General features: G+C 32.9%; 4 protein-coding genes across 5 annotated transcripts; 2 read left to right on the top strand and 2 right to left on the bottom strand.

Moving 5' to 3' along the window:
- Positions 1-3306: 3306 nt before the first annotated feature.
- LOC118189416 (adult-specific rigid cuticular protein 15.5-like) lies at positions 3307-10122 on the top strand. Its single transcript, XM_035360013.2, has 3 exons — positions 3307-3398; positions 5956-6057; positions 9600-10122. The coding sequence occupies exons 1-3, from the start codon at positions 3387-3389 to the stop codon at positions 10023-10025; spliced, it is 540 nt and encodes a 179-aa protein (XP_035215904.1). The 5' UTR covers positions 3307-3386; the 3' UTR covers positions 10026-10122.
- Positions 10123-14795: 4673 nt separating this feature from the next.
- On the bottom strand, positions 14796-18474 carry LOC118189410 (uncharacterized). Its single transcript, XM_035360005.2, has 2 exons — positions 18335-18474; positions 14796-15202 (listed from the first exon to the last, which is right to left on the bottom strand). Exons 1-2 carry the CDS (start codon positions 18344-18346, stop codon positions 14879-14881), a joined length of 336 nt encoding a protein of 111 aa, XP_035215896.1. The 5' UTR covers positions 18347-18474; the 3' UTR covers positions 14796-14878.
- Positions 18475-24176: 5702 nt separating this feature from the next.
- On the top strand, positions 24177-34531 carry LOC118189364 (adult-specific rigid cuticular protein 15.5-like). 2 transcript variants are annotated; one of them, XM_035359957.2, is made up of 4 exons: positions 24177-24299; positions 28201-28302; positions 29633-30060; positions 34399-34531. In XM_035359957.2, exons 1-3 carry the CDS (start codon positions 24288-24290, stop codon positions 30056-30058), a joined length of 540 nt encoding a protein of 179 aa, XP_035215848.1. In that variant the 5' UTR covers positions 24177-24287; the 3' UTR covers positions 30059-30060; positions 34399-34531. The 2 variants fall into 2 exon arrangements, with proteins under 2 accessions (XP_035215848.1, XP_035215841.1); XM_035359950.2 differs by lacking the exon at positions 34399-34531 and having other exon boundaries at positions 29633-30126.
- LOC118189397 (pancreatic lipase-related protein 2-like) lies at positions 34296-68671 on the bottom strand. The gene is made up of 10 exons (XM_085814413.1): positions 68387-68671; positions 66573-66705; positions 63386-63681; positions 57464-57610; positions 48991-49096; positions 46123-46243; positions 44721-44725; positions 44551-44664; positions 41104-41373; positions 34296-34448 (listed from the first exon to the last, which is right to left on the bottom strand). Exons 1-10 carry the CDS (start codon positions 68669-68671, stop codon positions 34384-34386), a joined length of 1542 nt encoding a protein of 513 aa, XP_085670539.1. The 3' UTR covers positions 34296-34383.
- Positions 68672-72089: the final 3418 nt, after the last annotated feature.

Below are 72089 nucleotides of genomic sequence, written 5' to 3'. Positions count from 1 at the left end.
ACTACATGTTATAGCAGTCCCATATACAAAATTTCAACTTTCTACGACTATTCGTTTTTGAGCTACGCGAGATACATACCTACAGACGCCATGAAAAAAAATATTTCCTGAATCTATTTTACGATCGTTTTGAAACAGAGAGTCTTTATTCTGTACGTACGTACAAATGTCGCGCGAAAACATCTTTCAAATAGGTTCGAGAGCGGACAAAATGGATTCTTTTGTTGAAATTATGATACCCGAAATTTTTCGCGATTGCAATACTTCTTTTACTTTGTACAAAGAAATAAAAGTCAACAAAAAATAACAAAAATGACTTCAAGCCCTGTACAAAATCTAATGAAATAAGGTATAAAGGTGTTTTTCTAAAATGCTTTCTTAATTAGGCAGGAAAATGTAAAGTATATTTTTAACTAGCTTTTACAATTTTCTTAATGAAGTTCTAATATCTGTTAAAACATTTTGCTGGTTTTTTTATCTTGACCCACCATTCATTTTAACTTAACTTACTCTTTTATTTTTACGTAATATTTATGTCATAATATTTTAAGGGATTTAAATAATTGATATACTTTACTAACAGTTTGATTGTAATAATGACAATAAAACAATTTCATTATCTGAATGATGTTTTGTCTTTTACTCTTAAAATTCTTTTGTACAAGTCTTCAGACATGAAATATTTCCACTCTAAATTTTAAAAAAAATTTGAGAAATATTTCCCAATAGTTTTACTAAAGTAGGACGTACCTATGAAATACTTCTCAAAACAATTATTTTGAAGACGAATTTATAGGTGGTCAATTCATTCAACTAGCAAATGGATGATCCGCAGTGATTATAATGGCGCATTTCATTTTTCACATTTCCTTTTACGCTAAAACGTAGTGGCCGGCGAGTTTTGGTCAAATATGTCTTGTGTCTCTCTCCAGATGTATCTCTCAAATACGTATTTTCATAATTTAGACGTTGACACTTCCAGTTAGTAATTGCGAAATGGCGCATTTCGATTTTTAGCCTTCTTCCTCCGTAAAGACTGTATTCTGTATAGTAATGCCGACCTAAAATATAGAAGATGATAGCTAGTTGTGACCGTTTTACAGTATACTGCGTTTCGTGCTTTTCTGCTGTTTCCCTTTAAAGACTGGGGATGTAAGGAACTATCGTATTTCCCCGCACATATTTTCGTTGTGTAAGTGGTTAACATTTCCAATCAGCAAGTGGAAAGTTGGTTGAAATTCTGGGGCAGGAGACAGTTGATTTTCATGTTTTCTGGATTCGGGGAAGATTCCTTTCATATGTTAACCCAGTGTATGAGATAAATATTCACATATAATAGCTCAAAATTTTATATCGCACATTTAATTTCGCAAAGAAATGTATTCTGGGAGAAGTTTAATTAAAATTATTTTAATATATTCTTTCGTATCCATAATAAGAGGAAAAATAACTATAATATTCAACCATGTATATAACATTTCAATTGATTATGGTATGAGATATTGTTTTTTAAACAGTAATAATAATAATGAAGTAAAGTACATTCAAAACTACCTCCAAATTCTGCTCGGCAATTCCGAAGAGATGGAGAATGAGACACATGCCGAAGCATATAAAGGGGAATAAAATTAAATGTAATAAATGAAATAGTAATGAGAATGTAATAAATGTTATTTTAGGTCTTTCATTATTTCATTATTAATGTTTAATTATTCTTTCTTAATTTTGTATTCCTGCTCTCTTTTTTAAAGCTTTGCCTAAGGCATTAAATTATAGAGGCACAGTTTTGGCTTTCTGTAAATCAGTAAACAGAAGGCTTGTCAAATAAATATAAGAAAAGAGATTTAAAGCAAAATGTAATTTGAAAAATATAAATACAAATGGGTGTATGTATTGAACTTTCCGTTTTTAAAACTAAAAACTGAAAATTACGGCTATAGTTGCAGATTCTGTCGTTGCATTTTATATAGAAACAATCTGAAAGGTAAATCATTAAAATGAGCTTGTTCCTTATTTCAATTAAATTCAGATCAGGAAAATTCTGAGTGCGATACTTTACTTCATTAATAAACATCGCATAAAAACGCTAAGTATGTCTCTTCTTCTGCCACACTATTCCGAATAAGACAGGGAAACTAATAAACTCCAAGATCCGACTAAAATCTCTGAAAAGAAAGACAGGTTTGTAGATACATTAGGATTTTTTTTCGAAGCCAGAGAAATGAAAAATTAGCAAACGCCTTCGCTGGGAATCGAACCACGAAACTCTGGAATACCAGCCCTGCGTGCAGAACCACTACACCACGAAGGCACGCTGGGAAAAACGGGAGAAATACCTTACATGTTCTTTGAATATGGAAAAGCTCACAAAGTTATTTGTATAAGAGAAGGGATGCCTTCATGGAGGACTCGCTAACGAAAACTGGTTTGCATTCATGTTACATAATAGGAAATCGCGAAACTCAGCCATGCAGATAGCCCATTCTGAGTACCTGGGTTCGAACCCAGGTATTCAGAAGTCTCTACTCCGTTGACCAGTGGAGGTGCAACAAGAAAAAAGCAGCTTTTACTTAATCTTCAAAATTACTGTTTGTTTGTATTTTAGAATACTAACGTTAAAATAATTTTAAGTGTCTGAAATCAATACCTTTAATGGCAAAGCTTCCGTAACTCAAGTTATATAGAAGAATAAATATTTATTTATTTGTAATGATTAATATGCTTCGTTGGCCAGTTGCTTCACATATTATTATTCTATTAACTTCAAGAAATCCCATTATTAAGTAAATGAAATTTAAGTTCGGTATTTTGCCTAAGGCAACTTTAGTAACACAGCTTACAGTGACAGTTTTATTGAAGGGAAAACCAATTGATTAGTAAATGAATAAAAAAGTTTCTAAAGCATTTTACGTTTAACCTACAAATGTGTTAATAATTATTAAAAAAATCAGCGGTATTAAATATAAGTAATCCAAATACTAATCTAATATTCATTAACGTTGATACAATTCAGAAAAAAATATACAGAGACCGAGATTTAATACAATAAATACATGTTTAAAATTCAAGGACGTGAATACGACCGTGAATCAGGAAGAAATGATTCTCTTCGTGTTGTTTAGCTTTCTAGCATCCAAGCTTATTTTTGTTGAGCATCAAATGAAAAAGAGAACGGAAGTCAAAGGTTAAAAAAATGCGAAAACAAACGGAATAATTGGCATGCATCACGCGTTTTATAAGTAATTTTATTCAGGTGCCCAACCCTCTTGAGAGTGTTCCATTGATCTCATTGACCTTGTGGAAAGCCTTGACTCTTAGTATATAAACCATTACCTGGTGTTCTGTCATCAATTGGGTTACGAAGTCACTAAATCGTAACAGCGAAAATGATTGCCAAGGTAAGAACTTTTCCTTCTCCAGGTTATTAAAAGACCGCTATTATATCATTTCACATGTGACCTTAGATTTGGATAACACTGTCTCGAAACAGCAAAGATTTAAAAAAGTGTGTAATGCAGATTTTCTATTAAAAAGTTTCAACTGATTAACTGAAAAATTTTATAGGATATTATTTAAGATATTTTGTATTTTAAAAATGAAGTAACTAACAATAATATCAATAACATCAGGAATGCCGGTATGCAAGATGTTTCGCAGTGAATGCAAAAAACGTCAAGCTTTTCATATATTATTTTATCTCCGATACTGACGGATATCTATCGGTACTGACGAATGCATGATAATATATATATATATATATATATATTTTATATCTGACGTACATAAGCATACAGTAAAATTATATTAGATTCAGAGAGCTCTTGCAGGGGATCCAACTTTTGCTCCTATACGGGATTAAGACAGAACGTATACTTTGGCGACTTAAACTCTTTACATTTTTACAAGAGTATATTTTTACTCTCTTTCTTTAGGTTTTTATTTCATTTTACTGATATCAATAACCATGCTCTGAAATAATTGAACACGAGTTATTTGAAGGTAGTAGTACACTTTATGAACGTTGCTTGTACGAAACAAAATTTTGTAAAGAGTCTTAATACCTTAATCGCAGACATATGAAAAATAAAAAAATGCTAATATGAATGCAGTTTTCCGCTTTCTGTGCTTATATTTTAAGATTTAAAACTAACATAAATTAATAGTGATATGAATTTTCCTGAGGAACAAACAAACATCAAATCAGTTTCTCTAATCTTCAATAACTTTGTTGATATTTTAAAAAACTAAAAAAATAAATATTATTCCGTTCAGTTTCTATCTACTGCTTCATTACCTTTATATTGAAAAATGTTAATTTCCAAATTATTTACTAAAGCATTTTTACCATCATCCTGCTAAAATCACTCAGGTTGGTTTACCATTCCCATAGCTTCAGTTTCCAAATGCCGATGCTTATATCTTCCCAAGGTTTATATAGTGCTTATTAGAATCCCTGAAGCAGTTCCATATATTGCAATACACGTAACTGCTTGAATTAAACCAACTTAAATTAAATATAATATGTATCTCACATAACTCAAAAACGAGTAGCCTTAGAACGTTGAAATTTTGTATATGGACTGCCTCCCTTTTTGTTGCAATAGGTCCCACCAAATGTATATATATAAATAAACCCATTCCGTTACACCGTTCTGTGACACCATTCTTTTTATTCTTATATGCTGGTAAATTGCGAATTTTTTGCTTTAAAAAAGTGACTGAAATATGTTGTTCTTATTATTTGAATTATGTTGTTCCAATTAAGGTTTTTAATGTCTTTAGTTAATCTGCATGCAGTAGTTGTAGAATTTCAACAGTTTAAGTTGTGATTAGCCTAACTAGGCCGCCATTTGTTTATATTTGAAACGCTTAGTTTAATAAAAAATAGGTCAGTCAACAACTTCAGTGTCTTTTTGCCGAGTGAGATCAAAAGTAAACTTTCAATTTTGTGCACCAAAAAATCTGTCTTCCTACCTGCAAGTCGAATTACTTGTCTTAGCGTAGAAATTCTAATTTAAATTGCAAAAGTTTTTTAAACTGGTTTTAGTGTTTTTACAGTTTTTCTAATGAAGACGCTCTGAGTTTTTATACATTTTTGCTTTGCTGCGAAGTGAGAAAATTAATTGAGTAAAAAATATACGTCTATTGAAATTCTAGGAAATAAATTTAAAAGAAATGCAGTAAAAATTGTGTATTGTTTAATATTCCGTACAAAGATGTCATGTGGTATCCTATCCACACCGGTTTTTTACTTTTTATCTAGCTGTTTTGCACTATTTTAGAAAAAATATGAAAATAAAAAACTGAATTATTTACATATCTCTAATATATTCATTATTAAACAATAGTGCAATTAACGAGTTCTTTTATTTTAAAACGGGCTTTTAGTTTATCCTTTAAAAGTGGGAGCTTATATTAAGCAGCTAAGATTTTCTTCTCGTTGCCAATCAGACTGAAATTCTTGAGAAATGCTTCTAATAAAACACTGGAAAATTCACACAAACGTTCATGAGCAGCAAACATTTATCATTCATTAAAATTGCAAGCTTTTACAATGGCTCGCAATTAGGCAAACATTCTTTTTAAAAGTAACATCTATAAAACAATAAAATATGGAAAAGTCTATTTTCCTGGAATCACTAAATTATTATTTATGGACGTATATTTTACATACAATTACAAGACTTTTAAGAGTAGAAAGTATAAGAGTACAACTTGCGCATATCATAAAAAACATTAATTAGAATTAAGGTACTACATTCCCAGTCAAGTACTTTACTTTCTCATTACTTTTAAGGAAATAATGATTGCAAAATAACCTTGCACAAAGTTGCTCCATATGTTATTAAGGATTTTATACCTAACATAAAATTAATCAAAAACACTTATAAAAATTACATGGTAAAAAAGACGGGGATTTCTTACAAAATAAAATATTTTGCCTTTTTTTTATAGGTTGCTGTTTTCTGCGTTGTATTCGCAGCTGCCAATGCGGCCGCTCTTCTTTCTGCTCCAATCCTTAGTACGGGAATCAGTACTTCCTCTAGACAGCAAGATGTGAGTATGAATTAAAATTAATATAAATAAATAAATCTGAAGGCTTTCAGATTTTATGTTAAGCCCAAAGGGACTTTTTTTAACGTTTTGTGTGTTTATTTATTAAATATCACGTTCTTGGCACTTAAACCATAAAATTAAATTCAACAGCAATATCGCAAAATAATTTAAAAACAGCATATCTTTAGAATTTCCGCTACACAGTCTCGCTTTCTGGAGATAAAAATGTTGTTTATTCGTACAGTTTTGCCATTGCTCGCTTTGAAATCGTTGAGTTTGTTGATCAAAAATTCGTTAAAGTTTTACAAAATATCAAATAGATAATAAAACAAATTCCAAATTTGGGCTTCCAGATGCTTGTATTCGAATGGAGGACTACGTTATTCAAACTTTTGTGTCTCTAGGTACCGCTGTTTTTCCACAGTGCGAGAAACATACATACATTCATGCAGATTCTTCGTTATTTAATTTATTTAAACAGAATGCAGAGCTCTAATATTTGGTGGCAATAGTTTGAAAAGTGAAACCCGGTTTATAGTGAACCAATGCATAATGCCGAAACGAAATTAGTAGCCCTTATGGGAAAATTGCTCCTTTACGCTAATGAATAAAAAAAATTCTGTGTACGTTTTTAAGTTATGCATCTATACGTGACTGAATATATAAGTGCAAAATGTGTATCTTATTTTTTAAAAAAAGTTAATATTTACGTTCAGTCTAATACATATTTATCAAGCCCATTCTCTGCCTTTTATACATTGATTAGAAATACAGGAATTATAATATTTGATTAAAATTATTAGATAATCATTAATAATTAGCTCGGTGTCGGTGTCGGTGTATTTAATTATGGCAAAGCACACTAGGGCTATCTGCCTAAGAGGAGGGATGCCTTTCGTGGAGGACTTTCTAAGGGAAACTGGCTCGTATACACGTTACACATGGGGAAAACCACGAAAACACCCATGCAGCCAGCCCGTTCGCGGGATTCGAACCTCGGACCGAACTACCAGTGTTCAGCGACTTTACCGCTCGGCCACTGGTGGGCTAATAATTAGCTCAAAATAATAATTATTATCTCAAATTAAATAAATATATCTATTAAGTGATTAGTCATTAGCTCAAATTAAGGAAAATTATCAAGTGTGTGCATAAATAGACTTTTATTTTGCAGCAATGGGGCATTTATCAAGTGTTTTATTGAAACATCGATATATTGAATCTTAATGCCTCAATTTTTCCATTCGTCGTCTGAACTGACAATTATATTTAAAGCAAATATTTTACTTAAATTATTCCAATAATTTTTCTAAGAAAAAAAATCTGAATTTTTAACTTTCTGTCGCACGTTTATATCCATGTAAAACACATATGCCTCACGATTGCTTATAAAATTTATAATTTTTATATCATTGTTCAATAAATATCGCACTAAGATTTAAATTTTAAACTGAAACTTTAGTGATCATAAAGTGGCATTATATATTAAATACTTGACTTGCCACACCAGCAGAAGTATAATCTGTTAGTGTACAAAAAATGTGTTAAACGTATATGGCTTTATTTTAATATTTAAAATAGTATATGAATACTCCGCTTAATTATAACAGAGAGAAAAAAAATAAGTATGATTATACTAACCATGCACGCTTACATGCATAAATCTATAATAAACATAAAATTCAAAATTTATTTGCAAAATAATTTTATGATTATTAAAAGTCATACTCTTTTTATTTCACAAATCACCTTCGTGAAATAAAAGTAATGTGAAACTTTAGTTTGGAAGATAAATTAGAGATCTTAGTTATGTCATTGAAACATTTCTGAGAAACAGCAAAGTGTCCGGCCACATACATTGTAAATTAATTGAATTTGTTATATATTTATTAATATCTCTTTATTTATTAAACTTACTTGATTCCTTCTTCCAGAATTCGAAATTTAGGCTTAATCTAAATATAATTCGCACATTTTTATGATTTATTTTTTAAAAAATTTTAATATTTTTATAAATTTTCCAAAAAAAATGAATTATATAATCTATAAAATTTTTACCATCATCTTAAAGTAGATGTATTTCTAAGCATACCTGCAAAAAAATTAGTTTTTTATTCAAAAATCTCCTAAGATATCCGTGAATTTACCTTTTGGCGAGTTATGAAATAAGCGATAATAACGAAAATGTGATTTACGCACGTTGTTAAAAATTATTTGAAAAACGAACGATAACTTTTTCCCCCTCGTTTACAGTGAAAAAAAAAAAAAAAAGAAAAGGAAAATAATTTACTATAAATTAAGAAATTTTGCCCTTCTTGGCGAAAACTGAAAAAAATACGCCAAGATAAATTTTTGATATTTCTCCGTAAATATCTCACCAAAACTTGCAAAATTTAATATTTAGGCATAATTTGAGTCGTAGAATTGAAATATGGAAAAACACTTGCATGTCATTTCAGAAAAAGCCGCATTTTATGTCAAAATACCTATACTAGAACAGTTGTATATGTAAATCTAATATATATCCTAAGTTGCGTTTTCGAGACATGAAAAACGCAATTTAAATTTCGTCAATCGACCCAGTAGAACAGAAGATAGATTAGCTGTCCTTTTTAGTCCAAAGGGATTTGAATCCCGAAGGACTATTAGTTTCGTTTTGGCATTTTGCGTCGGACTCATAAATGTCGGTTCACTTTTCAAACTGTTCCCACAAAATGTTAGAGTCCTGCATTATATTTGAAGAAATTAAATAAGGAAAAATCTGCATAAATGTATGTATATTTCTCGTATTGTGATAAAACAACGGTACATAGAGTCATCGAATTTTGAATAACGTAATCCTCCAACGAATATGAGCATGTGGAAGACCAAATTTGAAATTTGAAATTTGTTTTATGATCGATTTCCTATTTTTTAAAACTTTGACGAATTTTTGATTAACAAACTCAAGGATTTCAAAGCGAGCAATGGCAACGTTGTGCAGAAAAAACATTTTTATCTCCAGCGCGTGAGTCTCTGTATCGGAAATTCTAAAGATAGGCTCGTTTTAAAACTATTTTGCGATATTGCTGTTGCACTGGATCTTATGGTTTAAGTGCGAGGAACATGATATTTAATAAAGAAAGGTAACACACAAAATGTTAAAAAACGCCCCTTTGGACGTAATTTAAAATCTGAAACATTTCAGATTTCTTTTTTCTTTTTTTTTTTTTCTCCTGAGCAGTGTACCTTTCTAACGTTAAGAATATACATAATGAAAAGAGGCGCAAGAAATCTAAAGATGTAGACATTTTTTATGTCAAAAACTCTTTGTCCTAAAATAAGAGATTATAACCAAGTTACCAATATTTAACACATTCGGTGCTACGTTTATTTAAATTGATTTTTTTTATCATTAGAATTATTTTATAATAGAAAATTAAACGATGTAGAAAGAACCTACATATTTTAGAAAAACTTGTTTACACAATGGTCACTATCAAGTAAGCATTGGTATAAAATAAATATCTAAACATATTTAAAACTCCAAATTTTTCATTTAGACCCTTGGGAATTACGCCTTCGGCTATGACATTGCCAACGGTGCAGGAGCCACCAACTCCAGATCTGAAGTAGGAGACGCCCTTGGAAATAAGAAAGGAGCCTACACCATAACTGACATCGACGGCCGAGCTCGCAGAGTGGATTACGTCGCAGACGCCTTAGGTTTCAGAGCTTCTGTCAAGACCAACGAACCCGGCACCGCTCTTAGTGCCCCTGCTGCCGCCATGATAGCAAGTCCCTATGCTCCACCCGTTGCTCCCGTCGGTCCTGCAGTAGCTGCTGCTCCGGTTTTAGCTGCACCAGTCCTAGCAGCTGCAGCTCCTGTTGCTGCTTACAGCAGTGTCATCGGACATAATGCTGCCATTGGCATTCCTGCTGGACTTGGACTATGGGGGACCGGAATCAGCAAATCTGTTCTTCTATAAATTTAGAATCTCTTAGCTACCGATATTATGTATAAGGAATTCAAATAGAAAATTAAATAATTGCAAAAATCTTTTAAATAAATATGATAGTTTTTATTTCTTGCTTATCTTTCTTGTGTTTTGTTCTTAAAACTCTTGCTTCCGGTGTTTTTTTCGTGCAATGTCCAAACATAATGAGCAAAAGGTTATAAATGTATTAGCATAAGCACAAATGTACAAAAGAAGGAACTTTTAGAAAATATTCGAGTCTGTATCTTTCTTGCGTCTCGTGTATATTTGAATCGTGAAGTTCCTTTAATTTTAATAGAAGAAAACATTAACTATGTTCCTGCAAAATCAAATACATTTATTTTATGAAGATTTTCTAGTAGATTAATTTTGCATTTATTTGTCATAATTTGCATCTCAAATAAATCATGCATTTGCAAATCATGATGGAATTTTAAACATCTCTTCAAAGTTTTCAACTGTCGATACACTGGTTACAAATAGTTCTTAACAGTATGATAAGATTTCTGAGCATAAAGTTTGCTTATTTGCCTTAATACAGTTACAATGATTACGTTTTGTGGTAATAGTCACTCTCTCTGCGAAAAGTCTTGGTCTGCAAATTCAAACATTGCTTTGTAATTTTGCATCAAGAACTTTTATATGATATTAGTTATAAAATATTCAATTTACCTAAAAGTTATGCTATTTCATTATTTGAATTTCAAACAAAATTCACAGACTAAGTTTTTGCAAGTATAAAAATATTATGTGTGCTTAAGAAGCTAAAAATTAGCAATGGGAATGGACGAAATATGAGTAAATTTTCATTCCTTCACCTGAAGAAGAAGGTTCTGTTTAACCTTTGAAACTATAGTCCTACAAACTTACTTACCTAAAGCGGATTTTTTTTTCTCATTCATTTCATTCTCACTCATTTTCTGTAGCATTTGTTCTTCTGGGTGTTCGTTATGTTATACCACACTTGATTAACAGTGAATAGTATAAAAAGGAGTTTCAGGATTCTTTTAACGTATTTATGAATGCCTCTTAAATGAATTTTATCAACAATTTCTAAATTTCTATATTTAAACAAACATTCGTTATTTCTTAACTAATATTAAATGTGTGTGGTGTATGTAAATGAATGTCGTGTAATCGCGTTTGGTAATATGTACTGGAACTAAATCTACTTCCTTTCTTAGTATTCGTTATTTAAAACAGTATCCACTATAAATGAAGAATGCTAAAGGATGCTCTTGAACGAACTGCTCTCATTTAAAACTGTCTGATAATCCACTTCATTTTACATTATAGGGTGAGAAAAATACAAAATTACGTATGCATTTTTATAATTCATTTTTAATAAAATTTATTTCAAATGCCAAACGCATATTTAAACATCCATAAAAGTTTAATTCAGGATGAAATATTTTGGAATAGAGTTGTTTTTCGCATGCGCATACAATATATGGTCATATTTAATTATTATTTATTGATTTATGTATGAACTGAAAGAATTGATTGAACTTCTATCATCCTGTCATCCTAATTTTGAAAATCTGACGTCTGAGATAAAGGTAATACAACGGAGATTATACTGAAAATCCGCTGACTAGAAATTGAAATAAAGAGCTATAGCTTACATCAATATGATGAGCTCAAAAAAGTGACCAAGAAAAAAAATAATTTATTTACAAAATATAGAATTTTTTGCATTTATTTAAAATAATGCATTTGTTTCAATGTTTAAGGTCACTAAATAATTTTGGAAAAAGTTAAATACTCAGTCCTCTATTTTAGATACCATTAGGAGTTTTTCCCTTCCCTGTATGACAAAGAGCACTCAGAAACATAATTTGCTAAATTTTCTCCTTGTTTCATATCTTCGCAATTCAGTACAAAGATCTATTCAGTACAAAGTAATAGTATTACTATTTTATGTATCTATTACTATGCCTTTGTACTTCGCAATTCAGTACAAAGGCATAGTAATAGATACATAAAATGATTAAAAATTAGCATATTTTCAAGTTTATTAACCTTGTAAAAATTTTCTTGCAACATTTGAAACATGGATGAATTATAACAAATTTACAAGAGGCAACTGAGCACCTGGTAAAATGCTGCCTCTGAGGTTTTTTTAATGTTTAGTCATGTTTTTTTAATTATTAGTGCCTCAGAGTATTGCCTCAATTAGTGCCTCTGATTAACTACTCAGTCGTGAATTTGCTTCTGATTTGAAACCAGCTTGTAAACCTTAACAGCATCTTACAGCATCTAATAAAATCAATTTGTTTCAAATTTTATTCCAGAATTTAATCATAATTTCCTACAATTGTATTGTTCCCCTTAGTTTGAATAACCAATTATTCTAATTTTGTTATTTTTACTGAACTCCTCAATTCTTTTCGCATTTCCTTACCAGGTATCAAATTAAGAAGAGTATTTAAACGGACTAAAAGAGAAAGTCAAACAGAGCGTGATTTCGCTAGCGTAGAGCACGTGGATGTTCTGTCCTTCCTGCTGTTAGTCTTAGTTACTGATACACCTTCTGGTCGTTTATTTAAAGTCTATAACCAGTGTATATTGCTGAGTCAGCCTGTTAATCTTAAGTAGTCCAGCATTCCGCTTTGCCATTTAAAGTTATTGTTAAGTTATTCTTAAGTTCCCACCGCAAGTAGTCGTTGTTACCGTGAGCACGAAGTATGTGCATTTTTGTTAAAGAGTTAAATCAAATAAAAGAACAATTTAAACCCTTTTCCTCTGGGCTGTTTCTTCACACCTGTGCAAGAAGTAGCCTGGCTTATTATAAGGTCGTATCTTTGAAATGATAGCCAAAAGAAAACGATATCCTACAGGATGATCTAACATTCATTAGCACTTTGCCATAAATTACTTTACTGTTTGACGTGATTTTTGTAACACAAACTCTTGACAAAACTCTTCCCATCAAGAACTCTGAATGCCATGGCTTGATATATAACTTCAAACTCTTTACGTATTCTGAATAATTATTTTCCTTCATTTTAAATGGTCGTATTATTTCCCCTTCAAAAAGCTTTAATACAAATGTGTAAATTGGTAGCTACCACGCAGCCCCTTCTCCCCTTGTATTTAGAGGGAGTTTACCTTCTGCTTTCATGTGATCAAAGCTCATATGCAAATCAAGTATGATTAAGACCTTTCCAGGAATCGGTCTTACAAAAAAATTTAATTAAAAAAATTTTTTAACGTTTAGAAATGTTTTGAGAATATAGCACTTTTTTACGTAGCAAAAAGCCATGTATCAGTAACTGCCACAAAATTAAGGATCCGTAAGTATAAGGTTTTGGAATGTTTTGAAACATCAAGATATTTACTGTAAAATAGAAAAACGAGGCAAAATAAAGTGAAATTTTAAATTAAAGTAAAATTTAGTCTTAAACTGCTATTATTTTATAGAAAAATATGTATTTCGATATATATATATACTATATATATATGTGTGTGTGTGTGTGTATGATGTACCAGCTTTTGTCCGGAATAAACAGATTGGTGAAGAATCATAGATGTCTTTGAAGCTCAAATTATCAGACGATAAGTTTAAAAAACAGGATCCATTTATTATTATTCAGGAGGACCCCGATATTGCTTTGCGAGTCCTTTTATAACCTCTGGAAAGGCGGAGCCTCGTCAGCCATTCCAGTTCGCTTTAAATATTTTCAGAACATTCTATAACTGTACGTGTAGAAATGGTGGGAAAAACAACTTGACTACGGGGCTGTGGATTTAATTCCACGTACTTTCAAATAAGAGACCGTCGCCATTAAAAATGAAAAGAACATACAGTTAGAATTTTAAGTGTATTTTTGACTATGGAATTTTATTATTACATATATATATATATCGTTGCGGTCGATTGCAACCAAAAAGGAAGATGCACAACTACATATTATAACAGTCTCATATACGAAATTTCAACTTTCTGAAGTCACTCATTTTTTAGTTATGCGAGATACATGCATACGTACAGACGCCACGAAAAAAAATCTCTTCTGAATCCATTTTAAATCAATTTTGTAATCCGTGTGGGGAACAAGAGTCCTTTATTCTGTCCTTACGTACAGATATCACACAAAAACATCGTTAAATTGTCAAAACGGATATTTTCTTTTAAATATGAAACCTGGGATTTTTCGAGATTACGATACTTCCTGCAAGGAAGTAAAAAGAGTCATTGTAAAACTTGAGTTTTATTCTGTTCACGTAAACAAAAGATTCGATTTCTGAGAAATGCTATTAAATTGTTTGTCTTTCACTAACTCTAGCTACTTTTGCATTCCAAATTCCAATAATATAATTTTTTTCAGATTTATTATAAAATTTACAAAATATTACAAAATATTTTGATATATAACTTCAAACTCTTTACGTATTCTGAATAATTATTTTCCTTCATTTTAAATGGTCGTATTATTTCCCCTTCAAAAAGCTTTAATACAAATGTGTAAATTGGTAGCTACCACGCAGCCCCTTCTCCCCTTGTATTTAGAGGGAGTTTACCTTCTGCTTTCATGTGATCAAAGCTCATATGCAAATCAAGTATGATTAAGACCTTTCCAGGAATCGGTCTTACAAAAAAATTTAATTTAAAAAAATTTTTAACGTTTAGAAATGTTTTGAGAATATAGCACTTTTTTTTACGTAGCAAAAAGCCATGTATCAGTAACTGCCACAAAATTAAGGATCCGTAAGTATAAGGTTTTGATAGGCAGAAGATTAAAAAATCAACTTAAAATCTTAACTTGAAGGAAATTATTTATTAAGATATATTAAGCGTTATTCATTTATTAATACAGAAAATTCAAGTGCACAATATATATTTATTTGAGAATGGTTTTGACCATTCCGGGCGCTGCAAGTAAGCTAGCACCACGGGGGCCGATAGGAGAGATGATCCCATTGCTCAGTGCAAGAGGAGAAGCTCCGATTAAGCGGTTTCCGATGATTCCGTTGCTAAGTAAAAGGGGAGAACCGGCCCATAATCCATTTCCGATGATTCTGTTGTCGGTGGTGACAGCACCGGGGATGGCAACGGCAGAACTCATGGAAACAGCTGAGGGTGCTAGAATTCCAGCATTCAATAGTCCAGGAGCAAGCAAAGTGGAAGACTGAGCAGCTGCAACAACAGCAAGGAGAAGAGCGATCTAAAAGAAAAATGAAATAGCTCTCTAAAAAAACTTGCACATATTATACATAATCCGGAACTACACCGCATATGAAATCCATGATCTAAGCACATGTAAATTAAATACTTTTCAAAAAGGTTTGTAAAATAAATTAATAAATTTCGAAATGACTTTTATAGTTTCTAAATAAGGCACTATCTTTTGTCATTATTTTAAATACTTTTACTGATACTGCTGTACATAAGTATCAACGCGTTGACTGCCGCTCGTAGTTTACACGGTTTGCCCATGGCGCTGACATGATTTTTTTATTGTGAGATTTATATCATGTTGAAATATAACCTACGGAAGATAAGGTTAGTTATATAATCGTGTTTAATGCATTCTTCGTGATGGGAGGGGGTCACCGGTGACCCCCGAAGCGCTGCAGACCATTTTTGTGGTTTATTATTTAAATTTTTGCAATTTATTTTTCTTCCATTATGAAAACAATGGTATTATTTAAAAATTCATCAGTATCAATATTTACTCTAATAATGTATTTTTACTATTGGTCGCGTCACCAGTCACTGGTGACCCCCCCTCGCTCCCACGGAGCTGTAGCCAAGTCATGTGCCGGCCACCGGTGACCCCCCGCACGGCAGTCAACGTGTTAAATATTGTTTAAATAAGATGTTATTTAAGAAGTCTGGAATTTAAAAACGAATCTTCAAAATTCACTGCCAGACTCAAAATTCCTATTCCAGTTCTTAATAGTCTAAGTTATATATTTTTTTTCTTCAATCTTTTCTTGGGCATTTTTGCGGAATGAATATACACGGTGCTCCTGAGCTTTTTGAAATAATAATGGAACTGGAAATTACAAATTGTTGAAAATGGATGGAATTATCGTTTGGATATAAATAAAGTGTGCCAGCACTTTTCGTTTCGTCGGCATGCCAGACCATGATTCTATTTCTTTCATGATAGCGTACGATGATACTCAAACCTAATCGAATGCTTGGGATTTTTCCCAGCGCCACAAATATCTGTAGATATATTTAGTCCACTGAGTGTGTTGAAAAGCTTTTCAGTGTCTAATTAACACTACATTTACATAAAAGGCTAGCTAAAATGGGACAATAAGCAATTTGCTGATAGAAATATAGGAAATTATAAGACGGTAACTGTTAGATGAAGAGGAAAATGTGTATAATAGTAAAGATCTATATTAAAAAGGCAGCAAAGATCTTACATGAGAATGTCAAGAATATAGAGATTTAACAAAACTGACATGTTTAAATAAGGGAGAAAGCGTACATAAATATGCATTATGTATTAAAGATATCGGAATGTACACAAAACCAAACAGTACATACTAACAATACTTATTGCATATATATATATTATAAGGTATTTCTCCCACTTCCCTAGCCTGCCTTCGTAGTGTAACGGTAGCACGCTCGTAGTGTAACGGTAGCACGCTCGTAGTGTAACGGTAGCACGCTTGTAGTGTAACGGTAGCACGCTCGTAGTGTAACGGTCCGTGGTACGATTCCCGGCGAAGACGGTTGCTATTTTTCATCTTGTCTGCTTTCAAAAATCTTGTCTGCGTCACTGTAGAGACATTAGGTATACTCTTTTCAATACCTAATGTCTCTACAGTGGCGCCCGAACTAAAAGGGTGTTGGATGAGGTTTCTCCGCACCCAGGATTTGGCGACTATGTCCCCTAAAACCCTAGTCGCCCTTTAAAAAGGGGAGTATATAAGATATTTCTTCCACGTTCCTAGCGTCCTTCGGGGTGTAGTGGTTCTGCACGCTGGGCCGGTATTCCAGAGGTCCGTGGTTCGATTCCCGGCGAAGGCGGTTGCTAATTTTTCATCTCTCTGGCTTCCAAAAAATCCTGATGTCTCTATACAGTGAGCAGATGAACTGTATGAGTCTATGAAGAGTAGACTTTAATTTTTTACCTTCCTCTCGAGTAGAGGAAATGAAAATGTTTCAAACATTATTTAGAAAGCAATTATCACCCACTTTTATTTCGAGAGGCAAAACAGTGATATTAGGAATTAGGAATGTTTAAAAATAAAAGTGTAAGTTGGCTCTAATTTAAGGCGATACTGCTGTGAGCTCATTTGATATGCTAATCATTGCAGTGTAAGCTTATTAAGGAAGAATTAGTTCTTTATAATAATAGCAAAACATTCAAAAGAACCATTCCAAAATTGCTTGTACAGAATTAACATTTTATCTTCCATAAAACGTACATAAATGTTGACTAAAACTTTTCAACGTAATATAACTTTCTATAATCGGCAACAACACACAAAAGTCACAAATGACATTAAAGAAGATGCAAAAGAAAATAAATGTTATGTATCGAAATAAATTTAATGTTCATAACTTTCTCTCAGTTAATCAAATAAAATTAGTATTAATAGACAATTTAAAGAATAAACTCTTTATCCTACGAAATTTGATATTATTTTCTGAAACAATTATGTTTTTGTAAAAGTAATTAATAACTTGATTTGATTAATTATATTTCTGTAACATTTAGCACAATATTTCTTGCAGGTCTTCTGCGTTTATACTAACGTAAAGTTCAAAACCTTAAATATGACGTAGAAAAGTACTAAATACAAAAAGAACTTGTTTTAAAATATAATGAAGAACTTAAAAATATGGCAAAAAGTTTACCATTTGTGATTACATTTTGATTCCTTTATTTAAAACACGTAGAAGAATGGAATTGAAATATAAATGCATTTTAAATTAAGTAATTAGAGAGCGAATTAGCCTAAATTATTTAAGTATTCATCAATGAATTAAAACATATTTAAGCAAAACGTTAATTGTTGTAGTTTTAAAGTGTTTTTCTTTCTCTGCAGGCTGAGAAGATTCATCAGCAAAATTTAATAAATTCTGCTTTATCAAAATATATGCTTTGTTAAAATAATTACAATCTTTATCACTAAAATTTTATTTTCAAATAAATCTCTAAAATAAACACGTTTTAATATAAGCAGCAATTTACTTAAAAGCAGAGATTTTTGGTCTCCAATTTTTTATACTTTTCTTCTCACAATCGTTAGAGATAAATTTTTAAGCTAAAATAACATCAAGGAAAAAGAATCATTTTCCCAAGTAAATATTAAAAGTATCTTACCTTAGCAATCATTTTCGGAAGTTGTAAGTGCTGAGCAACTAGCGATGCCTTATTGATTTCATTTCCTGACTTATATACTCTTTTCAATACCTTGAAATATCTTGGGTGTAGATGATGCAGGAAGTGATGCCTTTAACGGATTTGTAAACTCCACCCGTTTTAAATGACATTGAAAACATGTTTACTAAATAAAGGTGTTGTCCATACAGCAACATTAGATAATGTTGCATCAGACATTTGCTAAAAACAGCACACCTCTTGAGTCAGATGCAGAAAATGTTTTCTTATTACTTCTTAAACAAATTATTTCTCAAAGATAATTATATATTATAATTTTCGCATGAAGTCATAAAAACAAGTTGAGATATACTTAAAATATAGATTAAAAGTATTTTCCATTTTATCTGAAGCGGGCATTCCTTTGCAATCAATTCTGACATGCAACGCATTTTGGCAATTTAGGTTTAAAATAATTCTAAAGCTCATTTCTCATGGTAAAAAAAAAATTATTTAAGCAACTGGAAAGCTAATTTGACTAATCTTTTATGAAATCAAGTCACTGTTTTCAAAATAAGCAAATTTCGATGAATTACTAACATATTGTAATTCTGTGTGTGTGTGAATATGGCAAAGCCTCGAGGGCTATCTGCCTAAGAGAAGGGATGCCTTCGTGGAGGACTTTCTAAGGGAAACTGGCTCGTATACACGTTACACATGGGGAAAACCACGAAAAAGCCCATGCAGCCAGCCCGTTCGCGGGACTCGAACCTCGGACCGAACTACCAGTGTTCGGCGACTTAACCGCTCGGCCGCTGGTGGGCCTGTAATTCTGTATTTCTCCAAAGCTTCTTAAAATTATATTTAAAATTATTAGATACAGCTGCTGTTGTTACCGAGCAGAAGAAAGGTGGTCTTTTTCAATTTTTTCTGAGCACATATTTTCATATATAATTTTGAATTTCTGAATTTTTTTAGTAGGCTTACAGACGAACTCAAAATTACTCTATATGAGCTCAAAATAAGTAATTCGATTACATAAAGAAATCACCGAGACAATAATTAATAACTAAAATGTTTAAAATTCACTGCAAAAGTATTATTTATATTTTATTAACGCCTAGTATACACTAATAAAGCTTCTCAACGTAAGTACCGGACTCATAATTTTCTAGCAGATTTTAGAAATGTTTCTCTCCTGCAAGTTAAGCTGGCTGAATGGCATCGTTCTTCGTTTTGCTGTTCATTCGTCCTTAGTCGCCGCGCGAATTATATCACCTTCAGTTCCGTCTTTAGCAGTGGCTTTCAAACTTTGTCGGTTTACGAAACCCTTAGAACTACAGCGATTTACAACCCTTAGAAAAATATATCATAAAATGATATTTAAATTAAATCGATATGCAATAGGTATATTGACATATAAAGGCAATTAAAGAAAAGTATTGTATTTTTATTAAAAAAATAATTAATGTAATTGACCTGTAGAGCTATCATTATTTAAATTAACCAGTTATTATGATTTAGACCTTTAATATAACTTCTCCTTTTCCTCACCAGATATGTTAATGAGTTAGAGAGTATTTAAATCGAGGGTTTTTTACTGCAAGACAGAGCCTGTTTCTACCTCTTGAGACCACATTACTAGGCTTCCCCAGTTCTGATAAGATTATGTAATATCGGTTTTGCTTTACTGCGGCTGAGAATTAATTGTTATACGAGGAAGTAGTTCTAAGCCTGTAGAGACGTTATGTATTTTTTGGAAGCAGGCAAGATGAAAAATGAGCAACGCCTTCGTCGGAAATCGAACCACGGACCTCTGGAATACGCGCCGAGCGTACAGACCACCACACCACGAAAGCCCGCTAAGAAGGAGGGGAAAATACCTTTAAGAGTGACTGGGGTTTTAGGTGACACAATTGCCCAAATCCTGGGTGTGGAGAATCATCATCCACCACCCTGTTAGTTCCGGCGCCACTTGAACAGACATGAGGAATTTTTGGAAGCAGGAGTGAGAAAAAATGAGCAATGCCTTCGCCGGAAATCGAACCACGGAACTCTGGAATACGCGCCCAGCGCGCAGACCACTACACCACGAAAGTATGCCAAGAAGGCGGGTGAAATACCTTATAAGCCAACTTATAATTTAAAATCATTTATGAAATTTTTTACCACTAAGTTTTAAATTTGAATTTAACTGCTAAGTTACATCGTCACAAGTAATGTTTGATACTGTAAAGCGCAAGAAGTATGTTTATGTTCAAATTCTGATTTATTAAAAATAATATTTCACACCATTTCAAGATTCTTTGGAGTTCATTATTCAATTGGGAACTATTTCAAGACTATTCCAAGTCTGTTAGGAGCTTGGAATTAGTTGGTGCTACTGAAGCAAGTCAAATTCTAATATGCTTAGTAATAGCATTAACTCGTGCTCTAAATGTTCCCTACCCTTGTATTATATTTAGTGACTGCGGTGGGCTCGCCTTTCAAAGATAACTAAATGTATCTTTATATTTTTTAGTTAACGCTAGCTAATTAATATATGTGCTTTATAATTTTCCTTTCGAATTTTTATTTTGACTCGCGGAACCCCAGAATCTGACTCACGGAACCGCGGAGTTTGATTCACGGAACCCCAGGGTTCCGTGAAACACAGTTTGAAGACCACTGGTCTGTAACATTACTGATGAAAGTCTTGTTAGACATCGTTTTTGGCCTGTTTTTGAAATATTTCGGGATTTAACACAACCTTTCATATCGCTTGGTAAGAAATGGATGAAAGATTCATCTATTTAGCATGAACCTTTCATCTATTTCCTATTAGAAAATCAAAGATAGTAAGTTGGATGATAGATTATTCCCACAAACAAAATACAAGCTATTTGAACTTTTGATGATAACTGGAGTTAGAAGCATAACTTAAATTTTGATAACTGGAGTTACAGGGCAATTTTGAATTCAGCTTATTCACGGGTTTCAACTTATGGCAAACATTTTTTAGCAAAATCTTAACCTCTTAGCTGATACACTGATCACCTTATATTGGAAAATATATAAATTTAGCTATTTAATAAAACAGAATAATTTTTTGATAACCTTTGGCAGAAATAGAAATAGACACCAGAATGTAGAATTTCCTTTTTTCTTAACTTCATCACTAACAAACTTACAGAATCATTAGGTTATTTCGAAGCTGAAAACATGAAATATGAGCCATGACATTCCCAGGACTTGAACAAGGACCTCTAGAATATGCACTGAGTGTACTAACTGCTACACCACGAAGGCATGCTGGAAGGAAGGAAAAAATACATTATATATTCGATATATTCTACTTTTTAAGCACTTTCAAATTATTTCTAATTTTTCTTAACCTCTTCGTCGTCCGTAACGAGTCTAGCGCGTTCAAATGAAACTTCTGCAGGGTGGCCGTAACGCGCTTCAAGCGTTCTTCTACATTTTAAAACTTCTAAACGTTTAAAACGCTTTCTAAATGTTTACTTGTTTGAGTTTTTATTTTTGTTTTTTCTAATACCTCCTAGAGGGCAGTACTAATCAGTCATTCTATATCTAATTGAATTTCCGCCCCCCGGGTTTTATGAATATTCGCGCAATTTTACATATACAAGACAGTAAGAGATCTTCAACATCTACTCAGCAGAAAGAGAGAAAAAATGAGGTTGGGAATTGGAAAGCCAAGAAGGATATACGTTTGATGAGTACCGTCCATAATAACTCGATGATTTATGTTGGAACACGGAAAAGAACTGTAAATAAACCAATAATTGTAAAAGATTACAACAACAAAATGGGAGGAGTGGACCGCCTGGATCAGATGTTATCAAATTAATCCTGCTGTTAGAAATAAGCAGAGATATTATTACTTTTCCATTATGCTTTATTTCCTTATAACTTTACTTAATATTCATTTACATTCATTCACTGCGAAAGTTATGTATGTACAGAGTAAACAACATTACACGTTGCGAAAAACAAAGGCGGCTGGGGAGAAATTTTCGCGGACAAGAGAGGACGGCAAAAGGGTTAATGTAAATGTAAAGTCAAATGTAACGCATTTCAAGAGACAGTGATTATTCTGACTTTTGTTGCTCAAACTATATATAATCTTATCTGTTAGTATGAATAAGTCTTCTTTTAAAGGTGAAACAAATAAATGTTTTTTAAACTTGCATTATCTTTTTCTTGACTCTGATATTTAGAAAAATGGTGCTTCGCTTTTATGATTGTTTCATGTGCAAATATTAAAATTAATGGCTTGTTAGAGAACTAAGTTTTTATTTTAGTACTAAATAATTGGATGGACATCTCCAATGGCTAGGACAAACTCTCGTACCAAATTATTCTTTTAAGGATTGACAAATATTTAATAAATTTTTGAAAACTATTACAAGGTATTAAATCCGAGGTGCATTTGTTTCATTCCAATCTGGAGACAGATTGAGAATTTAGGATGTTCGTAAAATGTAAAATTGAATATCCAAATTTATTGTAAGAGTACTAATTTCTTATCCCAATGTACCGCAAAGTCACGAATAAACAATGTATAAATGTTGATATTATATGCATAGGTATAAAATATACATCTTAAAAACATCTTTTATTAACTACATGAATAGAATAAGTATTTCTTTTAATCTTTGAATTAACTTATTGCCAAAGCTAAAATTTAATAAGAAATTGCTCTAATTGTAGAATACCAGAAAACTTTTATTGCCTTGAACTCACTACGTTTGTCTCCATCAATCAATATGAAATATACTTTCATGAACTGAGAGAACAATTAATCTACCACTGCAAGATTAGCAAGAATCTAACTACAAGCCTTTTGCTAGACGCAGAGAAGGCCCACCAGCGGCCGAGCGGTAAAGACGCTGAACACTGGTAGTTCGGTCTGAGGTTCGAATCCCGCGAACGGGCTGGCTGCATGGGCGTTTTCGTGGTTTTCCCCATGTGTAACGTGTATACGAGCCAGTTTCCCTTAGAAAGTCCTCCACGAAAGGCATCCCTCCCTTTAGGCAGATAGCCCTCGTGTGCTTTGCCATAATTAAATACACCAACACCAAATAGACGCAGAGAATTGCCGATGCTGTTAACCTCAAATGTTTAAAACTGCTGACTATTGGTAGCTCGTTCCGTGCTCAATCCAAGGCGTTTTCGCGATTCTATGGCTCTATGGGATTTTTTTTTTTTTTTTTGTGATTTTCCAGATATTCACATGAATACTAACCCATTTTCCTTAGAACGTCCTCCATGAAAACAAAATAGGTCTTCCATGATTCCTTAGAAAGTCCTCCATGAAAACAAAATAGGTCTTCCATGATTCCTTAGAAAGTCCTCGCTTTTTCTTATTCAGATAGCCTACGTGTGCTTTACCAAATTCAAGTAACCAATACCTATGTTACCGCAGCTAACATAATGTATGAAGTAACGAAAAAACCAATAGACTAGGCATAAATATTTTTAACTTGAATGTATTTAAAATTTTGAAATTCATTGCAAAATGCCTTAAGAAAAAATAATGCGACTTAAAATAATTGTCTTTCTTGAAACTGTTTTCATAATGAATTAAAAACTTAATTACGACTAAAGGTTACCAACTAAAGAACTTCAGCCCAATCTAGACAGAAGGCTGTCTTGTTTCAGGATTCACGTGTTTTTCACGTGGATGAATCTTAACAGAAACGAAACTAGTTCAAACGCACATGGCAATTATTCCTGTCATTCTGAAACAAGTTCAAGCACCCATCGAATCTAAACAAAAACAACTCAAATGTTAATCAGATGTTATTCCTGATATTTCTAACACGTGCCCCACCCAGCGTAACGCGTTTCGTTGCTTCTGCGACCTTGAGGAAATTCATTTGAAGAGCATAAAAGCTTCTTCCTAGTTTTCGTTTCATTAACCGAGTTAGGAAATTGATAGAAAAAGTTCACAATGATCGCAAAGGTAAGTTAACATTTCAGTGTCTCCTTACAGGAAGTTATTCAGTGTCTCCTTACAGGAAGCAATTTTACGAGTTTGACGGTATTATTTCAATTTTAAAACAAAATCCCTTTAATTGTTAATAATTCTCAGCATTTTATTGAAATTAAATATATACTGATTTCTTTAAATTATTATTTGAAATAGTATTGTGTGTTGTAATTGATGAAAAATTGCAGCACAACCTCTGGATTAGTTGAGGCTTGTGTACTTGTTAAAATTAAGAATAAATGTTTATCGTAATTCAAGTAAATTATAAAAATATAAATTCTAATCAATAATAAAAATATAACACACTTCAAACATCATTAACCCGGCGGAAGTCGCCCCAACAAAAGTTGCTAGAGCGGGCGGCTGGGGTATCACATACCCCAATATTTAAAATACGATAAAAATAGTTTTATTTAGTTTTAAAGCTGTTTTTCTTGTTCTCGTGTATTATAAATACGTGAATAATAACTGGGTTTCAAAAAATTAATTTCCAAAATAATCTTAGAGTTAAAATTAAGATAAATGAAAATAATAAACATCATGCCTCTAAGTTTCATTGCATCTCTAATACACCACGCTTATTTTATTTCTTCACACTTTGAACGAAATACATTCATGTGTTCTTGGCACAAAATGTTTTCACATTTTAAACATTACATTCACGTTCTTCTGTTCTTGGCGCGAGGGCAAAAAATTTATAACATCTTTCATACTTAGTCGCTTCGAATTTCATGTATTCGTTTTAATTCTTCGTCGAATTTTCTGCTTTTGTTTTGCATACAGTACGTCAGTTTCTTGGTAAAGTATTAATCTCTGATCTTTGTTCAATACTTTTTCTTCATTAATTGTAATGCTAAGTCCTTCAAAGACAGACTTCTGTTTCTGGGTGGTGGATTAGCAGTTGAATGTAATTCAAGTATTTATAACAGCAACATTCTGTGTAGAAAAGAAAATTACCATTGGCCACCTCCTTGTTATTCTGGGAATTGAATAATTGGCTGACATTTTCATCCCCCATATCCACTGCTCCTTTAGTCATATTATAAAACATATAATTTCTGACGTTTTATTTTCTCCAATAGTATCATCTATAGTATGATCGTTATATAATGTTGAAAGCATAAGAACAGTTTTTACTTTTTTTAGGAATATCAGGAATTATTGTTTTATCTTTTTTGAAACCAAAGCAGTGTAAAACATATTCCTAGCTTCATCTTTAGTTTCCGAAATCCGATCTTCATCGCTTTCAAATATTTCTAATAAATCTCATATGCGTTGCATCTCCTATTCATAGAGAGTCATTCTTTTTATCATAATGCAGTTAGAAATTTTTAAGAATTTAATGTCAAGTACTTTAAAATTACTTGCGAGTAGAAATATTTACTGTTACACTCTAGAAATAAATTTCTGAACTAAATATTCAGTCAGAAAAACACTTACGCGGACTGGCGCGTGGGGTGTGTCATACCCCAGTTCGAACAAAATACCGATAAATCTTTTTCTGAAACACACAGGCAAAGAAAAAGCGGTTCTGAACGTCAAGCACAACTAGAAACTCAGCTACTGAAAGCAGCACAGAATTTCAGTTTCACAAGTTAGGAATATTCCACTTTTATGTAGGGTTGGGGCATGATACACCCCACGCGCTTTCCCGCGGGTTAATAGCATTTTAATACTTCTTCAAAAGTTATCAGTCAGTGTTATTTGCATCAAATACAATATATTTCTATGTAATGTTTCATGTTTGTTCTATAACTTTACAACAAACAGCAGTTATTAAAAAAAACGAATGTAAAGCAACGCAGGCATGTTTAGATCAAATGCTTACATATTTTTGTACTTCTAGTGATAATAAATTTGACAATAATTTAAAAGACATCCTGTTTTCAACATAAATAAAACTTAATGTTTAGCGAAAAATAACTACCTTTATCTCTTGTTAATTATAATTGCTGATAAAAATAACTACCTTTATCTCTTGTTAATTATTAGCCAAGTACGAATATATACTACATTACTTAGTTCTACATACAGTCTTTCAAACCTGTTGTTTTGCGTAGTTTCTCGTGAAAATATCATTAGTTTTGTTATGGAGATTAGTTTACTGATCTGAAATATAAAGTAATTCATGTTAGATATTTCAGGTTCAGTGTAATAATTATTTCATCAGTGTTAAAATAGCAAATTGTTAAAGATTATCAGTTCATGAAGTATTATTTTCAAAGAATTAGAATTTCAGGAACGATAATGTATGTGATGCATTTTTTTAATTAATCAAAGTTACAAAATGAACGCGGCAAAGCAACAAAAATTTGCTCAAGTGTAACTTAACTGGCTATACATTTTAAACAGTAATTAAATAAAGTCTTTAATACTGAAATTGAAACTTTAAAGTTATCCATTTCTATTTAAGAGTCAAAAGAAATTATCCAGAATTTACCTTATATAATACTAATTGCAGAAGGCATAGGAAGTAAACATAGAAAAGATTAAATTTTTGTGTCTATATTAAATAACAGCTAAGTTATCATTTGTTTCTCCTTTTGCTCAGACCTACCGTCGCTGAACAAAATCACTGACCACTGGTAATTTGATCCGGGGTTCATATCCCGTGAATGGGCTGGTAGCATGTACATTTTCGTGGTGTTTCTCATGTGTGACAGGTATACGAGCCATTTTCCCATAGAAAGGCCCACCAGCGGCCGAGTGGTGAAATCGCTGACCACTGATAGTTCGGTCCGGGGTTCGAATCTCAGCGAACGAACTGGCTACATGGGCGTTTTCGGGGTTTAACCCATGTATAACAACTATTCGAGCCAGTTTCCCTTAGACATTCCTTCACGAAGGCATCCCTCTCTTTTGACAGATAGCCCTCGAGGGCTTTGTCGAAATCAAACAAACCAGACCAAATCTAATGCAATGAGGAGGGAAGAAAGACTGCTTGGCACGTAACGAAAATTTCTGAATTTAATATATTTCTTCTATACTTGAATCTAATTTAATAAATTTAAGAATTATTTGCTTTCATTTGTATTAATAGTAACTGGAAAACTCCAAAGTACAATTTTTACAGGAATTAAATGTAAAAAACATATTTTAAATGCTAGTACAGAAATCATATATATGTATTGCCTTATCAGGACATGCAAAATATGTTTCTTTAAAATTAAAGCATGAAAAGAATGTAAAGCAAATTTTGCAAAACAAGTAAACCAAGAATGGAATGGACGTTTTTTGTTAAGGCAAAAAAATCTCCAGAAGTTTTTAACCTGTTAATTATTCCAAGCAAAATTCAAAGCAATATTTCAGATTTTATTTGCACTCTTTTTTTCTGATATTTTTATCAGAAAATCTGAAAACATTTTCTGATATGGTTTATTCCTGTTTCATATGGTTTAAATTTCTTTTAGTCGTTGAAGATAAAATGCATTTCACTGTATATAATTTCTGAAATAAAGCAGCACTTTCTAATACCAGTATGTTTGTGTTATTCCTGAGCAAATTGTTTTCATAAATAGCTTTTAGTTCAATTATGCGGTTTTTGAAAATTTTTGTCTTTACGTAAGTTTAAAATAACCCACATTAAAAGCAACTTTAATTTAGCAACTTTAATTTTAATTTAGCAACTTTAATTTAGCATTTAATTTTAATTTTAATTTAGCAACTTTAATTAATTTAGCAACTTTAATTTTAATTTTAACAACTTTAATTAATTTAGCAACTTTAATTTTAATTTTAACAACTTTAATTAATTTAGCAACTTTAATTTTCGCTATTGCGTACTTTAAGTAACTAATTTGTATATCCTTTCGTAAATCAATATCATTTAAATGTTATTATTGCTGAATAATAATAAAAAACTTCATTCGTTTAGATAAGTGTATTTTGCGCTGCACTTGCAGCAGTCAATGCCGCCGCCATTCTTTCTGCTCCTATCATCAGCACGGGCATCAGCAGCAGCTCAAGACAACAAGATGTAAGTATACATAATATGGCAAAGAAATTAAATTCATATATATATGCAGAAAATGAAAAAATACAAAATAATTAATACACAGAAAATTCAAACTAATTGACTTGTTTTAAAATCATCAGTTTGAGTTTCTCTGTAAAAAGAAAGAGCATTATATTCTTAAAATTATTCACATATCACGTGCATGTAAGTTACTATCCTTAGTTAAAAAATACCGAAAATGTTGTTTCTCCATAGCTGATTTCTCAATATGTTGTTTTTTAACGGCTTTTTAATTCACAATCTATTTCCTTTAATTTTCTATTTATTTTGATCATCGAAAAGCGTAACAATTGAGTTTTCGAAGAAAAACACATTCTTATTAGACCAAAGAGCAATTTGCCCAGAATGGCTATTAATTTCATTTTGGCATTCTGCGTCAAACGGCATTTCACTTTTCAAATTGTTGCCACCAAATATTAGAGCCCTGTGTAATATTTAAAGGAATTAAATTATGAAGAATCTGCATGAATGTATGTGTGTTTCTCGCACAGTGAAAGTACAACGGTACCTAGAGACATCAAATTTTGAATAACGTAGTCCTCCACTCGAATATGGGCATCTGGAAGCCCTAATTTGGAATTTATTTTATTACCTATTTTATATCTTGTAAAACTTTAATGAATTTTTGATTAACGAACTCAACGATTTCAAAACGAACAGTGACAACACTGTACGAAGAAACAAATTTTTATCTCCAGTGCGCGAGACTGCATATCAGAAATTTTAAAGATATGCTCAATTTAAAAGCATTTTGCGATATTGCTCTTGAAATGAATTTTATGGTTTAAGTGCGAAGAACATGATATTTAATAAATAAAGGTAACACACAAAATGTTGAAAAAACGCCCCTTTCGAAGTAATTTAAAACCAGAAAACTTTTAGATTTTCTTTTCTTTTTAAAGATATTATATTTTGTTTAGTATTATTTGTCATAAAAACAGAATTTTTTGACTAATAAATATACTGACAACAAACAGTAATTTAGGTTCAAACACCACGCCAAAAAAGTTATTATTGGAGAATTCAAACAGCAAGAATCAGCGTTTTATTAGTAAATTTTCCAGGACTAGTTTCGATGGTTTAATTGGAAATTTTATTAATATAACGCTGATTCTTTGACATCTACAATAACAAACAACAACTTGTATGAGCAATGATAAGCTCATTTAACACCTCGCCAAAATAAGTACGTAACTGTATTTAAATCGAATCTTTGAAATTCAAGAATATGATATTAAGTAGTATGAGAACAAAAAGATTAAATTACAGATTAATGCACTTTTTTATTTAGGCTGTTGGAAATTATGCCTTTGGTTATGACATTGCCAATGGTTTGGGTGCCACCAACTCTCGGGCTGAAATGGGAGATGCTCTTGGAAACAAGAAGGGAGCCTATACCATAACTGATATCGATGGCCGAGCTCGCAGAGTGGATTACGTCGCAGACGCCTTAGGCTTCAGAGCTTCCGTCAAGACAAATGAACCTGGTACCGCTCTTAGTGCTCCTGCTGCTGCCATGATAGCAAGTCCCTATGCTCCACCCGTTGCTCCCGTCGCTCCTGCAGTAGCTGCTGCTCCGGTCTTAACTGCACCAGCCCTAACAGCTGCAACTCCTGTTGCTGCTTACAGCAGCGTCATTGGACATAATACTGCTATTGGAATTCCCACTGGACTTGGACTTTGGGGAAGTGGAATTGGAAAAACCATCTTGTTATAAATGTAAATGAATCTTAGCTAAATAACTTACTAGTTTAGAAGAAAAAATAAAATCAGCATTTCTTTATATTACTGCAATTTGTTTATTAATCCAAATACCCATTTTTATCTACCAATTAAATACTTCTAAAAATTCAGGATTCGATTTCGTTGTCAAGATAGGTTCGCAAATTCGGTTCATTTTCATAATCGATTAAATAAGACTGTTTTAATGAAATTTATAAGATATCTCTTGAAGAGAGATAATGTAAAATTTTGATCATGAATTTGACCAAAATTTCAAAGTTTTATATTAATCCTTTTCTATACCACTGTAAATTAACGAGAATTCCCTCTGCACAAGAATTCGAATTAGGGTAATAAATGTTTTATCTTATTTTTACCTCAGTTTAAGCTTTTAAAATTTAAGTGACTTAGATTTTAAATGTCAAATTTCTTAAATTACGAAGGCGCCATTAGATTTATTTGCACAATTCGTGATAAGTGATAAGATTCGTGATATTCTTAAATTTTGTAACTCGTATTGAAATTTGCTTTTCGTTATAATTTTTGATATTTTGAAGTTTAAACCTACCGTTTGGTGTTCTTGTACACATGCATTCATAAATATACTATATTCAAATGTTTAATTTGTTTTTTTTTTAAATAAATGTTTAAAATTTTTGAAATTTCAGCTTTCTTTCTTAAATTACAAAGGCAGTTCAATCTTAATTTAGTGCTTGCGCCTGCAACTGGTGATATGGTTGTGATATGTTAACTCCGAAAAAGGTGATATTATTGGTTAAATAAATATTGCTTTTTAAATCCAGAAACCTAAATTAAAATAAAGATATAAATATGCAGTAAAACCTAAAAATTATCTAAGCGCATCCATAACAAAATGGTTCATGAAAATATTCATCATTATAAAATGTTTCATGTTTGCTTAAAAACTAAAACGATGAATATTTTAAAAATTAATTTAAACATTATATATCGTGTCAGTCCATAAGTTAGTGCGCATTAAGAGTATGCATGGAATTCACTATGACGTATTTACTAAAACAATACAATTTTGAACCTGTTGAAACATATTATTCAGTTCATCACCAACTTACGTAAATATCGAACGCATTTTAGTACCCATAGAACATGAATATAGATAATCATTACAAACGTGCTGTGTGATACAGTTTTTATTTTCGTGTGGTGAATCTGCCAGGTTTGCAGCTATAAAAATTAATAGTGTACGTAGTGAACACACTATTAGTGTAAGGACTGCCCAGATATGGTTTAAAAAATTTAAACTTGGAAAAAGCAGCACTGATGATGAACGCCATTCAGGACATTTTGAACTGTTAGAACCAAATCAAACAATCCATTCAGAAGTTTATAATGAACAACTTTGCAGTCTAAACTCAGAATGGATGAAAAGACGCCCACGATTGGTGAATATCGAGAAAGTGTTGTTTCATCATGATAACGCTAGACCGCATACGGCTCAAACAACGCTGCAAAAAATGAGTGAATTTAATCGGGAGCTTTGGCCATATCCTGCTTACTCCCCAGATATTGCCCCATGTGATTTTCACTTATTTCTTGCCTTACAAAATATTTTACTGGGAAAATCATTAAATTATAAACAGGATGTACACAATAAACTTTCAAGCTTTTTTGCATCAAAACCAGTCTTTCTACAGCAATGGCCTAAAAAAGCTGCCTGTTAAGATAGCGAGACATTGTAGATAGTGGAGGAAAATATATAATTGATTAAAATGTTAAATTGTGTTGTGTTTTTTTATATTATTTAAAAATTTACCAAACAATGCGCACGAATTTATGAACTGACCTAATAGTTAGCTCTCAGAACAGACACTTGACATATATTGTCTTTTGTTTCAACGATTCACCTCTTAAAACTTCTGTAATAATTTCATACAAAGCTCCAAATAATCCATCTTTTATTTTATATATCTTTCGAGAAATTGGATTGGATATGTTTTAGAAAAATACGTGATATTTTCTCTTGACTGATTCTTGCATCATTGTACCTTAAATGTTTACGAAGAAAAACATTATTTCTGTTCAAACCCTAAAACATTAATTTTAAAAATTACATAAATTTCAATGAAGTATCTGCAACAAAAGACATTTTAGTGCTATAATACAATAAGTCCTCCTAAACACATATTTCAAGGGACCGAAAAATCAAAATTTCATGTTAAAAAATTCGTGTGAACTGGGGACTCAAATGTTATTTTCGGAATAAATTTTTCTATACATTAACCATTTACAGTATATAGTTACATAAGCACTACAATATACTCGTACTATGCATGTCGTCAAGATATCTCTATAGTTTTACATTAATTACTGTAATGTAACTTGAAAAAATGCACTCAAAATCACGATTTTCACGGCCAGCGGTATTCATGGCTTCCGTGAAATTAGGATGTTGCAGTGAAACACTCTACAGTGTCCAAGGTGTGTGACATTTTTCTGGCGGGTGAGCGAAGTCATATTACCCTCCTCACTTTCTTCTGATGACTTTTCAAACCTGTCAGACACAACTGCCTGTGCATTAGATTTCATTGCAGCACATATGGCAACATCGCCTTTTGCATTAACTCCAAAAACTCATCATTGACGCAATGGTCTTTACTGTCAAACAAAGTTATTCAAGCTCACTATGCTTAAAGAACACAGTGCAATCGTGATGTTTTCAATTATACTGAAAAGAAAATTTCTGAACGCAGTCCTGACAGGAAAACACCAGTGAATTGCACTTGGGAGAAGAGGCACATAAACCTGGCTTTATTTAAGTGCCTGACATAGTTACTCGCCCCAACCTCTAGAAGCTATACAAGAAGGCATACCCAGGGGGATTTATATGTTCACGCAGTCTGTGTTTATGTACCCAAAGGTGGACGGCCACGAATTCACCAACAAGGAGAATAAAATGCAACGTAGTCCTAGTGCTGAGCAAAGGAAACAAACTCTCAAAGCCAATCTTCCGTAATCTAACGATCTAACAATCCCACAGCCAAAGGGACAGACAACACAGTACCGTATGTCCCTGCCTAGCTCGAACCTACAACCGAATAAATGGTGGTTCTGGTCCTGTGAAGACTGATTTTATACCCCCTGATCGAGATTGCCTAAGTACAGATCCTACCCGGTAGCTTCAGTGGTTTTACCGGCGTCAACACCCCCGAGGAGGAACAGAAGACAACAGGAAAAAAATTTGAAAAATTTTGAAACCTCATGTTAAATAATAAAATCTAACGATTAAACGGTCTAAAACATAAATAGTACTTCTATTAACCGAAATTCGTATTAACCGATAAAAACATCCTTAAAAGGTCCTATTTTTCGCTACCGTTGCAGAAATTCTCTTCATGTTAACCGACTGTTTGCCTTAAGCGAATTAAGGCGTGGTTACTGTATAAATAAATTTTCAGTTTGTTTTAGTGTCAAATGAAAATAAGCATTCTAACATGAACTTCAATCACAATCCAAGATATTGTAGTTTAATCAATTTCAAGTGTCTGGCCTAACAAGAAGGATGACCACAGAGATGGCTTTGTTAGGGAAACTAGCTAATATTTAGTTTAGAAGTGTCTAAATAAATATGCTAAAAATACTGTACTAAAAGATGTTTAATATTTAAGCAATATTAAAGAAACGTAATAAGAAGCTTTAAGCCTGATTGCAATAGGAATGAAAAATGCTTTTCTTACGTTATTTTGTTAATAAAATTATATGTTTGTGTCATTGTATGTGCTAAACATTTCAATATAATTCCCAGAGCCATGTGCATAATCTGACTTTTACTAACTAACTATGAGGAGATTAGCATACCAAATGTCATTAAATTACTTTACCTTTAACCTTGGACTCAATAAATAGCTACAATTATGACATTTAATAGATACATTTGCTTTTAGTTATGTAATACTCATAATATATAGGAGCATGAATTGTTAATTGTAACTTTTTAAATTTTTATACTATTAAATATTTTAAAAAAGAACTTATGTAATTTGACATAGAAAATAAATGTAGTTTAGCTTATACTCTTTTTCTTCAAAATGAGAAATAAGAAACTGATTTTTTTTTAAATAGCATAATTTTCCAACTACTTATTCTTTGTTTCTATGATCTTTTTTTTTTTTTTTTTTTTTAACTTTATCTTAAACACAACAGGAACATTCACACTATAAAACACAATTTTCATGAATAATTGAACTTGATTTCATTTTCATAAAATTTATTCTTTTATTCTGGTATTTGCTTGCTTTAACGTTTTACAGAATAAATTTCATTTAATAATATTAATTCTTGCTTTCATTTATCTTGCAGTGAAGCTTCAAAAGTCTCTTTGTACCCTCGAAGATTGATCTTGCTATTATCTGCAAAAAATGTAAAATGGAATTGTTTATATCATCCTGCAAAAACGTTTTTTGATATATTAAAACAATTTTCATGAAAATTATTTATAGTGTATTAAAGTAATTAAAAATGTAAAATATTTAGAATAATTCTTTAGATAGCAAACAATTTTTTATTTCATTCTTGGGTAAACTTGTTTCCTTAAGCATCAATACTGTCTGAATAATTATCATCTATAGTTATTTTTTATATAATATACTGCTCATAAAAATTTCCTGTACCAAACTGTAGAGTCATCAGATTTTAGAAGCGAAACACGGGTAAAATATTCAATTCTCGCGCCGGGTTTTTAACTTCGTACCTATCGATTGCTAGTTGAATGTGCTTGCAATTTTACCACGAAGGTAGGCGGTAAGAAGTGAGATAATATCGCATGTTCTCTCCCACTTGAGGACGATTGAGGAGGCGAGAATCCAATCGCCAAATCCTCGTTGTTATCAATAATCCACAAGATTTTAGGCCCGACTGAGTTATACTGATTTTCTAGAGCTCGGAATTATGAGAAATGCGGAGAGCTCTTATGAGGAATCTTACTTCAAAGCCCCCGACTGCTTATCGCACATGCTTCTACTAACATCTGAAAAGGAGAGAGAGAATACCTTACAAAGCAACTTGTACATTCATTGGGTCTTTTTGAAGCAGGAGAAGTAAAAAATGTGCAATGCTGTCACTGAAACTCAAACCGTGGACCATCCAAATCATATCCTTCCGGTGAAGAATTATCGTCCACCACCTTTTAATTCTGGGGCCACTTGTAGGGTCTTTAGGATTTTTGAAGCCTGAGGAGTGACAAACATGCAATGCCTTCGCTGGGGATCGATACATGGACCCTGGACCTCTGGATACACGTCGAGGTCGAGTTTGATTCCAACTACAACACAAAGGCATGCGGAAAGAAAGGAGAAAGTACTTTATAAAACATATAAAGGACTTTTCTTTCTAATACGATTTCGTAAGTCTTTTACGTTTCTGTACTGTGAGGCGTATATACAGTGGATGGACAAAAATATGGAAACACCTTGTGAAATGCATGTTTGAAAAGAAAGATGGATTTTAATGAAATATGTAGGTGGTGCTGGTGTTTTTGACTACTGACGCACCTATACAACTTCGTAAATGTGCTAAACAGTTCAGTTGTTGTCGGAGTACTGTTATGTGAGGTTGTCATTGCTTTATGTCAGAGTTAACAGACTTCGAACGTGGGCAAAATGTTGGAGCACGTATGATAGGGGCATCCGTAAGCAAGGTAGCCGAGGTGTTTAGTGTTTCAAGAGGTACTGTATCGAAGATTTATTCCGCATATTTGAAAAGCGGAAAAACATCATCTGCTAAATCACAGCGCGGACGAAAGTGTGTCCTGAGTGATCGTGACAGACGATCATTAAGAGCAATTGTGACGAAAAATAAGAAGACCACAGCTGCAAAAGTTACTGCTGAAATGAATGCTGTGTTACCGAACCCTGTGAGTACCAAAACAATTAGAAGGGAGCTTCATAAACAGGGAATTACTGGCCGTGCTGCAATTGAGAAGCCACTCATCAGTGATGCTAATGCCTGTAACAGGAAAAGGTGGTGTTTAAGTCATAAACCCTGGACTATAGAGCAGTGGAAGCAAGTAATATGGTCTGACGAGTCTTCTTGCACATTGTTTCCCACTTCTGGCCGAGTTTACGTCTGGAGAACGCCATCTAAAGCCTATAATACAGACTGCTTGTTGCCAAGAGTGAAACATGGTGGGGTTTCTGTTATGGTTTGGGCAGCCATATCGTGGTTCTCTGCTATCCCCATGATAACTGTGTCAGGGCACATGACTGCCAAGACTTATGTGAACATTTTGGCCGATCAAGTTCATCCCATGGTACAAACTTTGTTCCCCGATAGTGATGATGGCTTCCAAGACGACAAAGCCCCTGTTCACACAGCTCATATTGTCCAGGACTGGTTTTCTGAGCACGAGGATGAGTTGTCCCATCTCCCCTGGCCACCACAGTCACCAGACCTGAATATTATCGAACCTTTGTGGTCTACATTGGAACCGAAAGTGCGTTCTCGTTATTCACCGCCAACATCGTTATCTGAACTTGCCACCGTTTTGCAGGAAGAATTGTATAATATTCCCTTGGCAAACATACAGGAACTGTATTTATCCATTCCGAGAAGACTGCAAGCTGTTTTGGATGCCAACGGGTTTCCTACACCATATTAAGCAAATAAACATGTTTTTTTAAAGGTGTTTCCATATTTTTGTCCAACCCCTGTAAATGCTCAGTATATAATTTCTAGATATGGGACATTCCAACGCTCGAGCCCTTGAATGTGGAAAAATATTTGAGATTAGAAAACTCGAATATTCGAGTCTTTTTCTCAGTTCAAATCTTCTGAAGTCTTGCTTAAAAACTTCCAACTAATTTAATTTATACATTAAAGAGATTCGATTTACTGGAGTACCAATAGAATATAAGAATTTAATTTAAAAAAAAAATAAGAACACTATTGTTGAAATTTAGTGGTAACTAGGTTATCAGTATCAATTGCATGGTGCCTTTTAGTGACTGTCTGCTATATTATTTTATAAACTGTATATATAAAAAGGTTTTGATTTTTATTTATTTTTTAGAATAAATTTAGTATTCTAAGATCAATGGTTATCTGTTGAAATAATAATTTCCACTCTATACTTCGGATGGATTACATATTCTGATAAAAATTTAAAACACATGTAAAACAGACATTTGTCAACCTGTAGACATTTGTAAAATATTTGAAGATCGAAATCATGTTTAGTCACATTATGTTGATAAAATGAATTTAAATATTCAAAAGTCCTAATTATATACTTCATTTATTAAATTTCATATGTATCTTCTTACTAAATACAGATGTATTTTTAAAAATTGTACACTTAAATTTAAATGAATTTTTTATTAAATACAGATTTTAGATTTTGCTTGAATTAAGAGCTTTTAGTATTAAATAAAGTTTTCTTGTCTTGAAAGGTCCGAATTATTGCAGCACATTTAAAGATGGAAATTCCAGAAAGTTTAGGATGAATTCATCTCATTTTTGATTTTTTCTTTCATCACTGGTATCGAATTGCCCTTTTTCGAGTTCAAATGTATTTGGATATATTTGGACTATCACAATGCCATTCAATTTCTTTAGATGTCGTTTATCTGTTTATTTACCTGTATTGAAATTTATGTTGGTTTTGAAACAAGCGCTTTATTAAATCTTACTCGTGCACTAGAAAAAGAAACAGCTTTTTCTAGTGAAACTTCATAGTAAATTGTACATTTTTTGCTTTAAAAATGATTGAATTATGTTGTTTTTATCTTCCGGTTAAGGGTTTTATGCCTTTAGTAAATCTGTATACAATATTTTTAGAATTATCAACAATTTTAAAATTGTTTAAGTGCCGCTAAGCCTTTTTGATGGCGGACATTGCTCTTGTTTACATTTAAAACAGCAGACTAGTGGATTTGTTGCCAATCTAGAGAAACTTAGCTTCGCAACAACAAAGATAACGCCTTCATTTATTATTTAAATCATGCTTAATCCTTTCTGGAATTTTTTCGAGGAAATAAGCGTTTAAGATTTACTTCGTAATTTGTATTACAGATATTCTGAATTTTTATGTATTTTTGCCTTCTCGCAAAGTGAGAATTGAATTAATTGAATGAGAAATACTCAATCGTCTGTGAAAAACTGTTTCTTTTTTGTTTTGATTGCTTAATTTCTTTTATACATCATTCTAGCTTTATTATAGTATTTGAATAGAACATGTGGCAACGATTAAATTCTTTAAATGATAAAAATTTTGTGCAATTTGAGTTATAATATGAACGAAATATAATACTGTTAAGTGAATCTAGCGCCAGAGTGTCGCTATGGTAAGCAAATACTAGAGTGAATTTTAAAGAATGCATTTATTTCATTGTGGTTTATGCGAGTAGATTTAATTCAATCCAATAAGTTTAAATGAAATGCAAGAAAAAATGCGTATAATTCAATATTCCGTACAAGGAAGTCATGTGGTGTACACATCAGATTTTTTTAAACTGGAATGAGCAAACGATTTATGGCATTCCGATTAATGAGAGTACGTTAAGGAAATATGCAATTCTTGATATGGAATAACAACGCATTTCAAATCTCAAAATGGGAATCGAAGCCTTCCTGCAATTATCTATAATGCAAATGTAGATTATCACTTTGAAGTCTAATCAAGGAATATAATACACTAAAATGGCGAGATATTTCGTTTGAATGTCAGAAAGATGCTTAAGATATTTATGATTCATGCATTTTATTAGGTTATTTAATTTAATGTCATTAAACAATGATGTAACTATCATTTAGTGAGTTTATTGAGTATAAGAACCATCAAACATCCTTCTGATAAATTAATAAAAAAATTACACCACAAACTAGAAATTACGAATGTATGATAAGTAGCATACATCGCAAGTTTAACTTCCGAATTAGATAACTTTTTTCTACAACACGGTTCTCAGTTTGCTTGCATATTTACTTTTTTCAATAAGAAAGGATTCAAGAGTTTTCGTACGTAAATAAATACAATTCTAATCTTTAATAGCAAAGACAACCTTTTCACATGTTGTATCTGAATAAGGTAAATTTTGTTATGCTCTTAAAAAGGGCTTCGGAAGTTCCGAAACCGAAATTGGAAGGCTATCTTCAATTTAATTAATTTATAGCATTTGGCTTTTATAGCATCCATTTCATTTCTTTTATGAAGAAATTTAATATTTCTTTCGATTTCTTCAGAAATTTTAAACTTAATTTGATCTCGAATTTTGAATTAGTCTTTGAGAAAATACATGCCTTATTTTTTACAACTACGTACAATTGACAACACGTTTTTGCTAATGCAAATTCATGATTCACAGATAATTTAGATGCTTTATTGCAAAGAAATTATGTTGGTAATTTTAGACTACTATTCTGAGGCGACATAATTCACGAACTTAAATATCACAACTCGCAAGAAACTTCGCCATAAAAACAACCAAACGGAACATACAGGTAAACAAACCCTTCACTGCAGGTGGGTTGGAAAGGCAAGGACCAGAATTTACTTTACTACAATTGGTTAATCTTTAAAATTAACAAGAGCATCAGCTTACGTGATAAGTGGTGTCATGAACCTTTTGCCAGTCGTCGGAGGATTATGTTGATTCCATTTTACTTATCATTTTCCCTCAGTGAAACCCGTCGTTTTTCGGCACTTTCCTTAGAAACTGAGCAGAAACCGTGCTATTGGTATTAGCTCCAATATCGAATATCTAAAATATCGAATATCTATGTTTCTTTTAATTTGACTTGAAAACATTTCAGGTCAGAAACCAGAAAAGATAATTTGATTTGAAACAATAAAATCAGAAAAGCATTTTCTGATTTTAATCGCTTACTTTGAAAATGACAAACCCTATAATAATTTCATCTCCTTCAATAATTGGCGTAGCATTATGAAGTACTGCTGCCTGATTATGCATCAACTATAACCATACGATTACATATGTCTATGGACGAAAAAACTAAACTTATACGCAGAATAATATTTTTTTAATTCTTTCACTAGCTGGCAACTATTTGCTTGTTTCGCTCATCAAGCACCACAAATGCCAATTCTGCATAATGGCAAAATTTCCTAAAACAGGCGCCACCTTAACCTTAAACGGTTATAACTTTACTTTCTAAATTATTTCTCTAATTCTTAAGGTAATCAAAAATTTATTTCAGGATTTTTCTCTAAGAAGAGACAGAAAGGCGTATGAGTTTCATATTAATATTGTAATAAAAAGATAAACGAAAATAAAACTAGCGAAAATAACTCTTTCCTTATTATTTGAGGCATCCACAAATATTGCTACAAAGTTAAACAGAATTTTTAAAGCTTTAAAATTTGTGCTCTTGCACAAATTGAAAATTTAGTTACAGACGCCCCCCCCCCTTTTTTTCGGAAGAGTAGGTAATAATAACTTTAACAATGTAAGATACTTACATTATCAACTCAGATATGTTATTCGTTGGTATGAATACTTCAACAGCTTGCAGTCGCTAATTTAGATAAAAAAATGCAGGCTCAAATTTAGATCCAAATCATCTCAGCAATCATTAATTTTAATTTTAAGAAAGTATAACTCTGTTGAAAAAGCTGCAACTAATGATGCTCCTTTGTAGTTATCCGAAGAAACATATCTCTAGATGACATTTTTTACTTTCGACTCCAAAGAGAAGTCGCTGTTATGAATATCATAATTGATTTTTCGATGCATTCTTTTCTTGTATTCACATAATAAATATTATGAGCATAAAATAACTTGGATTGTGTCCCAAATAATTGTCTTAAGTGCACAAGTTTGCCTTAACTATTTAGATGTGAACACTCTTATTTTGCGCATTCTTTATTATACGCATTTTCTTCAAATCTGTTTGCTATGGAAAAAAATATATTTAAAAATAAATACATAAACTTGTGACAACGCTTGTTGACTATACTGCCATGCTAATTAAACAGAGCTCTTAAGTGTCTTAAGCATTTAAGAGATCAATTTAATAGAAATCATATCAAATTCTGAAAGTTTTAATTACCCATATATGGACATGTCAGAGTTGTATCCACATAATATCTCTTTTTCTTGTCATTTCTGAAAGCACCAGGTGAATATTTATCAAAATCAAGTCCCATAATGGCACATTTTTGGCCTTGTCTCCCACAGCTGCTGCATTTTCCACTCACGAAATCTTCGTAATTATCGCATTCAACTCCAACAAACTGATTACCCTTGGGATTAATCGATACTTTGAAATACTGCAGGCACTGGAGGTGAGAACAAATTTGTGGAAGCAGACTTGCAATAGCTGGAAAATGAATAAATAAATACTTATAAATATAAATAAAATGTTTAATAATTCTTGCTGAAAATCGTGTACGCAAGAAAAAAGGTGATGAAAATCTCAGAAACGCTTGAAATATTCATATTTTAATGAATTTGTAATAGAGCCAAAATTCATAACACCATGCGGACGGAGTTTAAGAATCTTTATCCGGCTTCATCCCATGGTGATCGTCCTTTGTAAGAATTTCTTTGTAAGTTCAAGGACAGAGGGAAAACTTTGGCAATACATTTTAGGTGTTTGTTGTGCAGTTTCTAAACGTTCTGGAAATGTCTAACAGGAATGATTTTTATGCGGAACTCAGTGTCAGTTGTATTTTATTCGTGACATTAATGGACATCATAAAGTGCTACGGTGGTAACAGTGGCACAGCAGGCTTTGGGCATCTGGGTGAAGAAACGCCCCTAACTACCAGTGCTCTCCATATCGTTAGACAGTTTATTAACCTTTTCTTTGATATCTCTGACGTGAGGCAGCCGTAATGCTCCGCCGTCTATTTTCATAGGCATGTTATAAAAATTTCTTTGGATTTCTATATACTTTCTACGCAGATTTATGCGTGGCGTGTGCCCAAGACTGTATTTTGGGCTAGTGAGCATTCCTTTTGTTTCTGGTCTTGAAACAGAAAGCTTATACTCCTTGACTCAGCGAACCATGCTAACTAATACCTTTTGGCCATTTGTCTCACATATAGTTCAACGGTGCATCTTATTTAAAAAGTAAGAATTATTTCTGCGTTAGCAAACAGGTTGAGTAAAGGATCTACTCGTATTACCCTTCGGTAAACTAAGAACTACTTCATTTTATTCAGATCAAACAATAATGTGTAAATTAAATCATGAATGGTAGCGTAATGCTCCATGCTTTCCGGTATGTCTTTATAGAAAGCAGTTTTCTTTTGAATGTGGTTGAACAACGATCGTACAGATATTTCACAAATTGTTGCTGAACAATTTTACTACAGAAAGTAAGAAGATGGTAACATGGTCTGTGTTGCTCTTACATCTGTTTTAATTGTATATCCTGCCTACCTTTTATCCGAGAAGTTTAACGCAGGTGCCCAATTAGATTATGTCATACCTGCTTTAATGTGACTGTATTCTTGATTGTCGTATGATCAACGCCTCATAATACGTAGAAAAAAATTTGGTCTCAAATTCCAATGACATGTGTGATGGCAAGTTCTCACCTTTTTTCAATCCGAATTCCTTTTCGACAGAGGCAACGGACGTTTGCAACAGAAACTATAAATAGATCGGGTTGAAAGTCACTCCCTCGCTTCACCTTATATTGTGTTCTGCGGAAGAGAGAATGAGATCTGCAAAGACAAGTCGGTAATTTTCCTCTTCTTGCTTCGTCATGAAATTCTTCTTTCGTGCCTGTGGTAAGACACGATAATACTGTTAGAATACACAGTTATTTCTCTTCTTAATTTACTCCTATGGTCTACTGATACGAAGCCAGACGATATTAATTAGCGCATGTTTTGTCTCCCGATCAAGAGTTTTCTTACAGGGGCCATGCTGTCAAGCCATGTCGGCGGATATTTCCTCGTGCTACTACAGGTGACCATATCCTTCATAGCTACAAGAGAATGAATAGCTAGATAATTTTCGCTCTCTCATCATGTTCTAAATTCTCTTGCTAACATAGCATCGAAACATTAGGTGCGTATTTAGTGATGTAATCAAGTTTCTCATTTTGACTTTATGTGTGTTGCTCGGGGATAAATTCGCGAAAGCCATTGTGACCGAAATTAAGATTTCTTGTAATGTCAATATTTCTGCCGCAGTTCTAGAATTGAAGTAAAACTAGTTTTTCACAGTTAAAATTTGTATTGAGCGTGTTTTGGTACTATACATGGGTAATTCCATTTCATTTATTCATCTCAACATATAAACGTTTGGCACCATATTACTTTATCTATAACAACATGGCCATCCATCTCTTTAATTTCCATGAATTATACTCGTATCCTCTATCCAAGTCCTCATCCTTACAATCCGTAGGTGCTTATGCAACCACAGTTTACCATAGCAAGTCTTTACTTTTGACGAATTAATTAGAGGAATAAAGTTGCATGCATCATGTATTACAATTCAATCAAGTTCTGTGTAGTATTTTGATATCAATGACACAACAATCGTGTTTGTACTTGTACGAAAGCATGTCTTCAGCAAAGTATGCGATAGAGACTAGAATTGAATGTCTGTTTTAATTTTATGCAGATGAAAAAGCCTCTTTTCAGTCCCCCTCTTATATAAGACCTTTTGTGGCATTTTTTTATGTTGAGAAAGTGTTACAACAACTTATACATAGAGAGATATAAGTTTAAAGTCGCTAGATGTCTAACTTGGTGAAACTTCAGATCCATCGATGATTTTACATTCTAAAAATGAAATCGTGGGGTAAACTTCGAATGGGAAGATTGCCAAAATTTGCAATATGAAAAAACTGAAAAACGAAACTTTATGCAAAGAGCATGAAGTGATAACTTTTGCATAAACAACTCTAGAGCAATAAATGTTTGCATCTATGCAAGATAATTATCTTATTATTTATTTTTTGCTACTCTTAGGTGAATGAATCACATACGTATTTGAATTACCTTAATAGTATTAAATCGTGCACATATCGTTCACATCATGCCCAAGGGTATTTTCATGCGGAATTTCACCAAGATCAACAGATATGTTCTGAACGCATCCAAGTTTTGTCAAAAAGAGCTCTTACAAATTATCTCAGTTTCCACTGACATCTAGTGCACAAGCGCACTCTGATAATCCTATACGACAGAAGCATGACTTGTATACATGCACGCAGAAAACAAAATTGCTTTTTAACATGGTTTTTATGTATAATTGAGGCTGTTAATATAATTATGATATTACATAAATTCTTTATCTAATCCTAAACGATCACTTGGTAGCACGTCATTCAACTTGTAAACAAAATTATGATAAATAGTTATGCATTTCTTCATGAATTCCGGCTTTACGAATGCGATAGCGAGCGAGCTATTTCTTATAGCCAAATACTTCTTTAAATGAGCAGTTTTCTGCATGCAATGTAACACGCAGATATGTGTGTGTAAAAATAAGTTTGAAATATTTACATAATTTTATAAAAGAATTAACTCACCATATTTGAAATCTCCTTTTATAATGGATTCCAATAGATAAGGATAACAACTATACTGCCTGCGTCCATCATTCATATAAAAATTGTAGTCTCCGGCATCGTATGTTATTGCCACTGCAAAAATTAAAATCAATTAAGTAACAGACGGGTGATAAGATTGAACTCAATACGCAAACTATGAAGGAATTTTGAATAATAATTGTACATGAGAAAACATATAACGTTTGTGTTATTGCCTATAGAAATACACAGCGAAAATTTTGTAAACTTCTTTTTGAGTGTATGAAAGATATTTTGCCGTAGATTACCAGATTCGTACATATTTTTATAAACAATTTAGATGCTGATAACATTCGTTTCTCCTAGAAGGATATCATGCGTAATTTTAAGCAGAAATTTAGATTAAAGAAATGTGCTGACCATAAACTAAAGAATATTTTCAAGAAAATCATTGAGAATTATACTTTAAAAGTACCTGAGTCTTATTGTATGGAGGGGTTCGAATGGGAATTCGAAACAATAATACAGTAAGGGGATATATAATTTTGTTTATAGATAGATGACTTTAGTGCAGTTACATGTGAAATTGTTGTATTTTTCTGTGTAATGTAATGCGAAAAATCTTAAGGGAGAAGCTATGCCGTAAAAGTAAGAATATAGGGTAAGTACGTTTAACATCGAGTAAATGGGTATCTCAGTAATATGGCGAGATATCGCCAAGCTGACAAGCTGGATGTTTTTGACGACTTATTTTATCCTCAAATTTGTCGAGATACCGCCAAAAATTACCAAACTTGATGACCATTTAGCGATATTTAATCCACTCCCTGTATCACTGTAATATGTATTGAAATTGAATAAAGGTACCTGACCACTATGTTAGCTGTAACCGTAATTCCACCTTCGTATTGTTTTCTAGTAATTTTGAGAAGCAGAAAGTACTAGAAATATCTCTTCGGTCGGTTTAAAAAACTATATAAGGCCGAAAAGAGAGCATCTTCTCTTAGTTGCTTAGTTGTTGTTGAACTTAGTTGTTTAGTTGCTGTTGTTTAGTTTATGTAGATTGAATTAGCTTTCTGTTTAGATGCGTTTTGCATTGCGTTGTATTTAACGTTCTTGATAGTTTGAAATTTAACTACTGATCGTAGTGTGATACTATGGAAAATTCCACAGCTCTGAAATACTTCTTTTGATAAAAATTCATTTTATTTTGACCCGTGTGCATTCAGTCTATTACGAACCCGTACCCACGTAACAATATTTAGTGCTAACCACGTTTCGTGTAAAAAAGATGTAAGCCTTTTATGTTTCAGGTCATTAGCTTTAATTTCTAATTTTAAGATTGTCAGTGTACTGTGTAAGTCAGTTACTATGTAAATCACTGTAGGAGTCAATGTACATACTTAGCGCCGAGTTACTTATTTCTCTGGCACTTACTCCTTAGTTCTGTAGTCAATGTAAGTACTCACTGATTTTCGTACTCCTGATGCTAGATACTCTGTATCTAAACTAAGCTGTTATTTACATTAATCCAGTTAAATAAGAACTTCTATTTGTTTGTGATAAACTTACAGTTTGGTACACGGTTCAGCATCGCAGTGAACGACTTCCACAATTTCCGCATCAGTTGGATCCAATCTTCTGTCTATTGAAAGGCTTTCGTCTGCATATGAAGGTGCAGCTGGATCTAGCCCTGCAAATAATTAATACAAAGTTCATTAAATATTATTTATTTATAAGGAAAGAAATCAGACAAAATCAAGCCTTTAACTTTCCCATTTTTCATTTGAAGAGAAACACCAATAAAAATACAAAATTACAACAAGGTAAAAATAGATTTCTTAAAAAACCAATTCAGGGCCATCCTTCTGTCATTTGTGTGTAGATTTTACTCGCACTCTATATCATAAAAACTCTCATTTCGTTTATAACACAGTATTTATATTTATATTTATAGATGCACATGACTGATACAGTTAAGTTAAGGGTGCTCACGATGTCTGCAATTTACATGAATACTTTAAATTATTCCATCTTAATGAGAAAGTCTCAGGAATAACTACAACACTGACGTGCTGAGCAACTTCCGATCTAAGTTAGCCTAAAGACAACAAACGGAATATGTTGCTCAGAGGTAAAGCCATCTTCTTTTTACTGGCCACAATCTTAGGTCGGGGCCACGGACATTAATTGTCAAAGTCAAATTTCAAAGTTTACATTTGTACAATATACAGAGTTATTTGGATATATTGCATACGTTGAAGAAATACATCTGAAGTTATTATATTAAGATTTTCCAGAATAGTAAATTCAAGCGTCTAAAATTCAAGCTAGACTCATCACGTCGCTCAGACGGTATAGTGGTTAGGGAAGCCTGATTGTGATACCGAAGGGCCCGGGTTCGAATCTCGGAGGAGGCACGGGTGTAACATTGTCTGTACCTTCGTAGAAGACAAAAGTGACCCACCTATTGGGGAGCCTCCATAATAAAGTGACCACCACAACTGGCCTACGGAGTGGCCGATGCCGGCATAGGCAAGTGCCTGCCATTGGAGAAAAAATTTTAAAAAAGCTAGACTCATCACAAGTGGAAACTATCTCAGCAACGAAAGGAATTGCAAAAATTAATGCCGTAACTAAACTTTGAACAGAACAGGAAAACATGCTGACACTTGTACGCATAAATAGGCATCGTCTTCGTCTTTACAATAATGCTGTAATTAAAATGAATCTAGACTGCTTCCACTACATAGAAGATTGGACGGTGGCCATGGATAGAAATTATTACAGATCAGTTATTAATAGATCATCTAGTTAGCCAACGATAAAGTTCTGACTGACCAGCAGAAATAATTTAGCGATTTGTATTTAAGAGAAAATATACGGAATGTTAAACGGAATATGCAGAATGTTGTTATACAGAATGTTAAAATATCGGAAGTCGAGTTAGTGGGACTTTACTATATTTTATAAATTAATGTGTGTAGTGGGAGTGTGTTTGCATGTATATATAAAAGTCTTAAGAAATAACGCTCAAAACGTGCATGATAGTGAAGAGGAGGCAAATGAAATCTCTTGTTTTATTGGACATTTTTGCATCAATTAAACTAAAATGCTACACTTGAAATGCATTTTCAAATCTGTATTTAAAAGGTTTTCCTTTGCGCATGCAAATTTGGAATGTGTTAGACAATTAGACAATAGAGCATTAAAATTAAAACGCTGATTAGTAATGCCTGAAATTCATTGTCAGTTAATAAGATTTCAAGATGAAAATATTTTAAATGATTCTAAAAAATAACAACTGGAAAAATAAAGCATGAACACTCTCCTTCAAATGTATACAAAGCCAATTCATTAAAATATTCTTTTTAGTCAGTCGAAAGAGCTTAAAGACATACATAGCATCTCATCATCCAGTATAGCACATTAATTGGTCAAAACACTATCAAAATTATGCTTCCTGATTTAATAAAAAGAGAAGGACGATAGAGTTATTTATTACTCTCGAGTGTGCTGCGTTTTGACAACGCACATGGTGGACCTTATTGAATATTAGAATGCGTGAAAGAGATTTCTATGCAAAAACACTCAAAATCCGTATTTCTATCGATTGACTAGATGTTTGGACTGCATGTTAACCCTCTAAGCGGCAACGCCGTATATATACGGCCTAGAATATTTTTTGTAATATCTGTACGAGCGTATATATACGTGTATATTAAAATATGTCAAAACAATTAAGGCATTATATCAAAAGCACACAAATCCAAGTGGGAAATACGAACAGTATTTTTATATTAAAATCAAAAAAATAATATGTTCTCATAATAGTTTTGGGAAATTTATGCTTTTTTAGCGAAATCCCTGGCCTTTCAGAGAGAAGGCCATATTTGAATTGGCACAAAGAACATTAAAACTGAAGTCTAACTCATTAAAATGTTCTCTTAAGATACGTCTCTTAGATTTCATTTAAAATGTAACGACTCCTTTGGTCAAGAAGGGTGGTGACAAGAACTTCCTCGCGTTGGACTAGCAAGCTTGAAATTTCTTTTCAATGCACTTATTTGGTGATAACATTGTGGCAACTCTACAAGAGGAACCTCTCTCCCAACTTCCGGCAAAGAGACCAGACACTCCCCGACGGAAAGAAAGAATCCCTATCAGAAAGGGACAGTTTAGATATGTCCCTATCAGAAAGGGACACATATCGAAATTCGTTGGGGAAAAACGGACGCTGAGCCTTCTCGCTCCGTCGCGACAGAAAAATGAATTTAAGCTTTCTTTATTGTAAATTTTAATTGTGTATGTTTTCTATATACAACAAAAGCTGTGTTAGCCCAGAATTACCATTTTAGGTATTTCATAGGTGATGCTGGAAGAGAATGTTTCTATACCCGTTTCTTCCTGAAGATAGCGCAAAATGAGCAGTATAGTTACCTGTAATTCTGTAAAATTTGAAATGTTTTCCGATTGCACCAGCAACTTGAGCACCAAGGCTATGTGTGATGATATGGATTTTGTCATAAGCAATTCCTGTCTGATCCTATTTGAAATAAAATATATTAAAACCTCTTCTTACTTTACTAACTAGATATACTAATACGTTTACTACTTTCATATATATCTCTTTGTACTTTGAATATTTCAAACATTGTGTTTAACGCCTGAATTTCCTTTGTAGGTTATTTTCAAAAACACACACAAATAAAAATGATTTATTTCATTATATCTTTTGTATTTATTTTTCCTAGGAAATTAATAGAAAATTAAAAAATTGTGATAAATCATTCTTAAAAATACATCTATATTTTAAAAACATCTGTAAATATTTTAAGATCCCTAGCTGTCTAATTTACTTACATTCTTGGAGCTAAAATTTACAGACGCAGAGAGAGTAAAGTTTTCTCACTGACCAATCACCTTGAAGATCTGAGTACTATAGCCTTTCTTATGATTCAGCTTAATATGCAGGGTTTTTCAGCAAATAGGTTACAAACTTTCAGAACAGGAGAGTGCACCTAGAAGATGGGAAAATACACAGCAATGCATGGTCGGAAACCCTTTCTTGACGCGGTAGTGACAACGCAAAGCACAAGTAAGGTAGGACACGAACATGTTTATTATGCTTAGTGTAGTGGAAATCAAGAACAAAAACAAATAATCGTCATCAAAGTTGTTCGAAACGAATCTTCAACATAAGATCGGTAGGATGGTCCGTTGCAAAGACCAGCAAGATCGCCAGACCTCATCTGCATTGACTACTTCCTTTGGGGGTACGAAAACCCAGTTAGAAGTGCTGAGGAGCTTTCTGCATGCATTTTGGAATTGCTGAGGAAGTCCGGGACAAGTCAGTATTTTTTCAGAACATTAGATCTTCGATGTGCCGGAGATGGGGGACCTGCATCAGGGTCCGGGGTCGTAATTTCGAACACCTTCTTTGATGACGATCATTGTCCATTTTTGTTCTTATTTCTACATTTCTGCTGTACTAAGCATAATAAACATGCTTCCTCACCCTGTTCATGTTCTTTCTTTCTTGTGTTTTGTGTTGTTACAACCGCGCCAGGAATGTATTTTTGACCATGTATTGCACCACCATTATCATTCTCCTGAAAGTTTGCAACCGATTTTCTGAAAAGTACTCTAGAATAATAAGATACAATGCAAAATTATTATGAAAATCGCATTCACCTATTCAAATTATTTACTTAAATTCATGAGGCAGGTATGATATAAAAATACACAAGATTTATGCATATTACGCAGTTACAATACTTAGAATCAGATGAAGCAATTTCTGGTCGCTGAGTTTCAAGAGTAAATCTGATTGTATCTTTTTCTTATTTAAAAAATTAAATTTTTATTAAGAAATAAGTATTCTCAAACCCTTTATTTTAAAACGTGTGGATCAACTATTTATTTAAACTGAATTTGTTATGAAAAATACTTTTTTTTCCTGAAAGGCAACACTGACCTTAATTTATATATATATATATATACAGTGGTGGCCAAAATTGTGGACACTTTTGGAAATTTTTATGTTTTTGAACTTCGTAGGCTTATAGAAAATGCTACGTTTAGATTGCACACCTAGAAAGAGATGTAATATTATTGTGTTACGAGAAAGTGGTCTTTCCTATGCTGAAATTGCAAGACAGGTGGGTGGTTCAGTGATTACATCTGGAGTCCGAAAGTTTTGTTTACGATATCAGGAGATAAATTCAATAAAAACAAAGAAGGAAAAGACCGAAAAAGGTGCACCACATCTATTGATGACAGAAGAATAAAAAGACTATGTCTCCAAGATAGAAAAATGTCATCAGCGGCCATCAAAAGTGATCTGAATGATGCTGGTGTTTCAGTCAGTGCAAGAACAATCAGGAAAAGATTAACAGATGTTGGACTGAGAGGCAGAATTCTACGAAAAAAGCCTTATCTTAATTTTCAGCTACGAAAAAAAAGACTACAGTGGGCAAAGGAACACATTAATTGGACAGGTGATCAGTGGTCACAAGTTATATGGAGTGATGAAACTAAGATATCGTTATTCGGTAAGGATGAGCGAAAATATGTAAGACGTAGAATAGGAGAAGAGCTACATCCTGACTGCATTCAAGCAACTGTGAAGAACACAGTTAGTATTATGATTTGGTCACGCATGTCAGCAGATGGTATTGGTCGCCATCATGTCATAGATGGGACACTGAATGCCAGAAAATACATTGACACTATTCTAGAACCAAAACTTCTACCTTCCATCAGAGATCTCTTTCCCAACAATGCTTTGTTTATTTTCAGCAGGATTCTGCTCCTTGCCACACGGCCAAAATATCGAAAGAGTGGTTTCGTACAAAGAGCATTAAATTGTTGTCATGGCCAGGAAACAGTCCTGACCTCAATCCTATCGAAAATTTGTGGCACCGTTTGAAAACTCTTGTCCGAATGAGGCGCCCATCAAATAAAAGGGAACTAATTGAGGCTATAATTGTTTACTAGCATCATGTAATAACAAAAGAAGAGCTTAAAACTCTTGTCAGCTCAATGAAACGTCGATGTGAAGCTGTAATCAAAAATAAAGGGTACCCTACTAAGTACTGATAACGCACTGCAATCATCACTATCTAATGTATATCGATAACTGTTATCGTTTAACATTTTTTGTATTGCAAATAATTGAATTTTGTGTTTGTATTGAATTCAGTAATAAATTCTTTTTAAAATGATGTATACACGTTTGCATTTTGTGAAACGTAACGTTTTCTATAAGCATAAAAAGTTCAAAAACATAAAAATTTCCAAAAGTGTCCACAATTATGGCCACCACTGTATATATATATATATATTGCAAACATCTTTGACATTTCTAAAGCATTAATAAGTTTTTTAATTTTTGCTTTAATTTTTCACTTTAATAATAGTCAGTAAAAGCAACTTACAGAAGTTATACCAATATATGCCCCCATTTATGGAGTTATTCTTCGTCAGTATTCTTCTATAGTACTGATGCTTGACTGTTTTACAGTATTCATGCATAAAAATTATCTGTTATAATGTTGCAAATTAAAAGTATTGCTTTATAACTTCTTAAAGATTAATTACAACGTAAATTTCTTAATGATAAACTAATACTTTAATCATAGCCTCTCTTGAGCAAATAGCTCCTAAAGAGCAGTGGCTATCCAGTAATATGCAACTTTCAATTTTAAAATTCAATCTCTTCAAGCTTTGAAATGAGAGTTATCTTAGCCTCTCTAGCTTCCAGTCAATCTTATACCACCTTTGTTTAAAGACTTATATAATCGAAAAACTTATAAGGTTTAGTTTAATTGTTTTAAACTTTTGTCAGTAAAAAAATATAATATTTATGCTATTTGTACAGAAAAGGTTGCTGGCCAATAGTCATCCGGCAAATGACCAAGAAGTTCCACTATACTCCTCAGTTAATTGAAGGTAAATGTAAAATTACAACTATTAAAATTTCGTTTGGTACTGAAGTGTAAATTTTATCACATGAACATCTTACTCAAATGTTCTACTCCTTTACTAAACTGGAAACAATAATCTTATAATAAATTAGTGCTGTTGAGAATTACCTTGGATGAACCTGCGTATAAAAATTAAACCTCTGTAACAGATTTAAATAATATTAAAATCTTGTAGTTTAAGTAATTTAAATCGATGAACATTAAGGTATTTGTGAATGGCAATATTTGAAACCAGACTCGAGTGCCTCGTGCGACTCTCGCACGAAGAATGTAATTTATTTTTAAATGATAGAATATGTTTTCTCTTCATGTTTGTATGTCGCCATTTTTTTGAGTGTTAAATAAAAGTTATTGCTGTGTTCCATCATTGGAGTTGCTTCATTTCGCCAAAGAAGTATTACAGTCTTAATTATTTTGGAGGCACCGACCAAGATCGAATAATCGTGCGTATTTTTATTTTATTAGTTCATCACTGAACATAATATTAGTGATACCAGATTATTACTTCCTGTTAATATTGAATTGCTTTATTTTATTAGTTCATCACTGAACGCAATATTAGCGATACCAGAATATTACTTTCTGTTAATATTGAGTTGCTTTATTTTATTAGTTCATCACTGAACGCAATATTAGCGATACCAGAATATTACTTTCTGTTAATATTGAATTGCTTTATTTCATTAGTTCATCACTGAACGCAATATTAGTGATACCAGATTATTACTTCCTGTTGATATTGAATTGCCTTATTTTATTAGTTCATCACTGAACGTAACTTCCTGTTGATATTGAATTGTCTTATTTTATTAGTTCATCACTGAACGTAATATTAGTGATATCAGGTTATTACTTCCTGTTAACACTGAACTGCCTTATTTTATTAGTTTATCACTTGAAGGTAATCTTAGTGATACCATTTTAATGCCGTTTCTACTAGAGCTCAAAGGAAAAGAAAAATAATTGAAGAGAAGATCTTGGAACCGATGAAGGAAGAAAATAAAGCATCCAAAGATATCTTTGAAGAAGAAGTTAAATCACAGGAATTAAACGTGGAAGATTTTTACGAAAATTTGAAAAACGATAAAGAAATTAATATTGAGAATCATTTTGCAATGCAACGTTATCATCATCTTTCGGCTTTCGATTTAATATCAATGCCGCTACTAATAGACGAAGAAAACAAATGTTGAAAGCAAATGACAAATGAATATTATCCGAAAGGCACAGATGAACTGAAGAAAGGCTTTGCTGTGAAATATAGCCGAGGAACTGGTCCGCCATGGAAGAGATCTAGGCGCCGTCAAGAAAAAAAAAGAAGACTAATTTCAACACTGTCCATTTTCTTCCTATTTAAATGTGGTGTAAAAATATTTGTTTAAAACTTAAAATTTTCGGCCTGAAAATTTGGAAACTTACGAGAAAAGTTATCTTTTCTCTTTAAGCAATTGAGCAAGCCGAGCTTATAAACTTTCGAAATTTACAGAACTTTTCCCTTTGGCAAAAGTCTCTCCGTTGGGGGAGAGGTTGTAACAGATTTAAATAATATTAAAATCTTGTAGTTTAAATAATTTAAATAGATGAACATTAAGGTATTTGTGAATGGCAATATTTGAAACCAGACTCGAGTGCCTCGTGCGACTCTCGCACGAAGAATGTAATTTATTTTTAAATGATAGAATATGTTTTCTCTTCATGTTTGTATGTCGCCATTTTTTTGAGTGTTAAATAAAAGTTATTGCTGTGTTCCATCATTGGAGTTGCTTCATTTCGCCAAAGAAGTATTACACCTCTTTCACTCTGCAACGCAGTTTATAACAATGCTAAAGGCATATGCTTGAGCAGAAAAAGGGTCGAAGGAAGATCTAAAAATTAAGCTGCAAATTAAACAGAAAAGGAGATAATAGATGGTATGTTTTCATGTAATATGCAGCTTTGATAGCTGGGGTTGCAATGGGTGAAACCTTGGCCGAAACAAGTTCAGCCATCAGGCCATAGCATGGGCCAAACAGTCAATCACATTGCTTTCATAGTATGACTTCATACTGGAAGTGAGGCAGTTTACCAGTTTCTGGTGCAGTTGGTTCCACTGTTGCAGCGATGCCATTTTCAGGTTCTGCAGGTTTCAAAAAAAGGAAAGATGCAACTGCCTTCGGAAGAGTACCTAAGACTTCTGTTGTGCTTAAGTATGGAGATTTGGCTAGAAAATTCATCTCGTTAATATCCTCATTTTCCAGAAATTCATCTATCACATTAACGCTATGTAAACAAACTTTGTAATTCATAAAAAAATTGAAATCCCGCTTCACCCTTGAATAGGCGAACATAGCGCTCTAAGATGTAGGTCATTCGCAAAACGAACTAGCCGTTTTTATGCCTATTTCCTCTGTGCACAAGACAGCCCGTTTAGCACTGGGCAGAAAACATCGACTTTGGACCAAGCATTAGTGAAGAACCGTTTTCGTCTCAAATGAGTCCCGATTAGGCTTAATTACTGATTATCAACGTACCTTCATTTGAAAGAATAAGAAACCCTCTACCTATTCCTTATCATCTAAGAAAGGTATGAAGATGTCAAGGTTTGATTATCAGGATATAGGATGGTCTACGTAGTGTTACGAAGTATAGGGAAGAAATACTAAACACTGTGATGACTTTCTCAAGGGTACAGTTGGCCCTTAGTTTATTTTTATGTATGACAATGATCTTCTACATACAGCTAATTTGGTGGATACATTTTTGGAAAGCGAAGGTATAAATGGATTGGCAGCTAGATCTCTAGATTTAGAATCTGCGGAACATATCTGATTCGCTACTGGAACGGCTAATCTCAACACGGTTTCTGCCTTTTGGTGTCCTCCAGGACCTCAAAACAGCGTCGTCGCAGGAGTAAGCCTGATTGCCACATGGATTCATAAATTGCCTAGCTTCTAGCAAGAAGTCACGCTCTGAGAGCTGCATCACAGTAAAAGCGATTTTCACACTTTATTAACCTCCTTCTTATGCTCTACCTTATAACTTCTGCATCAGATCTTACAGAGCCCAGCGTCAGCCTTCTCTATGATATGTGTGTGTACCATGACTGTTTTATGGCATCATTTTACATTATATCAACCTATGTTCAAACCAAATTTCATTAAAATATATCCAATAATTGACTCTTGTTTTAGGAGATTATAAAAATTCTGTTGTCATTCCCTTCTTTCCATCAATTAGCTATAAAGTTGCACATATTTTGCAGAAATTTAACTTTCGGGTTGTTTATTCTCCCATCAATAAAATTCCGAGTTCCATACTCAAGGACCCCATTCCGGATATGAATTCCTGGGGTATTTATAGGATTCCTTGCCAGTGTGGTTTAATTTACATTGGCCAAACTAAGAGAGCCTTAAAATTTCGCGTCAAGGAACATGAGGCATATGTTAGAAAAAAGTAAACACAGAAGTCTTCTGTTGCGCAACATTGTTGGTTCGAAAATCACACTTTCAATTTTTCTGCTGCCAAAATTATTCAAAAAACATCTTCCATTGGAGAACTGGATTTTCTAGAGGCATTTCACATTCATAAAAATTTTTCTGTTCTAGTTAACGATCCTAATTCCAATCCAAATTTGCCTTCGGCCTTTAAAGAAATTATGTTTTAGTTCTGGTTTCACCAACAGATGGCGCCACTTCTTTATTCTTGTCCAGGCTTTCTTATCTTATCTAATCATTTTTTCCTATCTTGTTCATTTGCGGTTTTGCAGCTGAGGATGGTGGTTCGGTAAAACCATCGAAACTAGTCCTGTGAAAATTTGTAAATATAACCCTGATTTTTGTTGTTTAACTTTTGAATTAGTATTTATTCGGCGTGTTATTGTGTTTTAATTGACCAGATATAAAAAACATCTTAATTTTGAAGATCAGTTTATTTTTTGTGGTGCCTTGTTAGCACCATTTTCTGTATTATTCTTTTACAATCTGGAAAATGTGATCCAACAAGATGCAAATTTTTTATGGAGTGTTTCAGAACCTTAGGTAAATATCCTTTGTATGCATTATCATATTCAATTAAACCAATAAATCTGCAACTGAATAACACCTTTAATTAAGACCTTAAAAGAAAACCCAAAATACTTACCTGAGAATCTAAAATGCAACATTCAGTACCAATACACTGCTTTAAGCAGAAGTAGATAATACTTAAAATTACTCTATTATTTCACGTTTCTAACACTAGAAATCTGTTACTAACAAGCCAAAGTTTTTTAAACTAATGACAACTTAGATTTATGGCTAATGTTCTCTAACTATTGTATTGTCAGATTCAGCACATCATTTAAGAAATTTTTCAGTTACATATTTCTTATTTTTGGCTTTATACTTTTTATTGTTATCACGAGAACACAATAAAGTATTGTTAAATAAAACTGCTTTACAAAATCTTCAGAATTCCTAGTATTTTCTCCAAAAGAATGAAAAACGAGCAAACGCAAACGACACTTTTAGTGTTCTTATTTCTCCAGCTGTAAAAACAGGCTACGGTTGGGTTAGTTTACATTACTGACTTTAATCGCAGTTGAGTTTTATGTCGGCAAAGGTCAAGTTTGCAATTAGGAGAAAACTTCCCATAAATTTTCACGATATGCCTACCCAATTTATCAGCTTTTGAAAATTCAAATATAATGCTCTATTTCAGTACTTAATGGGATGATTTTACGAAGAGAAACTGAAGCATATCGTATATGGTGCGCTAGGAGTGAAAACATTACACCTGCATGTAATGAACTTTGAAGTATATACTTAGAAATGGTTTTTAAAAGTATATTTACTAAATATTTTTCCTTTTCACGAGCAGAATCTAGATATATTGCTAAAATTTCTCTCACGAAATACTATCATAAAATTGTCTTACGTAATATTTATGCATAAATTATGCGCTGGTACCTGTATGTTCTGTAAAACGGTCGCTACTTGTTTTCCAATCAGTTCTACATTGGCTATAGCAGATGGTGCATCAAAACTCATTGCCCAACTGTCATCCACTATCATAACATTGAAATCTGCTCTTTCGAGAAGCTGATCCTTCATTTCCTATTCAAAAAGTAAACAAAAACATGTTAAATTTCAGAAATTTGAATCTAAGTAGATTACTTATACTATTAACCGTACACTAAAACTAGAAATTGCCAAACATACCCTGCATGAAAAATCCGAACATCTACAGAAATAGTCTGACAGCCTTAAGATTTAACAAACAATTAGCAGATGTGTTAGTTAGTTAGCAATATGTGTAAATGATAAATACTTGATTAAAATAAATTTGTGCAGTTTAAATTAAACAAAATGTAGTTCAGCGTACGAACTGGCACAAGTAAGGATGAAAACATTGCTGATTGTCGATTCTTTCCCACATATTTATTCTGGTAGAAAGCCAGCGGTAAAGCAGTAATCCGACTAAACACTAACATTTCGAGCCAAGTTCAAATTTCACAAAGCTTCTCAAGCAATGGGTTGTCTAAATGTGAGCTTTTGTCCTCTCTCTGCCATGTGTACTGCAAATATGAGTCAGAGCTCTGAGAAAGACCTCTACAAAGGCATCTATTCTCTTAAACAGATATTCTGGAGGCATGCCTTCGAGGAGGACTTCCTAAGGAAAACTGGCTCGTACCACCCAAGCCTCCATGAGCGAGTCCATTTGCCGGGATTCGCTGAACTACCAGCGACTTTACCGCTCGGCCTCTGGCGACCTGAATCAAAATTTGTACAGTATTATTCGTAAATGACCGTTCTTTTGGTTTAGATTTAGTAATAATTAATTCTTTCTAGGCTGAATTCTAATTGATGTTTTATAAATTTTACATATTGCTTTTTTAAATTTAGCAGTAAAAAATTCCTGAGAAGAAAACAAAAAATAGAAGTTTACCTATTGGAAGCGTTAAGAAAATATTTCGCAGATATCTTCGTTTAACAAACAAAGTAGGCAAATCATATTTTTACTGTTTTCGCCACAGAATACAACAGAAAAAAATCTTTTCAATAAAATTAAACTTAGTTTCCTAACTTTGGAGAATTTTTGGAAAATCTCTCACTTTTGTCCTTATTTGGCGCTTCTGATTTTTAAATTCCAACAGCTAAAATTGTATCGGATAGGTTACGTGGCAAAAACATCGAGGACGAACACGTCGCGGAGAAAACAACGCAAGGCGAAAACGTCGCGGTACTAAACATCGTGGGAGAAAATAAAGCAAAGAGAAAATATCGCAGTTCCAAAACATCGTGGTACAAAATATCGTCGTCGAAAGTAAAGCCGTTCAAAAACTTCGCAGTTTAAAAACATCATTGTCGAAAATATCGTGGTAAAAAAAGGTACCTACAAATCATCTCAAGACGATGACATCGCAACATGCGTTTTTCAGGCTTTAATAATTGTAAATGTATATTCACGTAATGATTTGTGAGCGCAAAGAAGGATAATTTTTACTTTCATATTTTTTATTAACTAATAATTTTTTAAAAAAACAAAAAGAAATTTAAACAAAACAAGAAATAATTTTCACTATAAGAGTATCAGATTAACAAAAGTGGAGAAAATAATCAAATAGTTAACTTGGCAATTTTTTTATAAAGTCATGCAGTTACTTATCTTCATATTTCTATTTTTTTAGATTATACTTTTCATGAAAAATTACCAGTAGAACTGGTAAAACTAAAAATAATTTATTAATGACATTTGTTAGTTAACTATGCCAGTTTGAATTCTAATAAGTGCTATAAGTTGCATTAATTTTCTATGCTTAAGTTTCCATTTTAAGTTTTAAAAAATTTTTATTAGTTAATAAAAAATATGAAAGTAAAAATCATCCTTCTTTTCATCTTGCTCTCGCAAATCATTATGCGAGTATCCTTTTACAATTATTAAAGCTTGATAAAGGCATGTCGGCGATGCTATCGGCATGCGATTATTTGTAGGTACTTTATTTTTTACCACGATATTTTCGAGGACGATATTTTTAAGCTGGGAATTTTTCGAACCGCTTTATTTTCGAAGACGATATTTTGTATCACGATGATTTTTCTTTGCTTTATTTTCTCCGACGATGTTTTTGTTCCACGAACTTTTCGCCTTGCGTTGTTTTCTTCGCGACGTTTTCGTCCGCGATGTTTTCGGCGGACACCATCGGATATTAAATTTTAAAATTATCACAGATTATAAAACAAACTTTTGCTCGCCTTTAAAACAAGAATCATAAAAAAATATGATTGAAAGATTTTCTACTTTTTTTTAAAAAAAATATGTATTGCAGTCTAAAGCAGGCTTAAAGAAAAGTGTTTTGAGTTTACCAACTTGGCTCACTTAGTGACAGTTTGGCAACATTCATTTTTTTGTTTTGCTTTAGCTTCATTTCCAAATGTTTGTACCGCCCATACGGTATAGTGGATAGGGAAGCCGATTGCGATACGAAAGTCCCCGGTTCTGAATCCGAGAGAGGGCAGTATAGTTGTATTTGCCTGTCCTTTCATAGGAGGCAAAGATATCCCTCTGGTCCTAGTAGTTGGCAAGGTCTGTGGACGATAATCAGAATATTCAAAGCGATTTCTCTACTCTATACGCCCACCAGCGGCCGAGCGGTAAAGACGCTGAACACTGGTAGTTCAGTCCGAGGTTCGAATCCTGTGAACGGGTTGGCTGCATGGGCGTTTTCGTGGTTTACCCCATGTGTAACGTGTATACGAGCCAGTTTCTCTTAAAAAGTCCTCCACGAAGGCATCCCTCCCTTTAGGCAGATAGCCCTCGTGTGCTTTGCCATAATTGAATAACCCAACCTCTACTCTATGAATGAAGTTAATTTTTTTTAATTAACAATTTCCTTATAATTTATTGCACTTGTTTTAATAATGACTGAAAATTTCATCATAGACAAAATGTAATTCAGACTAAAAATGTAAAATAAAGTAAAATTAAAAAAATGTTTTTATAAAATAAGTTTTTATTTAAAATAAGATAATTAACTCACTAAAAGCAAGGAGGGAAATTATCATACATTGAATGAGAATATTAGATTAAATAAATCTGTTTATAGAATTCATTTGCAATTTTATATCACGAATAACAAAAGCGTTGGGAGCCTAAATGAAGAAATTTATTAATATAGTTGCATTGTCAAATGTAATAGCCATTATGATTTTCAATTTATCATGGACGCTTGACTCTTTTATTATTCGTGATATAAAATTGTAGATGAATTATGTAAATAGAATTTGTAGAACACTTATTTTTATTACCAAAGTATACAAATTATGTGCTTAAACTCTTGTCCTTTTTGATAAAGCGGAAACACGCGATCTTTATGCACAGTTAAAGAAAAATATCAAGTGTTTTCATTTAATGTAATATCATCATTTTATCTATCCACGCAGCAAGCACTCAAAGTAAAAGCAATTCTGTTTCTGCATTATTATCAATGAATACGAGTAATAGCGTATTAGTCAAATTCAAAAGATAAAATTATTTATTCACTAAAGAAATTTTTTAACTTGCTTCTTTTCATAAAATTTCCTGCTAATAGCATTTTCTTGGACAAAGGATACTGCGAAAAATTAAAATATGGGTATAGAAATTTATTTTACGTCCTAAAAATAAATAAATAAGAGTTTATAACAAAGGAAATAGCCCTTTGATTTTATTTCGTTCTTTTTTTTTTAATAAAATCTGTTATTAACATTGTTATTTCATTTCCTTTAAATTAAGTATAAGACGATATAAGACGCACTATCAAGTAATACCACTTGAATAATCCATTAGTTTCAAAAATCAAAATAATAATAATAATAATATCACAAAAGTTACAGATTTTTAAAGGTCGTCCAAAAGGGTTTAAGCTCTCGTTGAGCTCGTAGTCTACCATACTGCTGTTAGACTCCCTCCTCCTAACAGTGTCTTTGTCTTTTTAGCTTTATTATTAAGCATCATTTTCTTTGCATTTACGCTATATACAATTCAACTTCAAAATTATAAAGGCTGCATACCAGTATACGTTAAGAATTCATTGCACAGCTTTAAATACTGGCATACATTTTTCTGTTCTTTTCAGTCTTTTCTCAGTTTATCATATCAATGTTTTCTTATTACGATGGCTTGACAAAACTTTTTATTGTATTTTTATTATTAACTTTTTTTAGTTCCTTTATTTATTACATATCAAGTTCTTGACGCTTATGACACATAAAAGTCGGTTCAACAGCAAAATCACAAAATATTTAAAACCAATATACCTTTAGAATGTCCGATAGACAGTCATCTAAGCTGGAGATAAAATGTTTCCTTTCGTACAGTGTTGCCATTGCTCGCTTTCAAATCGTTGAGTTTGTTACTGAACGATTTGCTTAAGTTTTACAAATTATGAAATAGATATTAAAACAAATTCTAAATTCAAACTTCGGCCTATCAGATACACACGTTCGGGTGGAGAACTATGTTATTCAAACTTTGATGACCGTTGTTTCTAGGTACCGTTGTTTTTTCACAATGCGAGAAAAAGGCACATTTTTGTGCACATTCTTCATTATTTAATTTTTTAATTAGATTAAAAAATATAAAAATATTTTAAGAAGTGCGTTTATTGCTTTTAAGTTCCTTGGATTTGCTACTCAGAAATAGAAAGATTAAATTTGAATGTTTCCCTGTGGTAACACAGTGATGCGCGAGGATTCTATTTGAACTAGTGGCAGCACATTACTTTCAAATAACCGAATTTGTAAATTAAAGTTGAAATATAAATATCTTACATTTTGCCCAACGTTTGCAGGCTAGCGCGTTGGAGATAATTTTTTTTAAAATTTCAAACAGTGTTGCCACTTTTCGCTTTCAAATCGCTGTGTTTCTGTTAAACAAAAATTCGTTACATTTGTACAAAATAAGAAGAAAAAAATTTAAAAATCTCAAAGCCTTTAAGATTTTATAGCGTTATTTAAAGTTTTTTGTGTTACCTTTATTCATTAAATATCAAGTTTTTCCATTGAAACCACAAATTTGAATTCAACAGCATTTTAACAAGATATTTAAAACGTGCATATTTTTCGAATTTTCAATACTCAGTCTCAAGCGCTGGAGGTATTTTTTTTCGTACAGTGTTGCCATTGCTCGCTTGGAAATCATTGAGTTTGTTAATAAAAATTTCGTTAAATTTTTACAATATATGAAATAGATAATAAAACAAATTCCAAATTTCGGCTTCCAGCTTTTGATGTCTCTAGGTACAGTCGTTTTTACACAATTCGAAAAACATACATATTCTTCATTATTTAATTTCTTCATTATTTAAAACATACAGATTCTTCATTATTTAATTTCTTTAAATATAATACAGAGCTCTAATATTTGGTGGCAACAGTTTAAAAACTGAATAGACGTTTTATAGTGGACGACGCAAAATTCCAAAACGAAATTAATAGCCTTTCTGGACAAATTAACACTTTGGGCTACTAAATCAAAAGCAAATTCAAAATTTGGGCTTTGAGTTGCCCATGTTCAGATGGAGGACTAAGTATATTAAAAATTCCCTGGCTCTCGGTATCATCGATTTTTAACTATGCGAGGAACATACATACACACGTACATATTCTTCATCGTTTAATTTATTTGAAAAATAATATATCACGATAACATTTGGTGTCAACAATATGAAAGTGATTCAGATGTAAAAGTGATAGGCATGAGAAGTGCATTTCGAGACTAATAACTTCCCTTTTGTTAAAATAATAACAGTAATAACAACAATAATAATAATAATGATAATAATAATAATAATTTAAACAGAAAACATTAATTGGCAAATTTGAATAAGGTAATAATTTGTAAATTCTTACCCTCGCTATAGCAGTATCGCATACATTTATAAAAAATGGTTGTATGTATATTTTAAACTCGTTTTCTGGATTGAAGTTTGTACCCTTTGGCAGTTTTCCTCCGCATTTGTGAAGCGGCTCTGGTACGTCCGGATTTTTGCGTGTTAAAAAATAGAAGTAGGTATCCGCTAATGTATCATTTCTCACAGATCTTGAAAGTTCTGGATAAGCATCTGTGAAATCTTGATTGCAGTCCTCCGGTATCTGACTGGGAAAGCATTTAAATCGCGCACCCCCAGTCATGAAAAAGTCATCTCCTGCAATGATATGATTCTCTATACATTTTTATCTGCATTTAATTATGACATGCAATATAATAACGTGTAAAATCGATAACAGAATCTACTATGGTTAAGAGAAGATATAAGGCAAAGGTTAAGAGTACAGCTATTTGTATAATAATAGTATGAATATATTTAAAATAAAACGAAAAATTGTCGTGGAAGACTATATTTATAATTGTGAATAAATATGATATACATAATCATAAAAATAATTGTAATAAAATGGAGAACATCGGTTTAAGATGGTCTGCAAAAGAGCATATAAAAAGATTCACGAAAGAAAATTTGAAGAAAGGAATCAAAGTATACATACCAAACAGAAATTTTAAATACAGTTAAGACTTGTAAACTGAAACAATAATATCTTAGTTACATATAACTAGCTTATTCACGACATAATGTACTATTTCATATTTAAAATAATACTTAATTTATAATCCTTTAATAGCAGCTGATTCTTTTTTAAAAGAGCTGAAAACATTTGTAGCAGAAACGGCGAGTTCTACAACCGCAATTAAATTTATAAGAACATCGTACGTAATAAAAAGTTTGAAAATTTTTATAAGAGTCTTATCTTACTAAGATTCCCACGTCAAAAATTGGAATAATTAATATAATATGATAACAGACAACCAACTACGACACATTTGTAATAGATACACTACTTTTGATGATGTGGAGCTGTAACACTGTATCATAATGTCCAGGTTCTAATACTTAATTTGGTAGTTTCATGTAACTATCAAATATGGTTTACAAATTCATTACACAGTAAGATCTTTTGAGGAGAATACTGAAACATTTATAATTTGCTTTCGAATGAGCACAAGAAATTTTATATTTCATTGCCTAGATGCCCTTATTTCTAGGTTACTGCATGCAGGATTAGATTTGTTTAAAAAACCCGAAGGAACATATTTAAGGTAGCAAAAGAAACTTAAATATTATAAAAGTTTCAAGGCAATGAAAACGTTTGATCTGACAGATTTTAAGAAGATTATTTAGATAGCATTAAAGTGTTTTACTCTTTCATTAAACATTTAACTTACTAATTCAGAAGTCAAACAAAAAAATCAGCGTTATATTTTCAAAATTTTCACAGGACTAGTTTCGAGGGTTTTACCGAACCACCATCTTCAGCTGCAAAACCGCAAATGAACAAGATAGGAAATAATGATTAGATAAGATAAGAAAGCCTGGACAAGAATAAGCAAGTGGCGCCATCTGTTTGTCAAACCAGAACTAAAACATAATTTCTTTAAATGCCGAAGGCAAAGATGGATTGGAATTAGGATCGTTAACTAGAACAGAAAGATTTTTTGAATGTGAAATGCCTGTATAAAATCCAGTTCTATAATGGAAGATATTTTTTGAATAATTTTGGCAGCAGAAAAATTGAAAGTGTGATTTTCGGACCAACAATGTTGAGCAACAGAGGACTTCTGTGTTTTCTTTCTTCTGTGTTTTTTTTTTGTTTTGTTTTCTTTTTGCCTCATGTTCCTTGACGCGAAATTTTAAGGCTTTCCTAGTTTGGCCAACGTAAATCAAACCACACTGACAAGGAATCCTATAAATACCCCAAGAATTCATATCCGGAATGGGGTCCTTGAGTACGGAACTCGGAATTTTATTGATGGGATAATAAACAACCCGAAAGTTAAATTTCTGTAAAATATGTGCAACTTTATAGCTAATTGATGGGAAGAAGGGAATGACAACAGAATTTTTATAATCTCCTAAAACAAGAGTGTGCCTTTTAGTGTGTTGAGATGAGAATATTTTAATTGCTTGATTAATAATGTTGGGTGAAAAGCCCCTGTCAATAGCTGTTGCTTTTAAATAATTTAGTTCTTCATCAAATGCTAGTCTGGAGGAGCAAACTTGAAGAGCACGGAAAACATAGGAATAAAATGAAGCTAATTTTTGTTTAACTTAGTTAAAGCAAATAAAGAATAAATTCGGAAGCAAAGAAATTTCCGAGCTGAAAGCATGGACAAAGGAACACTGCTATAATTTTTCGAGAGATCTCATTCTAAAATACAACAATATCAAATGTTACCATACTTCCTCTCGAAGAAAAGGAACACCATAAAATCAAAATAATGATATTTGAATTTTATAACTTTTTGCTATTGATTTCGTTTTAAGTTCTATCTTATTTAAATCAGGCAGCACCCTTAGCGAGATTCGAAACATGGACCTCTCGAGTACTTGTGGAGTATGCTTCCAATTACACTACGCAGGCATGCAGAAAGGAAGAACAAATACTTTATATACTCCCCCGTTTAAAGGGCGACTGGGGATTAGAGGATCCACACCCCAAATCCTGGTGACGAATTGCAGTCCACCACCTTTTAATTCGGGTGCCACTTGTAGGGTCATTAGGTTTTTTTGAAGCGTGAGGAGTGAAAAATGTACAATGTCCTCTCCAGGACTCGAACGCTGGACCTCTCGATATGCGTCGACTATGCTTCCAACTACACCACGAAAGCATGCGGAAAGGAAGGAGAAAATACTCTATAAGTTTAATGTAATATAACAGGGCTGAGCTAAATATAATACGTGCAGTCGGTCACACTATAAAGAAATCATGAGAGAACCGCGTGTAATAAGTAAACGTTATTCAGAACTGGTTATCCATGAGTTGGTAAGACAGCCTTTGAGTATCAGGGAGAGCCCAGATCATTATAACCCCAACTAGAGAGTAAAAAGTTAAAAGAAATCACTCCTTCGATGATTACTTCTTAATTTAATTAACCTGTTTATCACTATTTAAAAGTATCTAATTTTACAAAATTAAAATTTGCAAAATGTGTTAAAGGCAAATCCGAGTTTGAAATTAAAAGTGTATCTTTATAACATACCTTCAACCCTCCTGTTTTGGATGTGAAAGATGCAAAGCAAAATCAGGACTTCCTTTCGGCTCATCTTTTCTATGCGTGTTTCACAGACGTTTCGAACGGAGAGAACTTCAGCTGTCAGAGACGCTTTTTCTGACTAAGCAATTACTATTATAAGGAGTACTTAACCAGGTGATTAAACAAGCAAGACATTAAAGTGAACAGATTTACACAAAGTTAAAAAAAATATATAGCACGAAATAACTGAACATACAATTTAATGAGAATATTCCGTTGTTTCGTGTTTGAAATCTCGAGCAATATGCTAAAAAAAACGAAAACTATCATTTTTGTTTCTCTTTTAATGTCTGAATATGATAACTTCAATGTCAAATCGTAGATTAATTCAGGACAACACTTAAAAAGGTCACGCAAAATAACCCTTTTCCTGCAGAAAGGGAAAAATAATTGGAAAGCTATTTTAAAATTTTGAATTGCTGCTAGAAAACGCAACATTAACATAAAAAAATTGAACAAAGTTTTTTTTTTTAGTCCAAAGGGATTTGAGTCCCGAAGGACTATTACTTTCGTTTTGGCATTTTGTATATTTCTCGTATTGTGATAAAACAACGCTACATAGAACAATCGAATTTTGAATGACGTAATCCTACTACGAATATGGGCATCTGGAATCCCAAATTTGAAATTTGGAATTTGTTTTATTATCGATTTCATATTTTGTAAAACTTTAAAGAATTTTTGAGTAACAAACTCAACTATTTAAAAGCGAGCAATGGCAACACTCTACGGGAAAAAAAAAAAAAAAAAAAAAAAAAACTTTTTATCTCCAGCGCGTCGAACTGTGTATCGGAAATTCTAAAGATATGCTCATTTTAAAATTATTTCGCAACACTGCTATTGAACTAAATTTTATGGTTTAAGTGCAAAGAACATGATATTTAATAAATAAAAATCGCCACACTAAACTTAAAAAAAAAAAAAAAGCCCCTTTGGACGTAATTTAAAATCTGAAATATTTCAGTTTTTTTTTTTTTTTTTGCTTGTGAAAATTCTCAAAAATAAAGTTACATTAAGTAATAATAATCTCAATAAAGTTACATTAAGTATTAACTGCACAAGATTAATAATAGAATCCTGCAAAATATTTATCTATCCCTTTTAATTTTAGGATTTTTTTATATATCTTAATTTATTAGTTTGATTATTGTTACGTATACCTTAATTTATGAGTTTAATTATATTCAGATTTTAACACTAGAACGGCGGGAAAAATCTTACCTACTGGAACGGCGGTAAGGGTTATTTTGATCCTTCCATGAAAGTACTGAAATAACAACGGTAAAACACTTTTAAATGCCATACATTGGCACAAATATGTACTTTATATGTATTTCATAATTTATATTTAATATCACATGATAATTTATTGACTTTTTAAAATACTGTAAATGTATCGAGTACATGGCGATTAATTGGATCATACTACTATTACTCAAATAACTAATTAATTTGATATAAGAATTGATTTCAAATAAATGGTTTCACAAATTAAAACTAATGTTAACGAAAATAAAACACAATTTATATAATAATATTTCTTATGTATTTGCTCGGAGGATGATTCCCTCTCTAAATCCAGAAATGAGAAATGTTCTCTGATGTTTTAGATATATTATTATATGTATAGCTGAATGGAATATTTAAAGCATTTTGTTTCAATTCTATTTAATGTTTAAAATATTAGAGATTACACATACGTATTAAGAATTAATACAAAAATAATTTTTAACACTTTTTCCAGTGCATTTTCCACTCACAACTTTGGAACAAGATGCACAATATTCTTGAGATTTCTTTCCATTGCATCTCGGTACTTGACCCTTTTTTCTCTTTATAACCGTTTTTGCCCGTTTATTTCTGCTGAGTTCTTTTTCGTTTATATCGCTGTCCTCAGATTCACTAATAGTTTGTGTCTGGAATTCATCTTCAGTTTCTACAGGAAAATTATCAATTTCACCTCCCTCAGACTCAATTTCAGATAGCTCCTGCAACAATTTTGTAATTTCTCCGTCCCCAAGACCTCTTTCTCGCTTATTAGACATATTTTGTAAAAGTTAAGAAAAGTAGAAAAATATCAGACTATCAGAAACCGATAGGCAATATATTTTAGCATATGATTCTCACAGCGTAAAGGAAAGGTGATAATGAACGTGAAGGCAGAACTCGTATGTACTGAAATACTGATTTGGAATTACCAAGAAAACATCAATCCTAACTCTTATCACCTGCAATAAGTAAGCTGAACTAACAAACGGGAAAATACATTTGTAAAATAAACTATTTCTGAAGAGCATGAAAAACCCTCAATCTACCTTCCTTGCAATATTTTCTTCAAACGAATAGATTGCAAACAAAGGAACAACAATTTATGTAGACATTACAAAGTAGTGAGACCACAACGGTTTTTATCCCTCTGGAAGATAGTATGAATGCAATCGAAAACTAATTCTCAGTGAATGTTTTTCATGGGTTATTTGACAATACCTCGAGCAGAAAGAGGGACAAAAGCAAAGGGGTCAAAATGACCACCGTCCGCCGTTCTAGGAATACATGCCAATATTTCAAAAACTAACAAACCTAGAATGCTGAAGTTTTTTTTACAAATATTTGTTAACTTGTAGGGTTTATATTTATTTTAACTAACATTTATTTTAAGTTTAAACTATCTTTCCTGTCAAGCCTTACTTTCCCCTGGAACTGCCAATGCCAGAATATGTAAATTTTGAGTGGAACGCGCAAGGATTCAAATTATCAGCGGAAGTAGTATGAGTTAAATAGCAAGGAAACGAGTTCGGTGTGTGATATTCTTACTTAGCGAGCGCGGAGGTAGTTAGCGAGAATTGAAGAACCCCGCGTTGCGGCCTATGTGCTTGGCGGGAAGTAGTGGTAATCGTTCCAGTGAGCTTCAAGTCTGCTGAATTAGCAGCCGTATTGTAAAACGCAGTGAGTTAGTTATTTTAGAGAGCCTCGTAGTTAGAATCTTGTCTTTATTTTCTTTTCAGGTTATTATTTTTATTTGACTGCCAAGTTGGCACAGTCTGTAAGCGTCAAGAGGACGCAATTGTAATTTATTACGTTGAATAAAAAGGGACTTAAACCCTTCACTAGGCTCTATCTTTTATACAAGTTTTCACAGTCACCTCTTGGTTGCGTGCAAGTTGGAGGCGCGCAACGTTATAAACTATTTAGGAAAAGTCAAAAAATTCTAAACAATTTCTTCCAATAAAACAAAAGTAATCAACGCTCAAAAGTGTTTCGGGTCAAAATGACCCCTACCGCCGTTCTAGTGTTAAATATCTGATTGTAATGAAAGTTTTCCGCCAAAAAACTTTCTTAATAAAGTTAGAAAAAGAAAAATATAAAGTAGTACCTTTAGTGCGGGCAAGTAATTACCACCCAAGTCTATGAGGAGGTTGACTTAGCCATTGACAGGCTCAACCAAACCCTAGGAAGTGCATTTACAGCAGCTTGCAAACCCAAATTCAGGCAAAATTATGATAAATTACCTGAACACATTAAAGAAAAAATCAAAATTAAAAACCGCCTTCGCAGAGATTGGCAAAATACACGTTTGGAAGACTTTCGAGTACAACTGCGAAGGATCCAGAATGAGATCAAGTCTGACATTAAGAAATACACAGACGAAAAATACGCAAACTACCTTAAGTCCTTAAAGACTTCTGATAATAGCCTCTGGGTTGCTAGCGCACGGCTTCGCAAACCAAAACACGACATTCCCCCCCCCTAATGGGCACGGTCAATGACCGGATGGCATTAACAGACACCGAAAAAGCTGAACGCATAGCGGACAGCCTTCAAACACAATTTTCACCTAACACTGGACTCATGTTCGATTCCTGTGCAGAGCATACGCATGAAGTCCAACACCAAGTTGAAGAATTTCTCTCCTCAGATACAACTTCTGAGGAACCCATCACCACAACAATGACTGAGATTTCTGCCTTTGTCAAAAATCTCACCCCTGCAAAAGCACCTGGCCTGGATAGGATTTCTAATCGCATGATTAAAAATTTACCAGTAAAATTCATATTTTACCTAGCAGTTTTAATAAACTCAATGCTAAGGTTAAAATATTATCCTCATAGCTGGAAGAATGCATTAGTCATTCCTATTCTAAAACCTGGAATGGACCCAAAGGTCCCTCAAAATTATAGACCGATCAGCCTCCTGTCTTCACTTAGTAAAATTTACGAAGCTATACTGCTTAGATACCTGAATGATTTCTGCCGAAACCGAAATATTATTATTCCTCAGCAATTCGGTTTTCGTGCTAAACACTCAACTCAGGCCCAGCTACTGAGGGTAGTTGAAATCATTCACACAGGATCTCGCAGTGGAAAGCCTACAGCTATTGTTTATTTAGATGTAGCAAAGGCTTTCGACAGGTGTTGGCATATCGGAATTTTATTCAAGCTCATGCGACTTGAAATTTCGGCAAATTTTGTGCACATAATGCACTCTTACCTCACTAACCGTACCTTTTCTGTCAAAGTTAAATATTCTGTCTCTTCTCCTCGTCCTATCCTGGCGGGGGTGCCTCAGGGAGGAATTCTTAGCGCTACGCTCTTCAACTTGTATGTAAATGACATACCACAAACACCAAGTGTTGATCTAGCACTCTATGCAGACGACACAGCCATCATCTCACAGCACTCAACATTACATGCCACTCTCAATCACCTACAGCTGTATTTAACAGACTTGGAGTCCTGGCTCATTACCTGGAAAATCAAAATTAATGTCGCAAAAAGTGCCGCCACAGTTTTCTTTTCCAGAAAGAGGAATGTCCATAGTCAACTCCCTCCACTCAGATTATTTGAAGAAAATGTACCCTGGGTGGACTCATACAAATATCTGGGAGTATATCTGGATGCGAAGCTGCTCTGGAATACTCATATCAACTACGCAATATCCAAAGCCCGTACTACAAGAACTCAACTGATGTCCCTTCTCAAAAGAACCAGCAACCTCTCTCTCAACAATAAGATCCTCCTGTACAAAAGCACCATCCTTCCGATCCTGACCTACGCAGCTGTCGTCTGGTCAACTGGCGCCAATAGCCACCTGAAGAAAATTCAAGTATTCCAGAGCGTCACGCTTCGTATTCTGACAAATGCTCATTATTTCGTCCGTAATGAAGTGCTTCATAACGATCTCAAAATTCTACCCCTTGATGCCTTTTTCCGGCAAAATTCGGCCAAATTCTTTAATAGATTATCACAGATCAAAAACCCAGTCTTGCACTCACTTCCTGCTTATGATCCAGCTGAGCCCAGCTCAGCTAAGCGACCTAGGAGTGTTCTAGATAGAACATTCAACATCTTTCCTAGGAAGCCTAAGCGGAGGTGTCTGCTTGACTAGGAATTCTTTCTAAAAATTTTTTAAATTAACTAGCACTTCACGGGCCTAACCCGGCGACCCTTAACTATCTCTAGATTA

The sequence above is a fragment of the Stegodyphus dumicola genome, chromosome 4, assembly GCF_044657685.1.
Source record: "Stegodyphus dumicola isolate Sdum_Otavi_A_Nest chromosome 4, ASM4465768v1".
NCBI lineage: Eukaryota > Metazoa > Arthropoda > Arachnida > Araneae > Eresidae > Stegodyphus > Stegodyphus dumicola.
Note: the sequence above shows the minus strand (reverse complement) of the source record. Positions and strands in the feature narration are given on the sequence as shown.

What these genes read in the sequence shown, in the direction of transcription:
- LOC118189416 (XM_035360013.2), top strand. An exon ending in CTTCCTCTAGACAGCAAGAT is followed by an intron (nt 6,058 to 9,599) that starts GTGAGTATGAAT and finishes TTTTTCATTTAG; the next exon opens with ACCCTTGGGAATTACGCCTT.
- LOC118189364 (XM_035359957.2), top strand. An exon ending in GCAGCTCAAGACAACAAGAT is followed by an intron (nt 28,303 to 29,632) that starts GTAAGTATACAT and finishes TTTTTTATTTAG; the next exon opens with GCTGTTGGAAATTATGCCTT.
- LOC118189397 (XM_085814413.1), bottom strand. Translation starts at nt 68,671, where the DNA reads ATGTCTAATAAGCGAGAAAGAGGTCTTGGGGACGGAGAAATTACAAAA. An exon ending in CCAAAACAGGAGGGTTGAAG is followed by an intron (nt 63,682 to 66,572) that starts GTATGTTATAAA and finishes ATATCATTGCAG; the next exon opens with GAGATGACTTTTTCATGACT. An exon ending in CCGTTTTACAGAACATACAG is followed by an intron (nt 49,097 to 57,463) that starts GTACCAGCGCAT and finishes TATTTCAAATAG; the next exon opens with GATCAGACAGGAATTGCTTA.